The sequence below is a fragment of the Halichoeres trimaculatus genome, unplaced genomic scaffold, assembly GCF_033239565.1.
Source record: "Halichoeres trimaculatus isolate MK-OKI-2021-1 unplaced genomic scaffold, fHalTri1.1 fHalTri1_scaffold_35, whole genome shotgun sequence".
In the NCBI taxonomy this organism is placed as follows: domain Eukaryota; kingdom Metazoa; phylum Chordata; class Actinopteri; order Labriformes; family Labridae; genus Halichoeres; species Halichoeres trimaculatus.
In genome coordinates this window covers 457052-529140 of record NW_027437213.1, presented here as the reverse complement: position 1 = coordinate 529140, position 72089 = coordinate 457052, and the positions used below count along the sequence as shown (strand labels likewise).

Here is a 72089-nt window from a genome sequence, read left to right as displayed (position 1 = left end):
AAAGCTTTTCAGGACTATTTCAACCATTTCAGACATATCTTGAGTTTTTCATGTTCAGCTTCCTGCATTAGCAGTTCAGCGCAAGCTGCTTCAGCATTCTGCATTCACAGCGCAATTTCTTCAGAAATTGCTTTTCTAGTTAAACTCTGCTGATGTGAAGTTTCAGGGAAGTCTGAGACTCTGTAGTGTCCAATCAGAGAGTGATATTCCATATGGGGGCGTGTCTGTCAGTCAAAAGACTTTTGCAAAGCCAGCTCTTGTGTTTCCTCGATCACAGCTGCTCCGATCAGTCTCCTCCCTTCTCCCTCCCCTCTCCCTCCTCTGAGCACAATTATCACTTTGGAACGTCCTTCAATATGGCTACTCAGAAAGTGCTGCGAAGGAGAGAGGAGAGAGGAAACTGCAGTTTATGGCTTTGAGACGTGCCTTTTGTATACCACTTCTGGCTATATGGAATACACCACTTCCTACTGGAATATTCCAGTTTTTAAACTGACATATATCTTCCATAAGTGCAAAACCACTTAACCACTTGACTGGTATTTTCCATTTTCTGAGTCTCATAGTTCGTTTTTGTTGACGATATGATCTCAGCAGTTAATGAAAATGATTATATTTATGTTATCTTTTGGTAATGTTTTCATGTATTTGTCAGGGGCAACAGCAAACAGTCTTAAGGCCAAAATTTGCCTCACTTGTCTTTTCTTGCAGAGTGCATCTCCGTTTCCTGAAAGTTGAAGCCTATCATCATCATATTACTGTAAACAGCTGATTGCAGAGGTTAACCCTGAAGTTACCTGGCTAAAAGAAAATCCAGCTTGGTAGTACAGGACTCTGGTGACTTGCTGGGTGCTGGCTCTGTGACACCCTCACGAACAAACTTCAACATGGACCCTGTTAGGACAAGAAATCCATCAAACAAGCAGATTATTAAGGTTTGATTTGGTCTGACTGTTAAATAACACAATGAGATTAATGTAAATACTAACCTCACAAAGATTAAAATGCAATTAATGAAAACACGACTACAACTAATACTAATCTTCATTATGATTTGATGATTTCTATTTTAAGTATTTTCATGTGATTATTTTGTTCTTGTTTCTCCATTGTGGCTCAATTAAAGGATTATCTTGATTTATCTTGTCTAATCTGATATGAGTGTTATGAATAAAATTCACCAAAAGATGGCGACATTTCATCTCCATAAAAATAGCCTGAAACTTCTGTACATCAACAGTGTTTATAAACAGGAAACTAACTAGGAAGTTATTTATTTATTTATTTATTTATTTATTTATTTATTTATTTGTATGTTTATTGTTTTATATAATTTGTCAATAATCTGGCCTCTGAACCTCTTTCCAAATGTATTAAAAGGCAGAGAAGCAGCAGCAGCAGCAGAATAACCAGAAGTACAGTGAATGGAAACTTTATCAATAAAAAACGTACATCAACTTTTAGACAGTCAGCTTTCTCTGTTAAAGGGGGAAACTTTGAAATTCATTACCAACTGAAATCAAACTGAACACAGATTTAAAATCTTTCACTGTTAAGGTCAAGTGCTGGCTGACCTCTTGTGCTGGAGAAAGCAACTGCCAGAGTCAAATTCCTTGTATGTGTTGCATACTTGGCAATAAAACCCGATTCTGATTCTGATTCTGATTCTGGCTGAAAGCAAAACAGAGCTGTAACCATTTTTAGGCTGCCATGTTTTTAATTTTCTGTTTGAGCTGGGACATTGTTGTTTTGTTAGGTTGATGTGTGTTTTTTTTTGTTTTGTTTTGTTTTTTTACCGTTATCCTGTAATTTTTTCTTGCCCTTTGCTGGTAAATGCACATTTTATGATCTAGTTTTTTTTTCATCAGATTAATGCTTGGTTGTTAAACTGCTTTGTTACTATCAAATAAATGAATCATTGATTTTGCTGGTCCACACAGTTGAAGCATCTAAAAAATATAGAAAGACAAATTCCTGAGAGATTTGTCCTGAAAAAAAGGGCAAAAGAATTCACACAAAATACATTTTTGACACATTTATTGATTAAAAAGAGAAAAAGGACCAGGCTGACTGTTTGTATTATTGTGGTTAAGGGTTAAGGTGTCCTAAAAAATGTTATGATCTATTGTTCACACAACAGGTCTCTCTCCGCCTTCTGCTCTTTACTCCTGAGTGTTTACTGCCATCTAGTGGTCACTTTGTAGAAGTGTGTCTCAGAGAGGTAAAGCAGGGGTTATGACAGAATATGAGACTCAGGGTGAGGAGGTGATTTTGCTGGTTAATTTGTTCATATCACAATTAACTAACTAACTAACTAACTAACTAAATAAATAAATAAATAAATAAATAAATAAATACATTCTTAACCTTGTCTATGATTAGTAATTTCCAAGTGTCCTCTCTTCATGAAACAGAAGCCTGTCTGTCTGTGTGGTGTAGTAGTATTGAGAATAGACTTGTGTTTGGGAGGTTGTTGGTTTGATTAAGGCCTTGTACACACGTCGCCGGGTATTTCTCAAGAAGGAATATCTCCCCCAATTGGTTTTTAAAAATACTTTGGTCCACACCAGCACGCTCAGACGGAAACTTTGAAACTCTTTTATCAGGACAGGCAAAATTGTGCGTTTCTCTCAGCAGGAAGAAAGAGGTGGAGAAGAGGACAGGAAAGGAATTGAGTGAGCTCTTCCTTCTCTTAGTGAGAGCCAGAGTCTGGGTGGACTTTCATTTCTTTAAAGGAACGGCAGATCTTAGAGGTTTTATGGAAACATGGTCCATTGTGTGATCATCAGGCTCTTTAGGCTGTGAAAAATGAGCTTCTTCATTGTTGCACATTACTGTAAACAAAGTTGTTGAGTAAAATCAAAAACATCCCTTTCTCTCTAAGCCAACACTGTCTCTGCAGATGTCTCTCTAACATGAGTCTGGTTCTACTCCAGGTCTCTGCAGAGTACAGTCTAGAGCTGTTTTTGCAAAGCATCTTGGGATGATGTGGATCACTGACTTCATGTAAAGTCATCCTGCATGAAGTGATGAGGCTCAGAGCCAAGATGCCAAAGACAAAGTTGTGCTGCTCAAAATAAGTTGGACTGGGTTCAGCAGGAGTGGACTGACTGAACTGGACTTTCACTACACAAGCTCTCTCCTGACAGGACACCTTTCTGAAAGTCTGCCAGAGTCCCAGTACAAAATGATGACATATGTCAGGGTTTCATGGGAGTTTGTCCTGATGTCATGGAGACCAACAACAGCTGAACAAAGTCCACGCTCTTCTATCCACTGTAATGCCAGGAGTGTTGCTAACAGCTCTGTGCTGTATGCTGATAGATGCCCCTACAGGAAGTGGTTCTGACTTTTCCTTTAAGTCTTCATGTGTACAAAGGTCTACATTTGGCAAAGGGTGTAAGCAGGGAGAACTGAAAGACTCTCGGACTGTGGGGCTGTGCTGTAATTCCCTGGTGTTCTGCTTCAGAAAGTAGTTTCATCGTGAAGTTTTGATTTATTGTTGAAACATGCTGTAAAAGCTTTATTCAAAATATCAAGTTGGTTTTGTCATGAAACCAGAGCTGGTTTGTGAGATAGACGTCCTTGAATGAGGCAGGCTACAGTGGAGTGGGACTATTTTTTCACCAGCTGTGATTATTTATCTTGACAGAATATTTTTTCCCTTGACCCTAAAATTTGTGAAGATTAGGTTGCCCCTTGCACTGTAGTAAAACATCCCACTCTCTCAGAGCAATCACCCAATAATGAGAAAACTCATGAAGGAAAATGTCATCGAGGAGGAGGAGGAGGAGGAGGAGGTGGAGGAGCCATTCCTGGTTTCCACCAGCCTTAGGAGAAATACCTAGGATCAGTCTACCTCAAAGAAAAAGAAGCTCGTAGGAGACTCCAGATGGAGGATGTGAACATCTTCATTGCCTCCTGGAGAAGGATGAATCTGGGAGGATCCTGGCCCACCTTGCTGACACTGTTTTCCTACAGGAGAACAAACGTTCTACTGTGTCTATGGCTGTGGTCCAGTGTCTTCAAGAATACGGCACAGCCAATGAGGAAGTCATGGTGCTCCACACAGACAAAGGGTTCCTGACTGAATTAACATGAACAGATCTTTTTTCTTTTCTTTCTTATTTTGGATCACTCTTATAGGAAGGTCCTGTAGACGTCATAAATGGACATCCAGTAGATGTCAGACTAAGACCATGTCTGGAGGAACAGTCTGGAGACCAAAGTTAGACGTTTAAAAATGACTCTGAAAGGACGTCCTTTGACTGCCTCTTCACTCAGTGGGTTCCTGTTATTTTACAAGGCATGCACTGTTATTTATTTTTTTCGAGTATTATACTGTATATGGTAACATAGTGTATAAATGTATTTAAAAAAATAAAACACTGGTAACACTGCAGACAGTATGTTACTGTTATTTTACAGCAAAGTCACTTTTGTTGTGACAGTGTTTTATAACCATGAGTGAGTGAGGAGGGGACACAGTGGATGTGAGACCCCTCTGTACACTGAGATGTTACATTACGGCTTGAAGGTTGAATTGTCCATGAGACCTGGCCCCAAAGTCAAGCACACATCCATTGTTTCAACCACGCACTGTAAAAAATGACTGTGAAATACACAGTAATTTACAGTCTTTCTGTAAGGTTAGTTATTGTGAATATTTTTAAAGTAAAATGCTGTATGATTAGCAGTAATTGGCAAAATACTGTATAAGTCACGGTAATAAACACAATACTGTATAAATTCACAGCAGACCAAGTTTTACTGTGGTTATTCACAGTAATGTCGTCAATGCTGTAAAAAAAAAACAAAGCAAGAGTTACAGTACTGTGAAATTTCACAATAATTCATTGAAATTTGCAGTAATATATTGTGTCTGGTAGAGTAGCTAGAATGGTACTGTAGAAATTCACAGTTATACATTGGAATTTAAGGTAACAAATAATTTACTGTGGGAAAAGGCAGTAACCTGTAGAGTACTGTGAAAGATCACAGTATTTATTGCAGAACTGTAGAATTTCACGGTTACATATTGTGTACTGTTATGTAGAAACCTCAACTGTGGATGTACTGTGGAAGATTACAGCAACCAATAAAAAATTCAGTGTAATATCACGTACTCTGGGAAATCCAGCAACCTGTCTGGTGTTGTAGAAATCCAAAGTAATATATCAAAATTTACAATAACATTTACTTTTAACAAATGACAACAACCAGTCGACATTGTAAAAATTCACAGTAACATATTATGAGTCTTAAAGGAGACAGGTTTAAGCTGGAGAGTTAAATTTTAAGTTTGTTTGTGGGGGGCTAGGGCCATCCCATGTGCCATGTTTGGGGTCAGTGGGGTCAAAGGTTGCAGCATGGCAGCTAAAAAGGCACTTTTTGAAATTTGAAATTACAAAATACAGGGAAAATTAATAACTCCCAAACGCTTTGACATAAGGGGCTGAAATGTTACTGTGTTCATCGTGGGGGTCAAGCCATGCACTGTGTACAAATTCAGAGCCGCAGCACCTCGGGAAGAGCCAAAGGTCACAGGGGTCAACCATCAGAGTAAATGTGGCCTTTACGCATGCTTCCATCTAAAGACTTATACACACTTTGAGCTGTGAACATGAAATCTGAGTATGTTGCTTATCAGAGGGTCCTCTACCAGAATATTTTGTTCCTGTTGCAATAGGACCCCCAGGAAGCCCCTTGGGGGTCCTATCGTCCTACTGGGGCTCTTGGCCTGCCAAAGGTCCTGCAGAGTTGGGTCACTCTGCAGGAGCTTAGGAGCGAGCACAGGAGAGTGATTGTTGCATCTACATGGAGAAAGCACTGGGAGATGTTTCTTGTGGTGGTTTTCCAGCTCTCTGTCCGTTATATGAAATGAGCTTGTCTGCGGGTGTAAATGGGTGCACGTGTTTGTGTCTCGGTGAGCGGAGCTTCACTGGGGCTAAAGATCACATGCTCTTTCACACACAGTGAAGTTCCTTAAGGAGAAAATGGAAAAAATATCAAAACTTTAAGTGACATATTCAGGGAATTAAAACAGCTTTTGGCTGCTTTGCAGCTACCATTCCCAATCAAAGCAATACACATTTCAGGAAACAGCATCAAGGAAAATAAAATGTATTAATTCCTATCAAATACATTTAATTCAAATTTATCGAATGTATAATCTATAAAAATAAAATAATCCAAAAGAGTTTTTATATTGTACTTTGAGCTTTTTATACAGCTTTTCTATTTGGATTTCTATCTTTGTTTTATTTCCCCTCTGAGCTTCTTCAGCCCTACTCACCCTCTCGGTCCCTCAGGTCAGCCGACCAGCTGCTCCTGCAGGTACCAAGGTCCAGGAAGAAGCTCATAGGGGACAGGGCCTTCTCTAATGTTGCTCCCCGATTGTGGAACTGTCTTCCCCTGCACATTAGAGAGGCCCCTTCACTGTCCACTTTTAAAACACGTCTTAAAACCCATTTTTATTCTTTGGCTTTTAACTCCAGCGAGACTTAGTTTCTTTGCCTGGTCTTATTCTCTTTTATTTTCTTTTATTCCCTTTTACTTCCCTTTCCCTTTACAATAACTTCCCTTTTTATTTGCTTTTTATTGTTTTTAAAATGTTTTTCTTTTATTTTTCTGTTTTTAATTATCTGTTTTTATCATTTCATTTGATCTACCTGTACAGCACTTTGTCTACAGCTGTGGTTGTTTTTAAAAGTGCTCTATAAATAAAGCTGGTATGGTATGGTATGGTATTTCATTTAATTTGTTCTATGATTAGTGTTTTTATGGAGTAAAAAAAAAAAAAAAAAAAAAAAAGAGGCTGCATTTTTCAGTATCAAACCTGGGGATGGACAAAAGAAAAGCCTGCTGTCATTTACGGTAATCATCTTACTAGAGGAACTACGGTGATCAGAGAGCAGATGCTGGTTGGTGCAGCTGCTCATGCCCGGGAAGCCACCTGGGTCATGTGATCACCATGCGCGATTCACATGGCTGCAGCTAACAAGTAAGCGGCAAGCTCAACGAATAGAGACTGACTGGCGCGAACGGATTACTGAGTGCTGGTGTTGTTTTAAGACGCATTATTGGTTTTGGCTTCTGTTCTGTACCAAACCAAAACGGATTGTAAGAGGAGTTTGCAACCATCTCTAGTCTGCTGCAGGAAGAGGAGGACTGTTTTTCAGCACTTTGTGAAAACACCAGGACAACTCCAAGGTTAACAGAAGCGAGTGGAGCAGCCCACGTGCATCATGCATGTAAGTGACCATTCTCTTGACCGACTTTAGTCTCACAGCGTAGCTAAAATATTCCTTTTTTTTAAGCCCTTCTAAAACAGCCTGAAATTTCATTAATTTTTTATACTTTTTTTCCACTTTAGTTCTGATCATAACCACCACATTTTAAATTATAAAAGAAAACAATCATTTAGTTGTCAATTTGAACCAGTGTCCCCAGTGTACAGGCCTGGCGCGTCGGTTTAAAAAGAAAAACGAAAAATTGTACTTACTGGAATACCCCCCAGATGTGAATGGGAGCGTTTTAGTGGCCAGTATAAATCTGGTGTTATGACCACAGCACTTTAATAAAAGTTTTCTGTTAAGGAAAAACTGCTGTAAAGCTGCAGTACAGCACTGCTTTTGGCAAACTTACACAAATATAGGTTGTTTAAACGCTTCTTATTTACTATGATTGTTGCTTTTTCAGGATGTTGCTGTGGAACAGACTGGGTGATGGATCCTAAGAGGCAAGATGTCTTTGTACACTTGGAGTCTCGGAGTGCAAAAATGTTCACAGCTTGTTCTATGCAAAAATAGTGTTTTGTCTATATGATCTCTGGATGTTTATATCCATTGTTTTATGGAGTTTTTTTCTACTTGGAATCCACAAATGTTCACAGAGTGCCCTATACAAAAAAGAGTTTTGTTGACATGTTTTTGCCACTGTTTTTATGGATATTATGGCAAGGAATATTGTAAGATGTTTCACAACATGTTCTGAAAACTTGATGGTGATCATACATTTTGCTAATGCTATGTATGGATATTTGTATCCATTGTTTTGTGTTTATGCACAAAAAAATAAATAGTTAGGAAAATGTTTATTTTGTTGTCCCAATTTAATTAGTAAAAATACAGTATATAGCATTTTTGTTTTTCTTGTTTACAGCCCAAAAAACAAACAAACAAAAAAAACCACAACAACAGTAAAACAAAATAACACTTATTATTTGCTGTCTTTTGGCTCACAGTTACAGTTAACTCTACCGTAAAAAACATACAGTAAACACTGGATTTTGATTTTCAGTTACAATAACAGTACTGTTACATAAGATACAGTAAAGTGCAGTTACTTTATTTAATTTTACAGTTGCAACAATATTACTGTAATATAAATAACGATACATAAAATTTACTGTTACATTTTACAGTTACAAAAATAATGCTATAATAAAACATACAGTAAATTTGAATTACCGTGTTCAGCTATACAGCTACAACACTGTATTTTTTTTCACAATATCTTACTTGACGATTGTTGCCAGTTGATCACTGTAATTTTTTTTACAATAACTTGCCAATTGCTGCCAGTTTATTACTGTGAATTTCACAGTTGGTTCGTTACAGTGCAGAGTGCACTGTAGTACTGCTTTTGGCCAGTAGGTATGACTGAAACTTTTGAATGGTTGTCATCAGCAGGAAACTTTCTGACGGATCATTAAAGAATAAAGATTTCTTCAGAATTTCAGGCTTTTTATAGGAGTACACACCACAGGAAGATACTAACTCTCCAGGCTCAGCTGTCAGTCCTCTACATGAGCTTCTGTCGTCTTGTTTTTCAGGCAGCTCCCAGCGTTTAACTATTCATCTGGATGACTAATGTCTGTTGGTTCTTGCATAAATTTTACTGTCTCCTGTGTTTGAAAGGAGAGTCAATCCCGTGTTTATCTGATGATTTTTTTTTGGTTGTTGTTTGGGTTTTTTTTGGTGCAGAAGTTAAGTAATGAAAAAAAACTCCATAATGTTTTGTACATCATACACATGAAGTTGAATTAAAGACTCTGCGTGCTCCTGCAACAGGGAAAAGTTATCGTATTTCAACATGTGGTGTTTATTTTGGAACAGACTGAGAATCGAGCAAAAGCTGGACACATACCAGACAACTTTTAACCAGATTTCACCCCCATAGAAACAGATAACAAAAACAGTAATTCACTGTATAAATGATCTAAAAACCTTTTAATCTGAACTCAAATTATAATTAACATAACTGTTTTATAAGTCTCTTTGAGATCCTGTGTTGGTGTAATCAACACAGCCGTCACAATAAAAGGCAAACTAAGCCACAGAGCCAGCTGCTTCTTTGAGGATATTTGAGTGGACTACCCTTTATTTCTTGTTCAATAGGGCTGGGTTTGTTTTCGCTCTGGGATCATCGCAGGTTTTTCCTCCTGATTCATGATGTGAAGGCCAACATTCAGAAAGATACAACATCCTGACATCCAAGTTAGACTGTGCCACTGCCTGAGCTGTCATCACGCTTTTTACCTAAAGTGGGATCTTCATAACCCCTGGGTTTCTTTGTGGTCCTGCACAGTCCACAGAGCAGCACCTTGATGGAGAGGATCTTTCTGTGTCTGTTGTGTCTTTCAGGTCAGAAAACTTTCTTTTGTTGATATTTAAAGTGTGTATTGTGATTTAATTTGATGAATAACAGAGAAATTTAACAGGTAGTATCTATAAATGTATTTGCTGATTTGAAAAAAGGAGCCCATGACCAAAGTCAGGCTCCACTGTGTGAATTCCCACCAAGATATGAGTAAGATATGATATTATCAAGATCTGAGTGTTTAGAAGAAACCTGACACACTGTGTGTTAAACTAAAAATAGATAAAATACGCTCTCACATATTAGTTCACGTATAGGGGTTAGCAATGGGATGGTTGATTAGGGCCTGAGCCTAAAAACAGGGCGAAGGCCCTCTTGAAACCATAAGGATTATTATTTCTTCAGACTCTTTAATCCCAGATTATGTGCCTTCATTGTGCTCTAAACTCTCAAAACTTTGCACAAAATTCATCCCTGTGTGAAATTTTATAACTGCATTGTACTTGTGCTTCTTTTGTCTCCTCTCTCTCACCCAGGTTTTGTTGTTTTAGTTTGGGCTGGAGATCTCAGGTAGTGCAGTTATCGGGTTTTCTTTTTTTTTTTTTTTTTCCCCTTGTCCTGTTCAGCGTCACGACAACAGAATTATGGTCTGGCTGCCGTATTGTGCAGAACACATTTGCTTTTCCAAAGGGAGCCGTTAATGTATAGAGCTGCCCTTGAGTGTTAAAATGGTACTCTTTATTAGTGTTTTTTTTTTGAATTATATATATATATTTTATACATAAATACACATACATATATATACATACACACACACATACGTATGTATGCACATATATATACGCATACGCATACATGTATCCATACAGTTTCCCTCCCGTATATTGCCAAGTTTGAAGATTACTGCTTGACCAGAACAAGGTGATATCAGGAAAGAAACAGTGAAAAAGGAAAAGATTGTAGAGAAGAGACTAGACAGGGGGGGAGAGAGAGACAACAAAACAACAGTAGAGAACAACCACAACAACTGAACAGATGACTACAGACAGGAGAAACAAATAACCAGCTACTGAGCCTGAAAGGAGACAGTATCCTGGGGTCTTTGACGTCATAATCACGAGAAGAACCTGGAGAGATGAACTGGAGAAATCATGAGTAGCAGTGAGCACAACAATGACAATTGCAAAGAGGTACATATACGTATATAGATCTATACACAGACGCATATACTCACCTACACATATAGGGCTACAGGTGGCAGTATAGAAAATTGGGTTTGATTTGGGTCAGGTGATCATGCCAAGGAGTGATCATGCAGATGTGGCCCCGCTGCTCCCAGAGGCCAGACATGCACTGAGATAGCCCTCATCCCCGGGCGTCCCGCAGCCACAACAGAGCACAGGGCCCAGACAGACCACCATGGAGACAGCAGCACGCCAATCCAGGAGGAGGCAAGGGGGGAGCGTCCCGGGAAGGCTAGAGGCAGGCCCCCGACACTGCGGAGGGAGGACCCCAGGGGCCAGGGACTGAGGTCTGCAGGCCCCGCTAGACGCAGGGCCCCCGATCAAGTGCAGGGGGTAAGACCAGGGGTCACCTGTGCCCAAGGGCCACTCACCCCCGAGGAGGAGGGGTTCGGTCAGGCACCCGGGAGGACGGACCCAGCCCAGGCCACCACCTATCACGAGTCGGTGCCGGCCCCCAGCGCACCCGGCCAGACACCAGAGACCACAGAAGTCCTCTCCCCAGAAACCCAGTATCCCCCGTACACAGCCTCCTGTCCCAACCCACCCCTATCCCCCTCTCATCTTTATCACAGCTCACCAGCCCTCCACCGTGGACCCTGACACCCGCACATAAACATTCTGTCCATCCATACCCATACGTTCACACAACAGCACAACAACACCACAGCACCACAAGACGACCACACAACAATATCACAACACGGCAGCACCATATCATTACGCACTCAGAACCTCCAGCCACTCAGGTGGGAAATACCCCTCCTTTTCGTCCTCACTCACCAAAAAAAAAAAAAAAAAAAAAAAAATATATATATATATATATATATATATATATATATATATATATATATATATATATACACATACATACATATATACACATATATATATATATAAATATATATATACACATACATATATATACACACACACATACATATACATACAAATACATATATATATTCGTACATATATAAATAAATTTAAAAAGAGGATTAAATAAATAAATAAATAAGTAAATAAGTAGATATAAAGCCATGGGCATCCTCCGGGGCGCCGCGGGACACCTGCTGAGCCACTCGCCCAGAACCCAAGGCAGCGGATCCGCTTTTACCCCATGCCCCAGGGGGCATGGTAGAAACAGGGGTGTGAGAAGAGCCCCCTGCCCTACCTCCCCCGCTCTGTAGTGTGTGGATGTTTGTGATCCTAATGCAGTTAAAAAGAAAAGTTAAAATTGGGGAGTGGACGGCCTCGTAGCTCATGGGGCAGTGCCCTTCAGGTGGTTAGCTCAAAGTGCCCTGCCTACCATATACCACTTGGCCCACCCCAAGGGTCTCTGTGTGTGTTGTGTAGAGTAGTTGGCATCATGTAGGGATGTCTAAGTGTAAGTAAAACTGAGGCGCAAGTCTTATCAGGGTGTAGCAGAAGTGGTCCCTAAGGACCTCTACCACCGCACCTGACGAACGTGCACCTCAAGGTCCTAAGTGTGTGGATGCTCTAGATGAGCGGGGGAGTGAGGGCTGTGGGGCAAAGTAAGACCAGAGAGGAGAAAGCTCCCCTCTGGAGGGTGAGCCGCCCTATTGGCAGCAATAGGCACCCCTGTTCCCCGGGGCCCCCCGGGGCAGGGGGGGCCCAGGATCCGCCAGACTCAGAGCACCGGGCCGTGGCAGCCAGAGGGTCAAGGACACCCCGGACCACCCTGGCCCATTGTATATTAGAGAGATATATACTATTATATAGTAATATATAAATAATAAGAGAAATAATAATAATAGAAATAATTATGGTAATAATAATAACAATAATAATAACAATAATAATAACAATAATAATAATAATATTATTCCATTGTTTAGAAAAATTCACACACGTACATAAACACAGACCTGCACACACACACATCTGAACGTAACACACACATTTGAACGTACACACACATCTAAATGTTATCGGGTTTTCTTTGAAGTAGGATTTTTTTCTGTTGTTTTTAGGTTAGGGGAAGGTGTTGGGGGAAGGTGTTGGGTAAGACGGTCCAATGCATGGGGTACGACGGTCCAATGCATGGTTGCCCGGCAGCTTCCCATCTTTTGATTATTTCGGCCGGGGTCTCCAGTCCTTTTTGGTTTATTGTTTCATTTTGGTTGAACATTGATTTGTCTGAAATAAAATTAAATTCTTGTTTTTCTTCAAAACTTGCTTGTGGTGTCCCTTTTATGTTGCGGTCTGGAGCCAGTTTATATTATGTTTGGGAGACGGTAACAGGAATGTGGGATCTATCTCCGGTAGTATGGACGAGCTAGCTGTGCTAGCCCAGCAGCAGAGGGGCTGCTGGAGGGCAGAGTGGCATCGTGCTGTTCACAGACGTGGCTGACAAAGCAAACATCGGACGTCGACGCCACATTGAAGGAGCTTCACCTGCTGTGAGCAGACAGGATCCAGGAGACAGAGACTGAACAGACTGCTGGGGAGGCTCAGTCCTGGACCCTGTGGAGGTGGAGACTGGTTGGGCTGGAGAGTGGTGGACGGGCTGTCATTGTCTATTTTTTTGTGGACCTTTTTGCACTTTCTATACACTTTCTAACTTTTGTTTTCTTAAATGCTGCTGTGACTCCTGAATTTCCCCTCGGAGATAAAGTAAGTATTTTCTATACTACTCTATTCTAACAGCCATACACAGAGAGGGTCTTTCTGTTGCCATGGCGACCAGTATTCTGTGTCCCAGTGAAGTGAAGAGGGCCTCCCATTCCTGCCATTCATATTTGTCCCCTTCCCCTTAAATAAGAGCGCCCTCCACAACCAGGAGTGTGACTTCACTTTGAGTTATACTCAGAAGTGAAGGGGTAGTATGTAGGGGGTGGTTTGGGATTGAGCTCTTATCAAAGAGGCTCACCTGGTTTCAGCCTTTGAGATCTTTATACAGCTGGCAGTGCAGAGATGCATTTTGGTTTGGGGACTGCTGCTTTGCTGCTTCCCCTGGGATTTTGTTGCATTGGTCAGTCTGACCCCTGAAGTGGTCTATTAAGTCTTTACTAAGGGAGTCTGAGGGAGTGATTTGATCTCTGTTAAAAACAGGCTGGATTCAAAGATCAACAGCACTGAAGAGGAATGACACATGGCTGTGTGGAAGCTGCTGGGTGAAGCTCTTCCATTAAAAAGCTTTTTCTTGGTAAACTTTGGAGCCACCACAGAGGATGTGCTGAGGAGTAAACTGCTTTGTTTGGAGGAGAAAATGGATTTACCCACAGTGTGCTAATGGTTGAGCTTGATGCCATTTAGAGGAAGGAAGCAAGCTTTTGTTGTAGGTGTGGCCTGCCCTCTTCCACAACAAGGCAGTGATGTGTAAAGTCAGAATCTTGCAGAGAGTCTGAGGGACAGGGATCCTTAGTGACAGGAGACGTTCCACGGTCAGGATGTTTGCAGGGTTCCTCTTTCTGCTCTTCCTCACAAATAAGCTGGCTCTCTTCTCTTTGAAGCATGCTGCTGTGGAGCTCTACACTTTGATTTCAAATATTCACAAACATTCATGCAGAGTTGATTTCATTGAAGCAAAGTGTTGATGGTGTGTCAGTGAGCTGTGAGCTCTGTGAGCAGGAAAAGCATTGATTGTTGAAAAGAGGGGATGCATATGCAAAGATAGAATGTTTCAATCAGAAGCTGATCATGCTTTCTGTGTCAGGTGGAAGCAGCTCCAATCACACGCAGCCTCCTGATGCTGAAGGCCACTACAACCAGAGCCACTTGGAGGGTATGTAGAAAGGGATTTTGTTTCTCAGTGGGATAAAGAATAATGACAGAAAAAAACCTGTGAACTCTTTCTGTGTCAGGTGAAAGCAGCTCCATTCACACAGTCTGAGGAAGGTACGGACCTTTGTGTGTTTGTTTGTCTGTTAAAGTGAATGATAAATGGAGGTTATTGTTGACAGATTGGTGCAGACTATATAATAGGTTTATGTCATCTTGTTTGTTTCATAGCTGCTTAGTTTGCTCTCATATCAAACTGCCTGTTTGTCCACATGTGGTTTCTGATTGGCTGGTAGCAGCTGGATAGTGTCACTGACACCACACACATAACGCAAGAATAAATCACTCACTCATCTGAACCAGATCAAAAGAAAAGAGCCACAGGAGTGGAAATAACTTTCAATGGCAAAAGGATGGAAATACAACCTGAGGCATAGCATGTTTCCCTGTAGACAGACGGACGGACGGACGGACGGACAGATTTTTTTTTTTTTGAACCACTTTATTTGCTGCTCTTACTCAATTTACCCAAGTAATTCAGTTCAACTCAAAATTATTATTTCAACAAACTTTCTGTTGAAATATTGAATAAATAAATAAATAAATAAAAACATCATAGTTTTTGCACATTCCCAAACTTCAGGTCACCGTCTGCCACATCACTCAAAATGCCCTTAAAGCACCACATGGTCCTGAAAGAGTCCAGGTCTCCTGGCTGTCTATAAAAGCTGAGGTCAAGGTTGATCCTGGACCTGATGAGACCCTCACACAGTGACTGCAGAGATGTTCTCCACCCCCTCCTGCTGAACCTGTCACAGACTGAGGAGGGAGAGGAGCTCTCACCGGCTCAGCGTTAGTTTCAGGCAGAAGTGGTGGAGGGACAGACTAACCTGCACTGTGTGTCAGATACAGATAAAACATTTTCAATTCTGCAAACTAGTGCACCTAAAAACTGATCCCATTAACTTTATTCGTGGTTGATTTGGTGTCTGGACAAGAAGTGTGTCAATGAGTTTTATGATTACTTGTACCACAAGACGAGCGGGTTGTTTGTGATCCCATGTAAATGAACACAATTTAATATGAAACGGTCACTTTTTCACACACAATTCACGTTTACATGATAAAATTATGAGGGGTGAAATAATCATCTTCACAGTATATTTTGTAATCAATACGGCTTCCTTAAAAAATCCTGGCTCAAAGTTTGATTTAGCATCCTCTGAATGTTCTCTGCAGAGACTTTATCATGGACATGGGAGTGTATTAAAAACTGATAACAGCCTCTATTTTTTATTTTTAAAACCCATAGAGTAATCTTTTTTTATTTATTTTATGGATTTATTATATTTATTTATCAGCTGACAGCTCTCTGCTCTCTGCATAAGTGATGTATATGAAAGCTTGACAGAAGAGGAGTGAAATGTTAGAAACACTATTGTTTCATATCTAATTTAACTATTAATATTTAAATATTTCTCTGTAAACCTCTGTTTTTCTGTCTGAAAATGATTTACGCTCATATGATCTAATAATGACATGAAACTTGCAAACACAAACTCAGACCTGGCGTGGGATTTGAGCGTACCCTACACTCACGTTCAGATTGATAAATGAGGGCCACTGTGTGTCATGGACTAGAGAAACCAGTTGTCCTCTGCCTGCTGAAGGGACAGCTCTCACTGAAAGATGGATGAAGGTTTTTTTTTTTCTTATTTTATTTATTTTAACTTTTTTTTTTTTTGGATTTATGTTGCAATAAAATAAAAGTACAATATAAAAACAACACAAATCTCAAACAAATGAAAAGGAGCAAAAAAGAGAAAAAGTCCCCTTCATTCATTCAATGATCAGATAAAAACAAAAATACTGTCTTCCAGCATGCCTTTCAGCTTTGCCTTCATTCTTTTTTGCAGAAAGAAGACAGGCAAAGCAATTCACAACTTAAATGCAAATTTACATCAAACAAAAGGAAAACCCAACAAAAAAAATCGTATCATGGTTGTCAGTAAATATTTTGGTGGTTTTATTCCTATTTATTGACTTATTTATTTATTTATTTTAAGTTGAAGGTTTAAGAATATCTTTCATCCCTGTATTTGTTTATGCATGTATTGTGAAGATACTGAATGATTTGGTTTCCTTAGAGTCCCTGTCCTGGTTGTTCCATAAAGAGAAACCTTTAACTGTAATACTGTGCTCCTTTAGAGTGGTTCTGGATCTTGATTTTTTAAATATTTCTAATCCTTTTAACTTGTAATGCTTTCTCCCTTTATAAATGTGTACTGAATGTTTGATGGTCAGAGCTTTTTATTAGCTTTTTGCATAAATTGTAGCATGTTAAAATCTATTATTAAGCTTCAGCAACTGTAACTTAATGAATACTGGGGTTTAAGGGAGCTCTGTATGGACTTCTGTTAATATTCCTTATTGCTCTTTTTTGTAAAATGAAGTTTGGCAGGATGGAAGTTTAACTTGCACTTCCTCATATATCAACACAGTAGGTCAAGTAAGGAACAATCAACCAGTTATATAGAAGTTGCAAAGCTCTGTTATCAAAATGTGGCGAGTGGAGGAGGTGAAAGAAACCAGCCTAAACAAGCACACACACACTCTCTCTAGAGTGGACGGGGTCTGAGTTTCCCTTAATTTACTTTTGATGATAGAGCCAGGCAACGCCACCCTTGGACTTGCACCCAGGGAAAGGGTTCACTTTCACTGATGATAGGCACACAGGTCAGTCCATAAAGAGGAACCAGAGACGTGGTTCACATTAGAAAGTCCACAGATACTTTCTTTTTCAAACAAGAACAGATTAAAAGGTTTAATTCATAAAAAGCACCCAAACACTCCAAAAGACAAGAAAACAATGGAAAAAGGGGACCTGGCAGGACTGGGCTCACCAGTGGGCTGGATTGGGATGTGACGGGGAAGGGAACACCCAGTAACTTGTGAAAAACACACACTGAACTGTGCAAAAACTCAAGAAGAACCACATCACACACGAGGAGGGGGAACACCACCACCAGGAACCCAGGACCACCACCACCAGACTCCAGTCCTATAAGGAGAGGGAGAGAAAATTAATTCAATTAACACAAACCAAAAACCCAACTAACCCACAAATAAATCGAAAATACATTTAAGGCCACCAAAGGTAACTGCTAAAGTAGCCTGAACACAACTACTACACTGGATAATAAAGAAATAACAGAAAACAGATAACTGAACCAAAATTACTTTACCACAAATAAACAGTCAATACCACATTACCCTTGGGGTACCCAAACCAACCCTCAGAAATAACTGTTATTCACAAAAGAAACAAACCAAAAGAAATAACTGTGTCCAAAATTCTAATATGACAACAAAAGAATTAAGGCACAAGGAAATGAGTGAATAAACCAAAAGGGGAAAAAGGAAATATCAAACCAGGAAGAAAAGGAGACCGAAACAAAATGACTCAAATCAGTGCTGAACCAAAATCCAAAAGAAGAAATCCAAATCAAATTAATTAACTCACTTTCACACACTTAAAACAAATAGGCCCAGTTATTCTGAGCCAAGTAAAGTTCGGCTGAGAGAGCACAAGTAAGGCTCAGACTCAGCAGGCTCAACGACAATTAAGTTTGGTTCTGGGCAGGATACACATATGACTCAGGCAGCCAAACCCAGGTGTACCATGGCCCAGCCGAGTCAATGCAGAACATATAAAGCAAAGCAAAGTCCAGTAATACCAGGCGGCGTAAGGCGAAGCCACGTTAGGCAAAACAGCAGTGCTTCTTGGTGATCACTATAATGATCTGATCAGCTGATAATCACATGAAGTGAAGCTCACAAAGTGAGCTCCTGCTCAGCCCAAAGCAGAGTTGAGTGAGAGAGCAGGGCAACCCCACAAACTGCTTCAAGAGTGTCTAGCCAACACAGTCTCACTCCCAGCGTGTCAAAAACCGACGCTTGGTCAGGGCCCTTTGCCGTCAGAAGCTGACGCGAAAGTTCTCCCTCTGCGTCCTCATGAGACGCTGCGGGTCTTCAGTTTACTCCAATGTAAACCGACTGCGGCGTTTTAAGACGCTGTGAGCTTACATCCAATTGGTTAACGGGGGAACGAACATCCGGAAGAACTCTCCTGTCTGACAGTTTTCACGTTCGTCGCTATTTTACTATGTTATACGCGATATTTCTCTACAAAAAAAAAACACATATTTGTCATTGTTAATTGCTCAATAAGATGTGTCAATGTTTAAGTCCATCAGTTGTCTTTATGTTCCTTTCGATTTTGAGAAATAATGAATTCGATCTCACTTTTGGATGGCCGAAGATACTACACTACCCACAATCCCGTGGGTTGTTTCCATAGTGACGACGCCCAAAAGCTTTGCTTCACCAAATCTTTTTTAAACCAATCAAAAATGGAAGCATTTCAAAGATTTTGTCAGATATATTTGAAGTGAAGTGATTAAACGCGACTAATTATTGAAACGCTGTTAAAAAAATATCTGCACTTAGCTTCAGTCCGCCAAAAGTTTGGTGAGTCAGTCTCAAGCTTGGTGATTGGATGCGTAAGACGCAATGCCCTTTGGGAGTCGTAGTGTTCAAGGATCCTGCCAGTTAATGCTGCGTTATTCATGTCAAGAATTGTTTATTGATCACACAAAAGCCAGGTAAGTTGTAAACTCTCCCGATCATTTTAATGTCGATAACAAAACAGACATAACAAAAAAAATAATATGTCTTGTTGGACCATTTTCTGGAAGAGAGAGAGAAATTTAAAGAGAACTTTCTCTGCAACATTTCTTTTTTCGTTGCTAACTCATCTGTATAAACAACGTAGTAGCAGCTCAAATTAGCTTAACGTGGGGTGAAGGTAGCGCTATCAAAGTCAACTCAAATCGCACTGGTTTAATTTATTTCAGCTGCGTAATGATAAGTTCACATCCTGCAAAATAGATATTTCATACTGCACTGAACTTAACTACTATTGTTACATATACCGTTGCATACAAACCAGATTTTTGTAGAAAACACACCCTCACTGCTTGCTCTATGAGCTGTCCTTGACATGTAAATCATGTTTTTAACATAAGTGTTTACCTGTGACAGCACACATTGGCCCTTATTCACAGAATGATGTCAACTTTGACTGTACAAACCTTCAGTCTTTATTGGTGTTTGAATGTGTATTGAACCTGAATGTAGTCATCAGTTTTAAAGCACTGGAGGTTGATACACTTTTTAATGATTGTACATTTTTTCAAGTATTGACAATTTGTTATCTAAAATCATATTGCAATAGAAATATTGTGTTTGCATAAAATGTTGCTCTGTGCTATATTTGTCTGTTTGCAAATTGCATATCCAAATTGATACATATATCATGTGACAGCATACATAGTATCATAAATAATCCAATGTTCACTTTCTTTTTCAGAATGACGAAGCCAAAAATCAAGTGTTGCCCCTCCTGCCAGGCCCCAAATGCACTGCAGTGCAGAAGCTGCACTCAGTGCCTTTGTCCTCTGCCAGAAAATTAAAAATTAAAAAAAAAAAAAACAGGCTGAGCTCAAAGACTCCACCTGGTCGTCTTCTGTAAAGAAAAATCAAAACGCATGCAGGACAGTAAAGTCGGCCCAGATATCTGTAAGTTGTAGTCACTTTGATTTCACAAGGGGATTAGTTTCTCATACATTATATAATTATCTAATTTGTCTATCAGTCTTGTGTGGTGCATGTAATTTTAATCATTGATCTATATGCTGCATACATATTCACGTAATGACATAATGTAAGAATGATCAAAATATTTAGAAAAGAATAGAATTGAACTTTATTGTCATTGTAACAAGTACAACGAAATTGAAGTCACAGCAGCAATCAAGAAAACAAAAATAATAAAGTGTATAGAAAGTGCAAAAAGGTCCATAAGAAAATAGATGATGACAGCTTGTCCATCATTGTCCAGTCAGCCAGCCTCCACCTCCACAGGGTCCAGGACTGAGCCTCCCCAGCAGTCTGTTCAGTCTCTGTCTCCTAGATCCTGTCTGCTCACAGCAGGTAAGGCTTCTCCAATGTGGCGGTGGCGTCCGGTGTTTGCTCTGTCCGTGAACAGCACGATGCCACTCTGCCCTCTGGCAGCCCCTCTGCCGCTGGGCCAGCATGGCTAGCTCGTCCATCCCACGTTAGATCCCAGATAAATCCCACGTTCCCAACAACAATGGATGGAAGGACAGGTCCACGTTGTCACCTCCGAGCTCACACCGGAGAACCAGCATGTTGTCCTCACCTCCTCCTCCTCACCTTGAGGGAAATCATCAAGCTTTACACCAGTTAGCATTGACATGCTACGGGCTGCTAACAGCTGATTTCACATGTAAACAATGCAGCCATGGTTACATGTAGGATCTCCAGACAAACACAGGAGAAAAAGTAGTAAAAATATCACTGAAGCCACAAAAAGTTTGGTGTCCATGACCAACAATGAACCAGATAAAGTAAAGAGCCACTCCAAATACAAAGATGACGAAAAAGAGACAAAACAATTACAAGAATCGGACAAAGAAGAGAGAGCTGCTTCAAAAGGCAGCCATAGCCAACAGGTGCCTAGCAACAATTTCATATTCACATTTTTAGTTTCATATTTATATTTTCAATTTTATTTTCATATTTTCAAAAAGCTTGGCTGTTATGAGGTGATCATGTAGTTATTCATTTAACTGGAACTAGCGTGTTTCACGTTAACTGCTAATGCTAATCATAATCCTCATTCTAATCCCTTTTGATGAAACAATTTGGAGCTAAAATACTGTATGTGGTTAATACCATCTATTACGCCTCAGACAGGATCCAGCCACTGCCCTTGAGGGCAGAAGAAATGTTTTCTCAGTTGACTACTTAATTGACTCCATTACAGTTCTTTAGTATGCTCATGGTAACAACACTTTCACTTTTTGGTGGTGGTTTGTAAAAGGAGGTGGAACGCTCCATAATGCGCACAAATGGCAAGCTAGAGCTTAACAGTCCCACATCACTGTGCTGGGGTCTAAGTTTCTGTATTAGATAAAATTAGTGCTGTCAGGCGATTAAAAAAATTAATCTAATTAATTACAGGATTTGTAATTAATTAATCTAATTAATCGCATTTTAATCTCATATCTGCTTAAGGTCCCAAAATAAAGAATTTGAATTCCAGGACATTAAAATTACATTAAAAGACATTTAAAAATAAGTTGGGAATATATACAACACATTTTTAGGTACACTGAGGCATAAGGAACAAATGAAAAAAGTATTATGGTTCTATCTTTACAAAATCTACACAGTCCTGCACCTAAGATAAGCTGATTTGATTTTTAGGACGTTTTTTGCTACTGTTCACATTTTTACTCGATGTGGACTCCATTTTCACTGCAATATGAACTTCTATACTTCTATGAGGTCAAGAGAACCAGGGCTAAAGGCTAAAAACTGTGAGGAACTATGTACAAAACACTTTATTCAAGTCTTGGATCAAAGAAAAGTGAAGTATTTTCAGTTTCACATGCTCTGAACACACAAACTGTTACTGATTGGTGCAGAGCAGCCCCAAGCTGAAACATGACACCAGGAAGATGGAAGCAAATTTTCATATAATTCTTTAGATTTAAATACAAGACCTTTTTCGATAATTCAGGACTTGTTTGATGCAGTAGAGAGTGTAAAATTACCTGTTTTTTACAGAATTGAGCTAGAGCAAACGGTTGATTTTCTGTAGATTTTGTCCTACATGAAAAAAGTGGTGTTCTCGTCAGATTTTCAAATTTCCGACGGTCCGTGAATGTATCACATCTAGCAACATGCTTTGAACCGGGGGGAAGAGAGAGCGCCGTCAAAGGATAAGTTCAGTTCATACAGCTTTTACATTGTTTATAGAATGAAGTAGAACAAAATACTCACCAAGAAGGCTTTCCTGATCCAAGCAGTGTTTCGGGAGATATTTAGATCCAAAATCGTGCAGCGGACGTCCGTATAATGGGATCCATCTGGGCATAGACAGCGCCGCTCCTTAAAACTGCATTAATCGTCCAAAAACTCGTGTTTTTCACCAATATTCCATCATGGTCGGCTCCCAGATGTCCTCTGCTGCAGTCTGTGTCACTCCAGACAGCGCTGTGCGGCTGTAATGACCTCTGAACTGCAGTTTTAGGAGCGGTGCTGTCTATACCCTGATGAATCCCATTATACGGACGTCTGCTGCACGATTTTGGATCTAAATATCTCCCGAAGCACTCCTTGGATCAGATAAGCCTTCTGGGTGAGTATTTTGTTCTACTTCATTCTATAAACAATGTAAAAGCTGTATGAACCGAACTTATCCTTTAACAGCGCTCTCTTCCCTCGGCTCAAAGCATGTTGCTAGATGTGATACATTCAGGGACCGTCAGAAATTTGAAAATCTGACGAGAACACAACTTTTTTCATGTAGGACAAACGGTTTGTAAATGCTAGACATTTGAAAATGAGTGCGTCTTTGAACGCCTCGCGGGTTTGGGATCCAGATTAATTACGTTAATTTTTATGACGCGTTAATTTGCGGTGTAATTAATTAATCTAATTAACGCGTTAAAATGACAGCCCTAGATAAGATATAAAATATTATACTCCAGTAAACTGGAGGATAGTATAATCTAGAAAAAGATGAACACGTGCCTTTACTTCTGTTTTGTTGGTTTCTCGAGTTGAGGTATAATAACAGACTTAAATTTTTCTTCCCTTCAAAATCTGTCTTTCAGGTTTTGAAGCTGAATGCCTTGGACAAATATCCAGTCCTGTTTATGGCCCATCAAGGCAGGAACGGAGTATTTTATGGGGACATGGTCCATCACATTGGACCGACTGATGGGATCATTCAAGAATTTCTTCTGAAAATGAAGAAACTGCATGAGCACCTATTGAAAAGTAAGACTATGATTATTTATAATAAAACTATCTTATGATATGTTATACTTTGTTGTCCTATAGCGTAGTTGTTGGTGGACTCTGTGTCACGTTAGTGCCCATTAACAATGTGCTTGTCTAGTTTCTCATGCCCTGGTAATGGTCACTGCAGCTTTCTTGAGTATAGCTCAACCAGATTACCTTGTAAAAATCAAAGGGAGATATCGTGAAAACTTTAAGAAGCTTGTCACATGCAATCAGAGCTTATTTTTCAGTTCAATTTTAGCTATTTCATAAGTTGTGTTAAATGAATGCTGGTGATACTACATGTGTCATTAAATACTAAGTCACTTGAATGTTCTCCATACCTGAAACTTCACTATGTCATCCTCTGAATTATGACAGATTATTGCTGCACTGCAACCTATAGTGAATTCAGAAGTCAGTCACTAACACATTTTTTTAAATAATGAAAATGTTTACACATCTCATATTATTTTACTCAAACTGTCTGAAAATTGAAAGTTCTTAAGGTTCTAAGCAAGAAATCAGCCAAGTTTGGTGTTGATTGGAGGAGTGGTTCTCAAGATGAATAAATCAGTGTCAAAAAGTGAGAAAGACAGACCCCTGGCTTTACATCTAGCTCATTGCTACATTGCAACCTCTTTACTTCTAAGCCATTTTAGAGAGAACAACTTTTGCTGTTGCCTGAAACAAAAGATGTCAGGCAAGCATGTTATCTGAGTGGACACCGTGATAATGATACGCCCATACCTGAGTGATGCCAATGCTGTTAATAATCTCAGATCATTTACCATGTGTTCAGACTTACTCCCAGTCAAAATTCAGATGATTAGTATCACAAAAATGTGCAATGGTTCATCTCAGTGTGGTTGCATGATTTTTCATCTCTCTGTCTTATAAACTAAGGATGTAGTATGAGCACACACTGGGATGGATTATCTGTCTCAACAAGTTTAATGTGACTGCAGCTAATAGTTCATGATGCAGAATGCAGGTACAATTAGTTTTTATCCTTAACATAGGAATGAAAATGGTGTGACAGGAGAATATTTACATTTTTTTCTCCATTTTTGCAGGATTGTCTTCCCCAAGTGTCACCAGCCCACCGGCAGCAGTTCCTTGGCCCCCTGAGGACAGCAGCTGTCCAGCAGCTCAGCCTGTGACACTACAGTCAGGAGGAGATGAGGAAGAAATCATCCTGCACCTCATCCCAAATACCTCACCTTCTTCTCTTTCTAACTGTCACCCTACATCCTCTGTCCCCTCTGAACCTTCAACATCCTGCCTGCCAACTGAACTTCCATCCCCCCTCTCCTCTTACCCTCCTCCGTTCCCCCTCTCCTCTCATCATCCACCACTCTCCACCACTTCTGATGATTCCCCAGCCTCCACCTCTTCTCATCCTCTGTTCCCCCTCTCTTCTGATCCTCCCCCAGCCTCCACCTATTCTCTTCCTCCGTTTCCTCTCTCTACTCATTCTCCACAAACCTCCACCTCTTTTCCCCCTTCATTTCCCCTCTCTTCTTATCCTCCACCAACCTCCACCTCTTCTCATCCTCAGTTTCCCCTCTCTACTCATCCTCCACCAGCCTCCACCTCTTCTCATCCTCCGTTTCCCCTCTCTACTAATCCTTCACCAACCTCCACCTCTTCTCATCCTCCATGCCCCCTTCCCTCTCTTCCTCCTCTGGCCTCCACATTGTCTCACCTTCCTTCATCCTCTCCCATGTCTCAGTCCCCCCCATATCCTGTGTCATCTTTGTGCCCTGTCCTCCCACCAAAACAAAGAAAAGCAAAGAAAAAGAAAGGTTAGATATCCCTTTATATTATTATGTAGGCATATAGTTCTTCTCAAATTGCTAGGCTAGCCCCATAAGATTCTTTTTTCTCTATTTTTAGAATGCCTAAGACGTAGGAAGCAGAGGGTGTTTAAGTATGAGGATGTTGTCCAATCGAAGCCTGGTAAATGTAAGTATGTTCTCCTTTGTTATGTTTGGCTTCATTGTGAAATACAATGTAAAAGCAAGGTTCTGGGTTGTATTTATTGGCCACTCTGTAACAATGTGTTGCAAAAGGAAATTAATTTGATATTCAGTTTATGGTTTCTAATACCAAACCATTGTGAAGTTTGAGGAGTATTACAGTCTGAGCAAAGAACATATTTTATAGTCTGGTGCTACAGCAGTGGATACTTCTATATTTTATACTACATGGCAGCAGGGTGAACAGTCTATGGCTGGGTGTCTGCTTTCTTGTAGTATTCAGTTTCTGCACAGACATCTTTACTATCATCATTGATACTCTGTAGCTGGTACCAAAAATGGTCTGTGAAATATCAGTCACCCTCTGCATAAGCCTCCAGTCCTGGGCTTACATATAGTATGTCATGTTTACTGAGGGCTAAATTTATATTGAAGTCATATTTTTAAAAAGATTCTACTTTATGCTGTGATGTCTATGTTCTTGAGAAATTATTTGAATAGATAAAGAATTTCTACATAATACTTAGCTACTTAAAAGTGCACATATGTGTTATGGCTCTGTCTATTAAAGAAAACACCTTTCTCTTAACAAATTGCACCCTTTTTCTTATTGCTTGCCTTCCAGGGCAGAGAAGAAGTGAAAGTGGGGTGGGCACCATGCTCACAATGGTAAGTGCTCCGTAAGGAACCGGTATGTTGAACTATCGACAAAAGATTTATGCTGTGATCCAGTGGTTGCTATCTCATTTGAAATTCACTACTAGAGCTTAATTATTAATGTGAAAGACAGGTTTACTAAGGAAATTATAGACATGAAATTTCTTGATATGTCAGAAGAAATTTTAGCCTCTGATCTTTATTTCCTGTGTTTATGTCTCTGTCTTTCCTATCCTGGCAGCGGCAAGACATGGGATGACACATGGGAACCGGCCGATCAGTTTAAGTTGTAAAAAAGTTCCACATTTAATGTTTTGTTCAGTTCAATTTGTATACTTTGTTCACTAATATGTTCACTTCATGAGGTAAATCTTAGTTTCAGCTATGGTAATTTATCCAGTTATTAGCAGCCTATTACACTTTATGCACAGCAATTTAACACAACAATGTTTTCACAGTGTGTGGCCCTGTTATGAGTTGTTGGATTATTAAATGTTGTTTTGGTGTCATAATGTTTTGTTGTTTTGTTTGCAAACAGTAAATATTTTGAAGGTGTCCAAGTTTGGGGCTCTGGGGGTTGTAACACTCAATAGTCATCTGACTGCCAAAAGTCAAGCTTTGGGGTGACCTGAGGAGCCGATGACTGCCTTCAATCATCTTGAACTCATGACAAGAGAAAGAACACAACATTAAGTGGCTATCATGGTCTTAGTGCACTTTATTAATCATGATCATTCCCTGAGCCTGGCTTGTAAATCAGCATGTACCTTCACACCCTGAAGTATCTTAACAATTATCCAACATTTACTGCATTAAATGTTTAGCCTTTTACTTGTTTGGCAGTTTGGCACTGAAATCCACAAAAACGAAGGAGAACATGGTGAACTTCAGGGGGACCAGTGCTAAGCCACCCCCTACATCAACGGCAAGTGTATGGAGAGGGTTCACACAGTCAGGTTCATGTGAATCCAGATCTGGAAAGACCTCTCCTGGACAGACAACATCTCATCATTCATTAAGACTCATAGGCTACATTTCCTGAGTCTACAGGAAGAACAATCTGGACAGGAGGCTGCTGGCCTCCTACCGCTCGTGCACAGAGAGCCTGCTGACATACTGCATCATCACCTGGTACAGGAGCTGCACTCAGGCAGACAGAGCGAGGCCTCAGAAGACTGTGGAAACAGCCCTGAAGATCATCGGCCCCTCAAAGGACATATACACTTCCAACTTTGTTGTACACTAAGCACACTGAGAGTGACAATAAAGAGCATTCTATTCTATTCCAGCTGGATAGTCTCAACTATGTGAAAGTGTAGGCAGCTTAAGTTAAGAAAAGTATCTCTTAATGAACATAAATACAATATATAGCAAAATAGCATCATAGTTCTGTCATCAGATCACATCACAGATTTTTTTTTTTTGATTGGGAAGAAATAAATAGATAAATATATAAAAAGTTCAAGTTCAGTACAAACTGGACGGCATGGTGGTGCAGCAGGTAGTGCATGTGCCTCACAGCAAGAGGGTTGCTGATTCAATCCCTGGGTCAGGCAGGACTCTTTTATGTAAAGTTTGCATGCTCTTCCTGTTCATGCATGGGTTCTCTCTGAGTACTCAGACTTTCTCCCACAGACCAATACATGCTCATTTGGTTAATTAGTGACTCCAAATTGCCCTTAGGTGAGTCTGATAGAAAATGGTTGTATGTCTCCCTATGTTGCCCAGCAATTGGCTGGCAACTGGTTCAGGGTGTACCCTAGTCTCACCCGATGACAGCTCAGATAGGCTCCAGCCCCCTGCGACCCCAAAAAAGGATAAGCAGTCTAGAACATGAATGAATAAAAATGAACTTTAATGTTATTCTACAGGTGCTTGGCCATCGATCTCTGACTGATCCGTCAGCAAATAATCAAAAAGAAGAGACCACAGCTCTGTAAAACACCTCTGATTGCCTCTCAATACAACACTAATTCTGAATGAAGGAGAACCCTGACCATCTCTGCATATCACTGACATTTGAAAGTAAATCTTTTATCGAGTTAATCAGAAATCAGAAGACACTTGGTCCATAACAGTAGCTTGTCACATGGATTAAGCTGTGAGTGTGTAAGTGTTAAATGTCTAGATGGCAGGCCGACCACAAAAAGCCTGGGTCCCTTTAAAATTCAACCTGCAAGAAAGATATTACTTAGTTCTTGAGAGATTATACCTCAAAACCTTTTAATCAGTTTACATTGCCAGAGGTACTGATAGTAGCTACCAACCTCCAGACACTTTTCACAAAGATCTGGGGTGTGATCTTTTTTGGTATGTAAGGAGTGTAAAAAAGACAATGAAGTGTTTTAAACACTGTCTATCTCAATCTAAGGCTGTCTCATTTTGGTCAGTACATAATTACAAAATAAATGCAAAAAAAAAAGTAAAAAAAAAATAAAATAAAATAAAGAGCTTAAAGTCTAATTTTATCAGTTGACTGTCAAGTCCCTTTCCGAACCCACTCATCTGCCGGCCTGCAGCCCTGAAATCTGAAAATTCAAAAATTGTCTGATATCTAAACCACATACATCGTTGGAAAGGTCTTGAAGTGGAGAGTAACATATGTCAGTATGAAGGCTCTACATGCTTCCTGCTTTGAAATACAAGCCCCTGACTGCTGACTTCTGAGGATATTCAAATGGTTATAACTCATCAACAGAAAGGGGTACAGACATGGTACAAAGTGTTATGGAAACCTCTTGAGCCCTGCTATCACATGGATATAATCAACAGATAAGGGCACAATAAAAAAGGGTTAAATTAAAGTTCTCCTATTAAGAAATTTGATATGTGAAATCTGATTATATACATTGGTTTATCATCATCATATATGTCCGAGTGTACTACTTTTTCCAGTTTTAACAACTGCCACTTTTTGATAATCAAACACTAATATTTCATAAAGAAAAAAAACTACAACTCCCGCCAACCGCGCCATATTGCTTCATGCAAATCAATCCAAAGGTTGTAGTTCTAAATTTGAAGGGAGCATAGGGCCACCTTTAAAGTTCTTTCTTGATAATGTATTTAAAAAACTTGTTAGCCTAATTACTTACAGAAAAACCACTTGAGTGTTTTTATTTAAAAAAATTTTAATATGCTGTTCTATTGTTAATAATTTTTTTAATTTTCTAAAAATGTGAAACGGTCCTTTTACCACTTCCGGTTTCCGAAGTATGAAATGCACTTTCTGTTCTATAAATGTAGATACAGGGATTTATAAATTTAGGCCCATTGTCCACATTTTTTTGGATCGATGTGTAATTTCATTGCTTCCAATATTGAAAAAGATCTTAGGTTGCTCTGGAGGGATGTATTGTTTTGTTTCAATGATTTCAATAGGACCAAGGCTTAACACAGTGAAGCATTTATTTTTAATATTATCATTCTTTTAGCACAATTTTACATTTTTATTAGAACACCAAAGCCTGCTAAGCAATGACATTTTCAAGGATTATCCAAGTTTTTATGAATTCACAAAGCCAAGTTTGCAAAAATAGTCTTTATTATCAAGAAGAAGCAAAACAAAATAAATGATGCAAATTGGTAAGTCACATCACAGCTGAAGACAACAAGACAACCAGACTGATGAAGTACTCAGAATCACAGCAAAAAATATGTCCTAAAGATTTTCAATAAAATCATACATAAAAATTGCATGAGGTTGAAATTTTGAATAATAAAATGCAAAACATTCAAACCTGCTAAAAAACATTCAGTGAAAATGAAAAATCCACAAACCAGCATCAGGTTGTGTTAGCTCCAAGTGCTCAGCTATATTCCACCGTGCTGCCGCAGCACCAAATTCCATCCAACTGAATTCCTGTATATTGTTGCTTTGATTGTAATGTCCATATGAAATGATACATGGATCTTTTAAGCATCTGATTTAGGTGAATAAGTTAAAAGCACTGAAGGCCCTTTGATTTGGCTTCCACAGTGCATCATCTGAACCTTCAGAATCACTATCAGAGTAATCAGCCTGATCATCTTGCAGGAAGTCGATGTCCTCTGCTCCAGACAAAACTTGCAGGTAGCAGCGTCTTGCATGAGTCATCATCTCTCTGATCTTCTGCTGCTTTTTTCCAATGACACTGTGCAGACCCTGTAACTCATCTTCATTTAGGTTCCATGGTGAATCTTAAATTAACATTAAGAGTTAAAAACAGTTTTAGTAATGTTATCAGCAGACTTTGATTTGCACATTCATGCAATGTGAAATTCAAATACATACTTTGAATCACTGCTCCAGAAACCAAGCAGGACTGTCCCTTTAGAGATTTACCACGAGCTGAAAGAGATTTCCAATGGTGGTTCATCTCCATGACAAGAATTTTTTTCTCCTCCTGAAGTCTCCTTACTGCCATGACAATGTCAAAGGCTTTTCTCTTGGTCCTGAGATCAACATAGGCTGTAAACATTAAGGGTAAAAGGGTATGGAAGTATAACTGTGCCATCAGGATTTGAACATGAATTTCTCACACTGAATTTTTTCAGCATCGAAATTGGACTTTGAATATTAAAAAACATCGAATTTCAAGCGCTGATTGGTTATTCTCCTCCTTTTATATTTGTCCATGTTGAAATAAATTCAGTGTAAAAAAATTCAACATCTCAAAAAATCCAGTCGAAAAAAAATCAGTGTTAAAAAGAATTCAACATAAAAAAATATCTATGTCTCGAGAAATTCGGTGCCAGAAAATTCAGTGTCAGGAAATTCAGTGTCAAAAATAATCCAGTCTCAACATCCGGGTAACCAAGGAGAAGCAATCGATCCCTTGGTCAAGTCGTACAACGCTCAGCCAATCAGGTTACGCACCACTGGTCATTTGACACCATGACAGGTCACCAAGGGTCAATTCGTTTTGCAAAGCAGAAGAGGTACCGTGAGAAGAGGAGCAGCGAACAGAAGGAGAAAAATACGGAGGAAGAGAACAAAAGAAGTTAAAAAAAAACATACAAACAAACAAGACAAGAAGAAACCGGCTACTCAGCCATGTCGAGCAACGGAAGAGATATCGCTTCGGTGAGTATTACTGACATTAAAAGGCAACTCCGGTTTTTTGACACCTGGACCTTATTTAGCATGTCCACGACTCAATGCGAACTGGTGGTGCGCTTGTGGACAGTGTTCGCCTATGGCAACAGAAGAGGAGCGTGTTTGTGATAACGATGGATAGCGATGGATGACAAAATATAGCCGAAATGAGCGATTTTGCAGAGATTATGTGCCGCGCCGAAGCTCCCTTGCCATGGCCTCCGCGAAGTGCGGCTAAAATCGGTTGGATCTAAATAACTTCTGAAGGACTCCGAGCTGCACGATGTTTGTCTGAATGAGTATAGAGCATGCAAACACCTATAAATAAGGTCCAGGTGTCAAAAAACCCGAGTTGCTCTTTAAACACCGACATTTAAACTGTGATACACGGTTGCAGTATAACGTAATTTACATTAGTCAGTTTTCTTTTGGCCGCCGCCCTTGGGTGCATGGGGGTGGGGGAACAGCGGGCATATCTCCACGGACCTACCTGCTTTACGCAGCAGTCTGGTTGTGCACCGCTGTGAAGTTAGTTTTGCGTTGGGTCTTCGACGGTTAAGCAGTTGTATGGATATAAGGACCAACAGGTGCCTGGGAAGATCCAACCTGAAACGAACTTCACCGAGGTGGAACATGACAGCCGTAAATGATTAATATTGTCCTGCAGAGGCCCAGATTCGCCTTTCATCCGGTGAATTTTAGATTGATTTTGTGATACAATAGTTTAACATTCATTTTATATACCACTTTAGGGTTGCGCATGAGAAAGGACTCTTTCACGCAGATACCTGCTAGTTATAAATGTAGAGAGTGAGGATCAGAAGGTCACTGTCGAGTTGTTGTGTAATAATTGTCAATAGCCATCTAATTTTAAACTGTTCAAGTATCTGAAGCAATTACTATTACAAGTTGCACTCTCTAAATAGTAGAACTTATCATGGGTCTGCTTTTCTATGGGTAATTTTTTTAATTTAATTTTTTCTCTCCTAGGAGCAACTGCTTAATCATCTTTTGGAAAGGCTTCGCTCTCGATTGGAGAATATTCTGGGACGTATGCCTCTGGACCTAGACTTCTTGGAGTTTACTTGCACACAAGAACTTGTGTTTTTGAATGCTTTGTCAGGTCAATTGACTGTTTGTCCAGCTATTTTAAACGAACTGACACAGCTTCACAGTCTCATCAATTTAGAAAAGGAGGAAAGAGAGCAACATACTGACATACAAACATTTATATCCGGGAAGAGTGTTCATAACCAACGGTATGTTCAGTAATAGTGATACCAGATGCTAGGTTGCCACCTCTTTCATACTGTGCTGTGGTAGTATGTTGGCAGACAACTACTTACTGGGGAACTTTCATGTACAATTTTTTTTCACATATGCATAGGCTGTATTGACATGCAGTATGTATGAAACAAGTTCTAAATCTTAAGTGGGTTGTGCAAAAATACAAAATAAAGAAATTCATTGTTTGAAATATATTTGATATTTTAACATTTATTTTTTGTGCATCCATTGGGGATAAAAATATTTTAAACAAATTAAACAGATAATTAGAAACACTTTTTTGATTATTTTTTGAAAATGTATTTACATTTTCCAGAATTGAGCGGCTGTGGAGAGACCTGTGGACAGCTGTAACCTGCATCTACTATGATGTTCTCCACTACCTTGAAGAAGAGGGCTTCCTCAGCATCACCAATGAAATGCACCTCTTCTGCTGCCACTTTGTGTTCCTCCCACGCCTGCAGGATGACCTCGATACTTTCCACAGTGGCTGGGACAACCATTCACTAAGAACAGAGGGCCACATGACTCCTAACCAGCTGTGGGAACTTGGTCGCACACATAATCCAGTTCCGGGACCAGACAGCATAGAGGTTATGCATATGTGTAATTAGAACAAATCATTTAATTAAAGATATTGAATCAGATCTGCTAAAAGCACAAAATATTTTGAAGTGTGTCCACTTTTACTTTATACAATCTAAAATGCTTTCTATTTGTAGGGCATGGATATCCCCAACATTGACTGGGAAGAAAGTGGACTTCCTTGTGATGATCACTTGAGTGTCATTGTTCCACACACTGCATGCCCACTGACTGATGAACAACTGACATCTTTGAGAGATGCAATCAATCCAAGAGCTGCATCCCAGTCTTTGGGCTGTGATATCTACATATCTGCAGTTCAATTTTGTGAGCAATTTCAAGATACCTAAATAAAATGATCAGGAAGACTTGTTTTGTGTTGAACCTTTAATGTACTGTCAGATCAATCTGAACAAGCTTGAAAACATAGATATAGTTCTCTTTCCTTTATCTCAGACATGTAGATTTTTCACCTACCTTGACATGTTTCGGCGGAAACTTCCGCCTTCCTCAGAAATGTCACCAGATGATAGGTGTGACGTGTTAAATCTGCTGGTGTTACCCTCCTGTCAAATTTTCTGACAGGAGGGTCACGCGTCCCGCTGTCTGTTCTCCTGTGCAGGACGCTGCTCCAGGTGTGTGAGAGCATGTATGCCCCCACCTCCCTGTTCATCATCCCTGGGCCCTGTTTCCTGATCTCAATGGCTTCCCTATTCGTAATTCAGGAAACGGGACCCAGGGACGATGCACAGGGAGGTGGGGGCATACATGCTCTCACACACCTGGAGCAGCGTCCTGCTCAAGGGAATGGACAGCGTGACCCCGTCAGAAAAATTAACAGGAGAGTCACACCTCCATAACACCAGCTGATTTAACACGTCATATCTATCATCTGTTGACACTTCTGAGGAAGGCGGAAGTTTCCGCCGAAACATGTCAAGGTACGTGAAGAATCTAAATGTCTGAGATAAAAGAAAGAGAACTATATCTGTACAACTTCAAGACATAATGAACACCTAAGCTTGAAAACAACATTTAACTTCAGCCACTATGTCTGATAAGCATAAACTGAGGCCCAGATGTAGCTCACACAAGACCAAATCCAGTATGACAAGTGCAAATACAGGCCAGGATGTCATTTTTGAAAGATGGGTAGTCCTTATAATGCCCTGGAATGCGCAAGGTCTCAAAACAGGTAGATGATGTGGGGTATCTGCCCCCAATGATTTCCACAGAGAGACTCTGTGGTACGACCTCCCATCCGGTCCAGAATTTCACCAAGTTGGTGAGTTCAGCTGGTGTTGCTACGAAGTAGATTCAAATGGGTGATGATTAGTCATTAGAATAAATAGCCAACTATTGCACAAACAGCTTAACTTAACAGAAGATTAGACAAACTCTTAAGACGAGTAAACTTACCATTGGTTATGAACTGTCGCAGATAGCCTGACATGCGGCACTTAGTTTCGATGGAACAGTCTTCATCATCACTGTCATCCTCATGAGGCCATGTGATTCGCTGAAGAAGTACCTATGTTGAAAAAAAGAAAATAGAATGACTAAGACAATAATTTTGATTCTTAAATCAATACTCATTACACTCTTTGGTCAAACATAACTGGTTGATACCAATGATGTCAATTGTAAGTAATGTATAGGAATACATCAGTAACAAGAACAAGACAAAAATGGACAGTAATGGATGCCTACAAGGTATAAAAAACATTTTCTACAGCACTAAAAGATAATATTAAAATAAATTCAACCTCCGCGCAGACATTTCCTGCCACATCTTTAGGAAAGAGTAGGGCCACTGTGTCAGGTCTTTTGGTCATCAGTGTCCACAATGGTGTCTCTTTAAGACCTCGTCTCAGCTGTTTTATTTGCCGTGTCACACGTCCTATTACCTGTTAAAAGTAAAAAGAGAGTAAGAACAGAAACCATCAGGAAAAAGTGCAGTATTTTTTATTTTTTTATTTTACCAAAAAGTAACTCAAAAGACTCAAAAACAAATGTACAGTCTGTTTGGATAGACATTTATCAAACTAAGTTTCACTCACAGCATGGATCAACAGCTTCTCAAAAAGCCACCTCCTGTTGTTCTCAGTTAGGGAAGGGAGGTCCCATGCAAAGGCCAAGTCCTGGATGCTTTGTTTATCTTTATCAGACAGTATGGATCCCCCTTCAAGCTTTAAGACAATAAGGGATGTAAAATATCTCGTCAAGGACAATGGATACCAGAGATGGCAGTTAGTGATGGCATGTTGTGGGCTGATACAAATACTCTGCTGATATTAACACACATTCCTAATGGATACACAATAAAAGGGATATACGGATTCATTTTGGTGTTGGGAGTATATATTTGTATACATATGTGTTTTTGTTTTTTATAGGGCAGTTACTTTAGTGCATTAATTAGATTAATTACACCACAAATTAGTGCGTCATAAAAATGTATCGCAATTAATCATAGCACACAAACATTTTAATATTGGCCAGCAGGAGGACTCGTACATGGCAGTGGCACGTCACTTCACACATGCGTCTCTAGTCAAACAAAACAAAGCCCAGGTGACAACAAGAATGGCATATTTAAGACTTAGTCTTGTTTTATTATTGAATTGGTTTATCTATATTTTTACTACATTCTTTAATAATGCATCAGGCCTAACTGGTTTGCTGGATGTCCTCAACCTTTTTCTTATTTTGAATTTGATTTATGAAACACACTGAAAGTGAAATTTGAGTTGCCTGATTGAGCTAAGAATTTTCTGGACAAGTTGCCCTGACTTTTGTTTTATTTAATCACCAATAAAAATGTGGATTTATAAATCTTCACTTCTTAGTGTATTCATTTGATTAGTCATGCACAAAAATTTTATAATATCCTAGAATTCAAATTCTTTATTAGGGTACTTTAAGCAGATATGAGATTAAAATGTGATTAATTAGATTTATTAATAATAAATCCGCTAATTAATTAGATTATTTTTTTTAATCGTCTGACAGCACTAGTTTTTATATATGTTTATATGTGTATCCACAAAATGAAGAGTTTTATGCTCTACTGTTAAGTGTCTTGGGATAACACTTGTTATGAATTGGCGCTATACAAATAAAGATTGATCAAATAAAAAGGTATCCACATTGTACAACGTATTACCGAAAGACAGAAAACTGTTTTTTAATTAAACATACAAGCCTAATTGTTTCCCTGATGTCCAGGTCTGGACAGTCCTCCAATGTAACGGTGGCAGTGTCAGGACTCCCACCAAGCAGAATATGTACAAAAGCAGGGCTGAGTCCCTGAAGACTTGGGGTGCGTCTCAATGCGTTAACTTCGTGCTTCCTCCGTCCTATCTCCTCCACGACACCGGAAGTACTTTCCCAGTCGCCATTTTGAAGACTGTCCCAAAGCGATAATTGCGCTCAGAGGAGAGAGGAGAGAGGAGAGAGGAGACTGATCGGAGGAGCTATGATCGACGAGACACGAGAGCCGGCTTTGCGGAAGTCTTTTCACTGACCGACACGCCCCCATATGGAATATCACTCTCTGATTGGACGCTGCAGCAGCTCAGACTTCACATGAAACTTCACAAACACAACGGAGTTTAATGAGAGAAAAGACGAGCTGAAGACGGGCACAGAGGATCGTTCAGAAACTGATCATAAATCTGGTATTAAAGGGTTTGCTGTGAGTTTATGTAACGGACGTGGTTAAGGCATAGATGTGGAGACCGACACAGGAACACTTTTCAGGATTTATTGGTCTGCAGAAGACACAAAACACATATTTTTCCTTCTGCACCTCACTCTGCACGTCAGCTCCTGAACGACAGATGTTAAACAGTAAATAAAACAGTAAATCTGCTCTGAATGAAAACAAAGCTTCTGGCGGGACGCAGTACAGGGAATCGCGCCTAAAAACTAATGTGAAAAGATCGTCTAAACTCTATTTTAAACTGTTCGAAACAGCGCCAAAACAACAGGACAAGGTAATATTATGAACAGGCAGCACTACACACCAAAATGTACGGTTTATGTAGCTTATTTCATAATATAACCAGCAGAATGATATCGGAGCATTTTTACATACAACTTACCCTCATCAATGCGGACTAGCACTGTGAGGGGCAAAGCGGAGGAGCTACGGAAAGTTAGGAGGTACATAAAGCATAAAAGGTCGAAATGGCAATTTCCGCAGGAAAATTAAAAATAACTCCAAATAAAAATAACTGATTGATAAAATTCACAAATACCCATTAAAATATTCAAAGAAAAGTAATACAAATCCTCAAAAATAAATTACAAAAATATATAGAAAATAAAATGCATTTTTAACTCTGTTACATCCACCCCCACTGAATTTTATCGAATCAGAGCATAAGCTTGAATCAGAGCATGAGCTTAACTCAGAGCATGAGCCACACAGTATGCACCAAAGAAATCACAACAAATCGACAAAAGGGTCAGCCTAAAGACAACCAACATGAAAAGTATCCCATAAGGATGAAGTGGTATGAGAGCAGCGCTTATCTCTCAATCCAACAACTGGCAACAGGGTGCCTTATACACCCCACACAGACCCCAAAATCCCAGTGCAGTGCAAGCCCAATACTAGACATACAAAGAAAAAAAAAATTTCTTAGACCATTGCAAGGGCAGACTTCCTCAACAGAACTCTAGTCAGAAAAAACTTGGAATACAGATTTACAAACAGCCTTGACACTGAACTTGTCAGGAACAACATCCTGCCTGGACATGGTCTGTATGAGCCTGTTCACAGGTCTGACTAGGCGACCAAATCTTGACCTGACCTGTGCTTGAGCACCGTGTGCGGGTGTGATCTAATCAACAGAGTGCAAAGCGTCAGTACCGCCAGTCTGAGTCACAACAACAGGTGACAGAGTTTCAGATTGTCCCACACGAGCTGAAGAGCCAACAGAGTCAGGAGTCGTAGGCTGGTCTGTCAGGCAATCCTCAGGGAAATCAGGCTCATTCTGGGGCTTGGAAGTCACACTCGTCAACTCAGTCAAGTCAGTCAGGCTAGGGGTGAGCTGTGTAATCCACTCGATGGTTCTCCACTCGGAGTCAACAGGCTCCAGACGCGCTGAGGGATGTTTACTGGTGTTGGCAGTCAAAGGTGAGTTACTGCTACCCTCAGAATCAAGTTCCTCACTGTTCACACGAGGAGTTTCACTCTCTCTCTCAAACAAGGTGTTCTCTGCCTCTTCCACAACATCAGTGTCTGGGGTAGATTGGTCTGTCGCAGGCAAGGAGGAAGTCAGGTCAGATACATCAGGTGAGCCTCCGACTGGAAGGAAATTAGCCCGCATCAGCAGGTTGCGATGGACCACTTTCTTCCGTCCTGTGACAGCATCACTGATCCTGTAAGTGTGAGTCTGTGCATTCATGTCCACCACAGTGTAAATTGTTGATTCCCACCGATCAGCAAGTTTCTTTTTGCCTCTTTCCCTCCTATTTGCCAAGAGTACTCTGTCCCCAATCTCAATGTCGGACCCTTTTACTCTCCTGTTGTACAGCTGAGCATGTCTGTTCTGCTCTTTCACAGCATGGTCCTGGGCAATCACCATCGCTTCTTTCAGGTCGGTTGCAAGACTTGACACATACTTGTCATAGCTTGTTACAACAGGGTCATTAAGTACTGTACGAAAGAGGACGTCAACAGGCAAACGAGGGACCCGTCCAAACATGAGATAAAAGGGGGAAAACCAGTCGTCTCGTGGGCAGTGCAGTTGTACATAAATGTCAGAGTTTGTAACCGTCGAGGCCAGTCGACTTTCTCTCCAGGGGACAGTGCACGGATCATGCCGCCCAGGGTCCGGTTGAATCGCTCGACACTCCCATTTCCCATCGGGTGGTAAGGGGTTGTATGTGACTTCCTGATACCAGAGACCCTCAACAGCTCACTAATCAGGCGGCTCTCAAAGTTTGCACCCTGATCACTATGGATCCTTTCTGGGAACCCATAGACACAGAAATAGCGATCCCAAAGAACTCTTGCTACCTGCTTAGCTGACTGGTCTTTACATGGGAACGCCTGGGCCATGCGTGTGAAATGGTCCGTTATCACCAGGACATCGATGGATTTATTTCTGGAGTCTTCCGCAGACCAAAAGTCAATACATACTAGCTCAAGTGGTCTGGTCGATGTTATGTTTTCCAGGGGGGCTCGGCCTTCAGGCTCAACTGTCTTGCTAACAATGCATCGCTGGCAATGACGAACATGATCTCTGACGTCTCTGTCAAGGTTCAACCAGAAAAATCTCTGTCTTGTCAAGCTGAGGCTCCTGGACTGAGCTTGATGTCCAGCTTCATCGTGGACGCCCTGCAGGACCTCAGACTTGAGTGAGTCAGGGACAACATATTGGAGACGCTTCGCCTTAGTTGTCAGGTCCCTTGAAACTCTGTACAGCACACCATCTTGTACAGAAAGCTTGTTCCAGTGCTTCAAGTATTTTAAGACAGAGACAGATTCCTTGTATCTTTCTCTCCGAGAGGGTCTCCGACATCTCTCGATGTAGCACAACACACGAGAGAGTGTCCTATCCTCCACCTGCATGTCTCTGAGATCCTTTTGAGTGTAAGAAGGTAATGCGTCTTGTCCAGGAGGAATCAATTGGGGTAAGTGCCGCAGCATTTCAACAGCACGGGCTCTCGGACCAGCATCCCATTCCACATGTGACTGCAGAACAGCTGACACATCCTCCACTGTAACAGACTGAGCACAAACATCAGGTGGATTAGACACAGACTGGTGATTGTTACTCACTGAAGAGGGTCCCCCGTGACCACTAGATGACTTGAAGGCATTCTGGACAGAAATGTTTGACATATCTCTGACCTCTGTGAGAAGACCTGCAAAAGGTTCATTGAGCAGTCTGCGGCCCACACTCTCTTTGGCAAATGGCACACGGCTCAGGGCGTCAGCCACGATGTTCTGCTGACCCGGGACATACTTAATGTCAAAATCATAACTAGCCAACTTGGCTACCCACCGCTGCTCACAACAGTCAAGTTTTGGCTTCGACAGGATGTGAGTTAACGGGTTGTTGTCAGTCCAGACGGTGAACTTATGACCTTTTAGCCAGTGACTAAACTTGTCGCAGACTGACCATTTCAGAGCCAAAAACTCTAGACGGTGTGCTGGATAGTTCCTCTGGGACCGAGACAACGACTTGCTGGCAACAGCGATGGGTCTGGCACGTGTGTCACCCTCACAGATCTGAGACAGAACAGCACCTATGCCATCCAACGAAGCATCAGTTGACAACAAGAAGGGACGTGTGAAGTCAGGATGAGCGAGGACAACACTTTGAACCAAAGAAGTTTTCAGGTTCTCAAAAGCCTGATCTTGCTCTGGTGTCCAGTCAGATGCACACAACTTTCTGCAGGACTGTTTGTTTACTCGTTGATTGCCTTTCCTCTTCTCACCTTTCAACAGATCAAACAGCGGCTTGGCGATTGCAGAGTACCTCGGCACAAAGTGCTGATAGTAGTTGACCATCCCTAGAAAGGATCTTATTTTCTTCTGGGATGGGGTCTTGCCATCAGGTTCCATGAGGTCAGTGCTTGTCATGTTTGTGATACTCTCAACCTTACCAGGGTCCGTTGAAACACCATTCTCATCGACTATGTGGCCGAGAAACTTGACAGACTTTCTGAGAAAGAAGCACTTTTTGGGGGCAAGTTTCAAGTTATGTCCACGCATCCTGTCAAACACCATCTCCAGACGCTGCAAAGCAGTCTCCTCATCAGGCGCAAACACCAACAAGTCATCTAAGTAGCACAACAAGCTCATATAGTTTTGGTCCCCAAAAATGCTGGTCATCATACGCATGAAACTCCCAGGGCTGTTGCAGAGGCCCTGAGGCAGACGGTTGTACTCATAGAGCCCCATTGGAGTGGTGAAGGCCGAGTACTTTCTGTCATCCTCATGGAGCGGCATGTTGTAGAAGCCTGAAGTCAGATCCATGGTGCTGAAGAGAGAGTTCCCTCCAAGTGCTGCCAAGCAATCCACCTGGTGCGGGAGTGGATGAGCATCCTTCAGCGTTCTTTTATTCAACCAGCGAAAATCTGTACAGATGCGGAGCTCTCCATTCTTTTTCCACACAAGCACCAATGGGGAGGCATATTCGCTGGTTGACTTTCTGATGATCTCCTTTTCCTCCATCTCACTCAGAACCTGACGAAGCTTTTGGTATTGAGCGGGGGGCACTCTCCTGTACGGGAGCCTGAAAGGTCTGCTGTCTGATAGATGTATGCGATGAACAAAGCCTTTTGCCTCCCCACAGTCGAGGTGGTGACGTGAAAAGATGTCCTCGTACGACAAAATCAGGTCAGCCATCCTTTTCTTACAGTCCTCAGATACTTCACATGACTCAATGTCGACATTGCTGAGTCCGACTGACTGAAGTCTGCTTTTGACAGAGTCTACATCAGCGGTAGATGGTGCAGCTGATTGGCTGCTGCAAACCAGGGGAACCTCTGAGCACTCATCAACATCCATGTCCTCAAGCGCCACACAGGAATAGACATCAGCCAGCTTTGCATTGCGCCTTAGCATCACAGGTCTGTTGGACGTATTGATGAGCTTCAATGGGACCCACCTGTCACCCCACAATGGCGTCACAATTCTTGACACCAAGACACCTCTGGGAGCTGAGCGAGAAGACGTTGGCTCTGTCATGACTGTGCTGCCTGGAGAAACAGCAGTGTTCTTAGGCAACTTTCCCCAGATGAGATATTCACGGCCAGGCTCAAGACAGGTAGCTGAGTTGCACCTCACGGTACCAACTTTATCAGGAACATCCTCACCCTTCCATGGGTTCAGACCAGACAGCATGGACAAGAACTGTTCGACTTCAGGGTCTGTGGAAGGGCAGGGGCCAGAAACTGTCTTCCAATAGGACTCACAGAATTTAGACTGCCGTAAGATGTGTCTTATGACATTGGACCCGAGTATCAATTCATCATGCTGTCCAGGAACAACGAGCAGGGGAACCATCATTTTGCAGCCATACACTTCCATTTCCACATTGAAAGCACATTTGGGCTTCACGCGTAGTCCACCACATCCAACGAGCACAACATTCACATCGATCAGTCCCTGGTCAGTTATCACCTCAGATTCTCTCAGTTTCATCACAGCTGCCTCATTGATACTGCACGCCATTGAGCCACTGTCCAACATCCCACCCATCGTCACTCTGTCATGGAATGTCACAGGCGTGTAGAAAAGGCTGTCACTGCTGCCAACTCTGTGGATGTTCTGGTAAACAACAACTTCAGAGTTCTTACATGAGTTTTTCACCTCTGTGTAAACTGTCTCAGCAACTGACATGTCATCATTTTGGGAGTCTGTGATGAGACCTGTACTGCCTCCCACCGAATACAGGTCAGCCAGTTTCCCCCAGGCTGGGATTGGGGAGGAATACTAGCTGGGCAATTCAGTCTGGTGTGGCCAGGAGCGAAACAGGAAAAACACAGCTTGTCAGAAAAGCAGTGTGAAGTGGTCGTGTGACTGGGGTTATTACAGACCTTGCAGGCTGCCTCTCTGGAGCGTCTATCAGAACGAGCATGCTGGAACTTTCCACCCCGAGTAGAATGAGAAACGTCGCGGTGCTGCAGTTTCTCCATCATTTCCTGAAACATGTCAATCATACGGGAGAGGAGCTTTTCCTCAGACTGCTGTAGGTTCTGTGCCACAACCGGAACTGAAGCATAGTTCGAAGTGCACTGGGACTCATTCTGAACTGAGCCAGTAGCTGGAGCAGTACAAGAAGGGATACAAACATGATGCTGGCCTTGAAGAGAGGAAGGTAAGGGACCAGGAGCATGGGAAGGTTTAATCACTGTCTTACTTGGGGATGATTGGCTGTGCCCCTCAGAGGTAACGGTGGTGGTATGGCTTTTAAGCTGGGCAATACTAGACAACCTGCCGCTGGCTCTCAGCTCTCTCTGATAGTCATCAATCCTCAACTGAACATCCCGTGAGGTCCACTCATGCATTGGTTTACACTTTAAGATACAGGATAACTCAGGGTCAGGACAATGTTTGACGAACATCAAGGCCACTTCATCATTCATGTTTTCAGTCTGTTTTCCATGTCTGCGCAGTCCCTCTAGAGCCAAATCAGCCGCCTTATTCAGTCTTATCCAGTAGTCAACTGGGTTCTCTTTGTGCTTGGGCAGAGTCGCATAAAAGTCAGCTAGAGGGAGACATGAAGGTGCATCACTGAAATAGTGGAGAAGGACGTCATAAATTAGTTCAGGACTCTGAGTAACATCAAGTGAAGGGTCACTCCTCAAGGCGATCTTCACCACATCTCTGGCCTTGCCCATCAAGTGATTCATTATCTCTTCCGCTTGGTCACACACAGGAATGCTGCGTTTTCTGAGGTAAGTTTTAGTCATGTCAATCCAGTCCTGGACTGAGTATTTGTCTGAGTTGTCACCTCTGAATGTCTGAAGTTCTCTGTCAGAGGTAACATGAACTGTCACATGTGTAGCGTCATGTCCATTAGTGTCATCATAAGCAGACTGGTTAGCAGAGGCAGTCCTGGAACCACCATTCATGGTTACAACACCAGCTGACATTAGCTTAGCAACAATGGACTCGCCAATCTGGGCACCTAACTGACCCACCATATCTGTGAGACGGCTCATGGCATCAGCATCACCATCAGGAGTAGAAGTGTGTGGACCCTCCCTCATGAAGTCACTACCAGGGGTAACAATAGGGCTCTGACCTAACCCTGTGTCTGTCAACCCGTCAGTCACTGTTTTTGAGTGCCCCACTGTTCTACTATCAGCTAAGTCACCGAGCCAAGCACCCCTACCTTTAGGTAAGTTAGGGCTACAAAAAGTATCCATCACTAATTTTAGTGCTTCAAAACCTCAAATGTACTTGCGTTGTGTATATTTACATTGACAGAAAAACAGAAGACACATAAAATAGTGCTCAAAACTCTAAAATTAACTCAGTCTAACCTAATAGCTGAAAACACAATGCCCTCAACCACAGTCCCTTTAAAGACAGATCACTCATTAATCCAGGCGCGTAGGTCAGGATGGCAGCGCAGCATTCACGGCGATGAGCATCCAGCTGATCTGATGATCCAAAGGGTCACGGCACCAGTGTAACGGACGTGGTTAAGGCATAGATGTGGAGACCGACACAGGAACACTTTTCAGGATTTATTGGTCTGCAGAAGACACAAAACACATATTTTTCCTTCTGCACCTCACTCTGCACGTCAGCTCCTGAACGACAGATGTTAAACAGTAAATAAAACAGTAAATCTGCTCTGAATGAAAACAAAGCTTCTGGCGGGACGCAGTACAGGGAATCGCGCCTAAAAACTAATGTGAAAAGATCATCTAAACTCTATTTTAAACTGTTCGAAACAGCGCCAAAACAACAGGACAAGGTAATATTATGAACAGGCAGCACTACACACCAAAATGTACGGTTTATGTAGCTTATTTCATAATATAACCAGCAGAATGATATCGGAGCATTTTTACATACAACTTACCCTCATCAATGCGGACTAGCACTGTGAGGGGCAAAGCGGAGGAGCTACGGAAAGTTAGGAGGTACATAAAGCATAAAAGGTCGAAATGGCAATTTCCGCAGGAAAATTAAAAATAACTCCAAATAAAAATAACTGATTGATAAAATTCACAAATACCCATTAAAATATTCAAAGAAAAGTAATACAAATCCTCAAAAATAAATTACAAAAATATATAGAAAATAAAATGCATTTTTAACTCTGTTACATTTAGATCACAAAACACTGAACACAACCATCATCAAATCAATATAATCAGAGGATTAATACAAAAAACTGACTGATCAATAATATCTTCCTGAGACACAATAAGGTGGTTCATATTGATAGTAATATAACCCACTTTATCTGATCGTGAACTCTGAAGCTTCAGAGTTCACGATCAGATGGGCTCAAGATAAAGGATAAATAATTCATAAATAATCTCACAATTACGCATTTTACCGGAAAAGTGATCCGTGAGCTTCTAAACAGCACACAGAATAAACAGAGAGCAAGTTTTCTTTATGGTTACGTGTGTGTTTAACTGGTTAAAAGAACAGACAAATCTCTGTTACTGTTTCTGTTTGATCAGAGTTATTACAGCGCACGTGCCCAGACGCACAAACAGCTGTTAGAGCTGACTGACAGATGATCCAGAGGTGATCAGCTGATGCCGTCATCACTGAAACTCGTCGCTTCATGTGACGCTCCGAAGGAGAGGATGTCCCATTGCTCTATAAAACGAATCTCCTCCGTTCCTCTCTCCTCTCTTTATTTCCTCGCGTCTCTCCCATGCATCTCTGGTGGGAGGGACTAAGACGCAAGAGAACGACGCAAGTGGAGGAAGGAAGGATGGAACTTTGGAGCTTTGAGACGCACCCATGGTCCTCCATGAAGAAAGGAGTGGCCTATCATTCTCCCCGCCATTATGAACATCTCACTCTCCACTAGAAAGTGAGAAGCTGAGGGGACTAAATGCCCAGGCTCCCCCTCAAAAAGACGTGTAAGCTTTTTACCTGCTGTTAAGACATAAAAAACATTAATCAAGAACAATAAGAAGAAATAGGCCTTGTAGTATATTGGATTACCAGAAGTGCTATACTAAGTTTGGTCCATAGGTGGCACTGTAGCTTTGTGGTGTTGTTACTTTGTTGATGTTGAGACCACAGAATAAATGTGGCGATACACTGAAATGAACATGGCTCTGTCCGCATTTGTGTTTCCCCTGGGTGTGTATGAGAGTGATTCCTCAGAAACTGCATTTTATTTTGGTGATAGTCTGGCCAACATTAAGAGGAGCTTTTAGAAATTTGACAATGCTGAAAATGCTAAAAAAAAAAATACATACCAAAATTTATGCAAAACCCTGACTTCAGTTTTTCTATGCATGTTGAGAAGAAAAAATGGGTTACGCCCTCTCCAATAGCAGTATCTCCTGTAAAACAATGTCAATTTTGGTAGCAAAAGCACAAGGTAAATAAGTGAGTTAGATTTTGACAATTGTAGCTTTTAACTGAAGCTACCTTCAAGTTTGCAATTGAGGGGTCGTCCCCATTCCACATTAGGCCGCTTGTAGAAGGAGATCAGTGCCATGTCCTGTTCTTCAAGGCTTTTTCTGATGTCCATGCTGAGAAGTAAGGGACTCTCTGTATCATGATTACGCAGAGAACTGCCAGCACACTGAGAAATGGCCTTGCTGGGGTCAGTGATGGTTAACCAGTCTAATATGAAAACAAAGGAAATAAGGTTGTTTCATTACCAATATTTGTTGTTGAGACAGCAAAAAGAATTCAAAATTTCAGATGTAACATTATATCTTCCTTAACTTTCCTATGCTGCTGCTAAGCCTGAACAGCACCTACCATCTGTAATAGCTGTAGAAGATCCGGATGGTCCAGGCATTGCTTCTTGGTCTCCCTCAAATGTAACGCTTTCATGTGTCACCTCTTTCCCTGCCCTTCTACCCTCACAAAATTATTTTTGTTACAACTGTAGAATAGGCAGGACAAAGACTGAAAAGACAATGAGAATAAAAAGTACATAGATACCTTTCCACACACGAGGAAGTATGTACCTCAATGATATCAGTAGGAATCATCTTCGTGCAGACAGGACATTCCTGCACACCTGCTGATTAGAGGTTGAGAAGAGTGTTATTTTCAAAAAAGGGGTTTCTGTTTTTTCAATACCAATACTCACAAAAGCTGAACATTAAGAGTTCTTACACTGTCTCTCTTCAAGCCGACTGGTTTCCCCATTGGCCAGGTTATCGTCGCTACAGAAATCCATGACGTCACAAGATTTGATGTGCTCTGTCAGGAGTGGAAGGGGAACTTCTAATCCACACTTCTGACATGTGGCTTTTGGCATGTTGCTGAATGCTACATCAGTTAGTGGCAGGGGGTTTGTGCTGAGTTCTTCTTGGATTGGGGCAATGTAAAGGTTTTTACACCCACGACTTAAAGATTTCAGCATCACGCCAGTATAGCCAGTATCACTGGGAGTCACAAGATTGAGTTGTCGGCTCCCCCATCCACCTACAGATAGCAGGAGTGGAAGATTACATTACAATCAAAAGTTATTAGATAATCCAAACATTTAGTCAAAGCACCTAAATATGTCATCAGAACAGACCAGGCTGAAGAAGTAACCTAAAACAAACCAGGTGTTTTTTTTGTTTTGTTTTGTTTTTTCCCACTTCTGCCAAGGAAGTTATGCAATAATCAGCATCTGTTTGTTTGTTTCTCTGTTCGTTACATATCTAAAAAAAAAAAATGGACGGATTTCAATGAAATTTTCAGGAAATGTCAGGATTGGGACAAGAAACAAATGATTACATTTTGGGAGTGATCCTGATCACCGTCTGGATCCAGCATGATGAAAAATGCAATTTTTTTGAATAACCACTGAACTAAATTAGATATGATTATGAATCCACTTGCTAATGGTATGTTTTCATAGTCAATGATTTTAAATAGTTAGATGAAATAAAGGTAGGACTAACATTAATGGTGAAAATTACAATCTGAGTGAGGACTGTGGTGCTGGTGGAGGTCTGCGCTCTCTGACCTCAGCTCAGATATGCTTGATATTAAACATGCAGAGTTCAAAGTATAGAGGTTACTGTGAAGAATACATTTTAAGTATTTTGTTTTATGAAAAAGTACCAGTATCACACAAACTAGTGTTGGCCTACCTGAAGGTTTGTAGAGCAGCCACCCACCAGTAACTGACCCCAATTTTGGGAATAAAACTTTGAGGGCATCACATAACTGTAAGCAAAAAATGTATACACATATAATCTTTCCCAAAAATAGTGTCAAAACTTGAAATCATGAAGAGCATCAATAACACTGCATGGAATTCTAAAAAATCCATATAACTTCAAAACCTACAATACTAAGTTAACAATTGCATGTTTTTACCTCCTCATGTGTTGTGCTTTCATCTAGATGAGCAGTCCTACGGCCCAGTCCTGCATGCATATGGGCTATTTGCTCCTCCTCTTTTGGAGTTTTTTCACATCGCTTTGGCAACAAATAGAAAGCCACATCCAGTGGCCTAGGCCTCCTGGCAGGAACAGGACTTGCTGTGGGAAATCGCCTTTTTCCCCTGCCCCTGGTGAAAATACCTGGAAAGGACCTACAGAAAACAAACAAACAAAAAACACTAACTACAACCATATGTGACATTATTAGAAGATTATGTATTATCAAGTCCTGCTATAACTTCGCTCATTTCATAATTACTTTAATATTAGCCTTAAGTGAGAAGTTTATGTTTTAAACTTAAACAAACTTTTCTTCACCTGGTCATTTCCATTTGAACTGGTTCTGTTCGTCTCTGTTCTCTGCAGAATTGTATCCAAGAAAATCTATCAATAATCAATACATCTAAAATGTATGAGTAGTATAAGCCATATGTACACAAAGTAAATTTCAATACTAAACCTCATTTGTTGATTTGTGACTCCAACACTTGCTGAACCCTGCTGACCTGATGAGTTGAGTTGTTGTAAAAGGCGGTTGGCTGACTGTAAAATATTATCAGCATGACTGCCCTGCAACAATGCAGAAAAAGCAAGAGGAGCATTAAAAATTGGCAGAACGAGAACATGAATACATTTTACAAAGTTACTCGTTACTGCACTATAATTATGGTGACCCTACTGTGGTTTCCAAAGGGTGAACACTTAAGATATGCGTCCTACATTATACAACAATTTGAAACAAGCTATAAAACTATTATCTAGATGGCGCCGCGGATGGTCGCCTCGGTACTGCGCTCTCTCGTACTTTGTGCGTTTTTGTGTTTTTTTAGTGCACTCTGCTCTCCTTCTCTGGTCACTTTCACCAGGGAAGAGCTCATAAACATTGGCCTGACATCTGGTACAATTTTTCCACCGGTTTTTACTGAACCAGGGAACTTTACAGATGTTTTGGTCGGAGGAGCAGCAGCTCTGTATGGAGTTTACAGAAGACGCCGGCGCGGGATGCGAGCAGGCGCGCTCGTGAAACTGAGGCAGCGGGGATTACGCACTGCGCTCCCGTCTATCCACCTGGCCAACGTCCGCTCTCTGTCAAACAAGATGGATGAACTGCTGCTCCTCAACAGGAAAAACTCAGACTTTGGCAGATCCGCCGCCCTGTGTTTCACTGAAACTTGGCTCAGTGAACACATCCCCGACAGCGCTCTACATCTGCCCGGCTTCCAGCTCCTGCGCGCGGACCGCGTAACGGAGCTCTCAGGGAAGACGAGGGGAGGCGGAACATGCTTTTATATTAACGAAGGTTGGTGTACAGATGTCACAGTGTTGAAGAGGACATGTAGCCCCCAGTTGGAATCCTTTTTCATAAACTGTCGCCCGTTTTATTCACCGCGGGAGTTCTCCTCGTTTGTGCTGGTCAGTGTTTACATTCCACCTCAGGCGTGCGTAACAGAGGCGCAGCAGCAGCTCGCCGACCAGATCACAGACGTGGAGAGGAAGCATCCAGACTCCCTGCTCATCATTTTAGGGGATTTTAACAGAGCAAACCTCAGCCATGAACTCCGAAAATACAGACAGCACGTCACGTGTCCCACCAGGGACGCGAACATTCTCGACCATTGCTACACCACAATAAAGGACTCATATCGCTCTGTTTCCCGTGCAGCTTTAGGACTCTCTGATCACTGTCTGATCCACCTTATTCCTACCTACAGGCAGAAATTAAAATCTGCAAAGCCTGTAGTGAAGTCAGTGAAGAAGTGGACGGATGAGTCAAGGCAGGAGCTCCAGGCCTGTTTTGACTGCACAGATTGGAGCGTCTTTGAAGCTGCAGCCACAGACATTCATGGACTTACATCAGTTTTTGTGAGGACCTGTGTGTGCAAACCAAGACCTTTCGCACATACAGCAACAATAAAACTTGGTTTACTGGGAAACTGAGGCAGCTTCGCCAGGCCAAGGAGGAGGCCTACAGAAGTGGGGACAGGCTCCTGTACAAGCAGGCCAGGAACACACTGACAAAGGAGATCAGAGCAGCTAAGAGGAGCTACTCTGAGAAGCTGAGAAGACAATTCTCAGCTAACGATCCTGTGTCGGTGTGGAGGGGCCTTCAGGAGGCCGTCAACTACAAGAGACCATCCCCCCACCCTGTGGAGAACCCTCATCTGGCTGAGGAGCTGAATCTGTTTTACACCAGGTTTGAAACAGACTCCTTCACACCCCCCACTCATCCCATCAACAAAAGACTACCTGCCCCCCTGGACAGCTCCCCCCCCTCTGCAACCCCACCCGTACTGACGATCCGTGAAGAGGATGTGTGCCAGCAGTTCCAGAGACAAAAGATCAAGAAGGCTCCAGGACCTGATGGTGTCTCCCCCTCATGTCTGAGGGCCTGCGCGGACCAGCTGGCCCCCATCTTCACCCGGATCTTCAACAGATCTCTGGAGCTGTGTGAGGTGCCCTCCTGCTTCAAACGCTCCACCATCATCCCAGTCCCAAAGAAACCCTCCATAACAGGACTGAATGACTACAGGCCCGTCGCCCTGACTTCTGTAGTCATGAAGTCTTTTGAACGCCTGGTGCTGAGTTACCTGAAGGACATCACAGGACCCCTGCTGGACCCCCTGCAGTTTGCCTACCGGGCAAACAGGTCAGCTGAGGATGCAGTCAACATGGGACTGCATTACATCCTACAGCACCTGGACTCTGCAGGGACGTACGTGAGGATCCTGTTTGTGGACTTCAGCTCGGCATTCAACACCATCATCCCTGACATCCTCCACCACAAGCTCTCCCACCTCTCTGTGCCACCCCCCACCTGTCAGTGGATCTCCAGCTTCCTGACTGGCAGGACCCAGCAGGTGAGGCTGGGGTCCATCACATCCAGCACATGGACAGTCAACACCGGCGCCCCCCAGGGGTGTGTGCTCTCCCCACTGCTCTTCTCCCTCTACACTAATGACTGCACCTCAAGGGACCCCTCTGTGAAACTCCTGAAGTTTACGGACGACACCACCATCATTGGTCTCATCCAGGATGGTGACGAGGCCGCTTACAGACAGGAGGTGGAACAGCTGGTCCTCTGGTGTGGTCAGAACCACCTGGAGCTGAACCCGCTCAAGACTGTGGAGATGACAGTGGACTTTAGGAGAAACCCCCCTCCTCCGCCCCCCCTCACCATTCTGAACAACACTGTGTCTACTGTGGACTCCTTCCGGTTCCTGGGATCCACCATCTCCCTGGATCAGAAGTGGACCTCCCACATAGACTCCATCAGGAAGAAGGCACAGCAGAGGTTGTACTTCCTCAGACAGCTCAGGAAGTTCAACCTGCCCCAGGACCTGCTCATCATCTTCTACACCTCCATCATTCAGTCTGTCCTGTGCTCCTCCATCTCGGTTTGGTTTTCCTCAGCCTCCAAACACGACAGGCACAGACTGCAACGAACTGTCAGGGCTGCAGAAAAAATCATCGGAGTCAGCCTGCCCTCCATCCAGGACTTGTACAGGTCCAGGACCAGGAAGCGGGCTGGCAACATCTCTGCAGACCCTTCACACCCCGGACACAAACTGTTTAAACTGCTCCCCTCTGGTCGGCGTTACAGAGCTCTGTGCGTCAAGACGTCCAGACACAGGAACAGTTTCTTCCCCCAGGCCGTCACTCTGATGAACACTTAACCTGCTTTAAAAAAACTCATATACCTCATGTACAGCCACAGTCTCTCTGTTTCTGTTTCTATTGCACATCCATCTTCCATTCCCTGTTGCAAGTTGCACATTTTTTTATGACATTTATTCAGTGCACTATTTTTCCTAACTTAAATTGTGTATATATTTTTGTATTTACTCTGTGCAGAGTTCTTTATTTAATATTGTAATAATTATTATTCTTTTTCTACTACTTAAACTCTATTTTTCTACTCTTGTAATTCTATCCACATTTGTACTGAGAGAGTGCAGTTTAAACCGGAGTCAAGTTCCTTGTATTCTTGAAAATACTTGGCCAATAAAGGTGATTCTGATTCTGATTCTGATTCTGATTCTGAAAACAATATTATGTATTTCTTTGGGAAAAGACACTAATTCAGGGTTATTAGACATGCTTAACTATGCCCAAAATTATCTTCATTCAACTCTCAGCAGAAGAAACATCACATGGTATGATATTTCAGTAAAAAATACTTCTGTGTCAGATAAACAACACGATAAACCAGTCCCGTTAAGTGAGAACGAACTCGAATCTGCGAGGCTCAGGAGGCTAACACACACCGGGTCTACGAGGTGAGCTACCGCAGCGGCCCCACACCACGGCGAAGAAGTTTTAGCAGGCCGAGATTGTCATTACTTGCCAGATAACCCAGCGATTGTTTACAACAATCAGATAACGACATCGTTGTTCCTCAAATCAAAAACGTTCATCCGTGTTGCCCCAAAACACAATGTACGTACCGTTAGCAAGCTGCTGACGCAGTTTTGGCGAACGCCACGTAATAAAAGTTGAGTATTGTTATCGTTCAAAATAGCTGGTTAACGTGCAGCATGTTAAGTCATAGCTATAACGCAATTTTCAAAACACAAATGACAAATAGCATAAACAGGCTTACCAAAGCCGCGTCATTGGAGTTGGTCGACATAGTTCACTCGAAACTGTCATGGTGTCATAAGACCAGTGGAGCGCAACCTGATTGGCTGAGCGTTGTACGACTTGACCAAGGGATCGATTGCTTCCCCTTGGTAACCCGGATGTTGAGACTGGATTATTTTTGACACTGAATTTCCTGACACTGAAGTTTCTGGCACCGAAATTCTCGAGACATAGATATTTCTTTATGTTGAATTCTTTTTAACACTAATTTTTTTTCGACTGGATTTTTTGAGATGTTGATTTTTTTTACACTGAATTTATTTCAACATGGACAAATATAAAAGGGGGAGAATAACCAATCAGCGCTTAAAATTCGATGTTTTTTAATATTCAAAGTCCAATTTCGATGCTGAAAAAATTCAGAGTTAGAAATTCATGTTCAAATCCTGATGGCACAGTTATACTTCCATAAAAAGGTCAATTCATAATGAGGAATTCAAAGGCTTCACAAAGTTTTATGGCTTTACAGAACAATTTAAGGCAATGTAGGTATTCTGTACTTGTTACATTTACTGAAGGTAGTCAACTTATTAGTGTACACACCACTCTGTGGTCGTTGCCATGGCCAAGCTGTCTCCTGAGACAGAATGGTCTCCAAACACAGAGTTCCTGTACTTGGTCCCATTTTGTTGTATTTTTCAACCACAGAACTCAGGATCCCCTTCTCCTCCCTGATTTTGCGGCGGATCCTGGCACGACCTTTGTTGCTGTCTGTATCTTTGTAGAGACGCTGGGAACGTTTCCTGATACTTGCCACCAGCAACTCAATCCTGCTTGCCAAGGCATCCGCATCAGTCAAGGTGTTGGTCTTTGCTGTAGAGAGGGTATATTTGTTTTGCACTTCAGTGACTTACAATATCAGTGCAATTCAATCTTAATTTTATTTAATTCTCGAATGGCATTATAAGTTAATGGCTTGCAAAACTGAGTGTTCAATGCTTGCTCTCAAATGAAAGCCTACAGAGACCATACCTTATTTTAAGAGATTAAACCGGATGTCATGTGTCAACATAACATTATTGTGTATTTCAACATGAACAGGTATCAATTACAAAGTATCAGACTAAACCCTGAAAGCTTCATGAACAGTTTTCTTACTTTCTGCCCACTCCTTCACATCGCTGATCCACTCTTCCAATTGGCTCTCAGTCACTGCCAACTGGGCTTTCATGGACTCCAGGTTCTGCAGCTGGTTTTCCAGAGCTTTTGAGGTCTACAGTCACAAACAATCACAGGTAATAAAAATAATGAAATAAACACTCAGTTCACATCCCCAACTATTCCTATCAAATAATATTTCATACTTGAAAGGACAAATAATACTTATGTAATAATAAAGGATATAACGTTATTACTTTCAGATTGCGGGACAGTGAGGTGGCCAGGTTGTGAAACTTTTGCTGATTCCAGCGCATGGCCATGTGTGTCAGCATGTCTGTGCGTCCTGTAACAGAAAATGTGTTACCTCTATCCTGTACCATTTGGTATACCTGAGTTTCTACAGTTTTCACCTCACCTCCTTTTGACATATGTTTGGTGGTCACTGCTATCCGCGAGAGGAAGGCATTGCACTGTTCCACCTCCTCGTCAAGTGTCAACCCAGCCCCCTCCTGATATGCCCCACTCCATTTCACCTTTTTAAAATATATTCCAAAAACAATGCCAATTATAACTTCTCAGTGCTGATATTGAGATGTAGACAGTCATTTTGTCTGATGCTAATTGTTACTTACTTCACACTTGAAGTCATGGGCTTTGGCATGAAACACTGAGAGGAAGGGCTTCATGTTTAAAAGATACTGGAGCTCTGGGCAGCTTTTTGTGACTCTTTGGAGGTAGGGCCAGTACTTGCAGGTCACATCCATGCAAAAAAATGTTATTTGCCTATTTTCTAGCTTATTTTGTAAGTACAGGGGATAGGCAAAAATTTCTCCTCTGTACATATTGAGGGCACACAGGAGCACTCCATGCCAACAGACTGCAAGTTCCAGTCCCTCCTCATCTAGCTTGCTGGCAGATCTTTGGGAGGTCTCTCTGGCTGCTGACCACTCCCCTCCACAAATACCTCTCCCAGAGACCTACAATATGAAAATTTATTCATTAAAACGGTCGAAAGACGGACCTCAAAAAACACTTCCATAAAACACAATTGTATTCCTGAACATATATAATTACAGTCTGCAATATTACATGTTTGGTTGTGCTCTGTATGTAGTCGACAAATTTTGAGACGTCTTCATCCTTTGCTATGAAGACGCCTTCAAAGATGGCCTGTTCCTCAGATCTAAATAAAACAAAGGGACAGGTGATGATATCTCACACTCTCGGGTTAAAAGACTTACATTGTTATTAATTTAAACACTGTGAAGTTATATATATACTTTGAAGTACCTAGCTGCATTTTTGAAGCAGTAATGCTTGCGGTTTCCATCAACAGAAACTGCAAGCATGTCCGGGCTGCAAGCAGGACAGGCGAAGGGCTCCTCCTTGCAGATGCTGTTGACCTCAAATTGAACAGCCTCCCACTCAAAAAAACTCTTTAAAAAGCTATCAGCTGAGATCTGTCCACTCTATCATAAAAAAAACATCAAAAGGGAAATTACAAACAATGATACTAAAACAAATGCATTTTAAGGACACCAGTTTTCAACAAAGATATACAAATAAATAACATGGGACAAAGACCTTCAATACTCACACGGCCAAAGCGGACAGTTCGCCGATCCAGCATTCTTAAAAATGCCTGACAGGACAGTCCTGGTGCAACCATTTTACTTTCTTCAAATGAAATAAAAGTAACAATGGCAAAAATGGTGGAGAAGTGAAGGGTAGCTGGCCAGTAGTCACTTCGAAGAAGGTCATCAACTCCAGCAATCCAACTGACCTGGCCTGTTTCACATACCAACTCAGGCATGCTGAGCTCATGGCGTCCTGGAAAAAAAAAAATGGAAATCCACTGTAATGTTAACTGCCCTAGATAATCATTTTTTCCCTCTAACGCAGAATGCATCACTCGATGTTCATGTGATTTTTTTTCCTTCTAACAATGTATGGCAACATGTGGGAGTTGTTGAGAAGAGACAGATCTTATTAAACAAACATTTCAATCAGGACCAAAGTTCATTACATTCTTACCATTCATTGTGATCACTGCCACAGTCTTCCCTGGTTTGACACTTAATGACGGTGTTTGACAATCACAGACTTTGTCAAGGATTTCCATGGGTACAAAACGCACTGAAAAGCACAAGAAAACACCATATGAATGACATGAGAGAAGAATTAATTACTATATTGCGTTGTGACAAATTTCTGACCCAATTCAACTACAGTTTACCTACATGACAAAAATGTGACATGAAGCACATGACTGAAAAGTATTAAAATCACCCAGAAGAAGCTGCAATTGAACCCTAAAGTGCTCAACAAATCCAGTAAGAAAATATATTTTTGAAACTTACAAACCAGAACATACCACATGGGCAAAGGGTGTTACACTTTATAAAAGTTGTTGGAGGCAAAGGCTGGAAGAATCCTGCTGTACAGGCATCTCTGTTGTGAAGCACATGTCTGGTGTGCATGCTGACATCACATTCAGAGCAGAAGAAGGGGGATGGCTGGCAATCACGACATCGGACAACAGCTGAATTCCTTCCACACTGTTGGCAGACACGGTTTGCTGCATTTTCTTGTGCTATGGTTGTGTTCACAAGACGTGGTCTCTCTGCCCTCCAACTCTCTGAAAAGAGAGTTTTCTTGTGCTCCAGTTTGATAAAGCCAGAAGAGAAGCTCTTGGGGTTGGCTCATCCACCTCATCTCCAGTGGTATCACTGAGGGATTGCTGCAGATCTTGTAAGAACCCCTCTATTAAAATGGTACAAAAAAATAACAAAGATCTTTTCAATTTTAAAATGTACCATATGAAGTAGCTTTGAATGGTGTAACTGTCCATTATTCAATTCTATTTGTATTTGTGATGTAATACAAAGATGTATTATAAATTGCAGTTCTATCAGAAACAAGTACATATTACTCAACTTTATGCTGTGGGATAATGGAGAATAAATTAAGTAAATACCAAGTGTCTCTGGAGAAATGGCTGGGGCAAATACAATCTCAGGAGCATCAGCAGGAGGATCAGTCTTCCGAGTCAGCCGGGCTACACTCGAAAAAAATATAGAGAAAAAAAATTGTGACATTATAATGATTGTTTTTTTTTTTTCAAAATCTCAGGCTGTATAAAAAGAAAAAGATCTTAAACATTGTGAAACATTTGATATGAAAGCAACAATGTTACCCCATTTAGGTCTAAAGCCAAGACATTTCGCAAGACTTCAAGACAATGTAATAAATCTGACAGCAGTGCTAACTTTTGTAAGCTCATACAGAACTTAATACTCCCTTTGACACAGAAGTCAAAGTGGCCTTATTGTGTCTCTTTCAAAAATGATCCAAGACCAGTGATACTGCATTTATTTTGCAAGTTAAAATCTGGATTTTTTTTTAATATTAATAATGTAAAAACAATACTGACCTTGATTAGACTGATTCCTTATTGATCTTGGCCGTCCATGAATTAAGTCTCCTTCACAGGTTCTCTTTCTCCACTTCACTGTAGGTCTTGGTGCTTCTGGTGCTGCTGCAGCTTGTTCTCCCTGCAGCTCCCTGAGCAAGTCATCTGCACTTGCTAAATCACCACTGACCTGTGACTGATCAGTCAGGCTATCCACAGCCATAAGCAATTCCTGAAGTTCAGAATCACTCATGGTGACTGTGCAGATACAAACGAAGAACAGAACACAACACAAGGATACGGACAAGGGACAAAAAGTAAGACAGAACACGATCACAGAAACAAACTTGGAAACAATAGACTTATGGACAGGTAAGACAAATATAAACAGAAATAGAGTCAGACACAGGCTAACAGGTGAGACAAGTCAACAGCAAGGACAAGTTAACAAGAGAGACAGACAGGGCTCTTAAAAGTGCCTTTGGGTTGTTGTGGATTTTTCAAACCAAAATATATGAGATGACAAATTTGAAGGATCTGTTGAGGGGAAATAACAGACACAAGTTACCAAAAACTAAACAACCTGCATCAGCCACTTGTGTTTATTACTGGCTACTGACCAACTATCTTGAGATGGTGTTACGCAGTGAATAAAAATATATCATTTATGGAGATTAGCCTATATACTTCCTCAGAGCAATTTTATTAATATAAATTAAAGGTAATATTTTGAAGGGGTTTGCCTAAAGCAGGATAGTTTGTAAAATAATGCCTGCATGACCGGCAAGTACATTTTTGGAAACGTTCAAAACAACATTCAAAATAAAATCATTACATGATTGACTCATAAAACACTCATAAAGTCTGTTTTATCTTCATGAAATTAAAAAGTAAACTATTACCTACAAACAACTGAATAGACAGATACTGAAATTAATGTTTTAAATTTCCTCAGTCATTTAATACTTACAGGAAGCAGGGGAGAAATGGGGACAGCGGGAGGTGAGCTTTTTTTCTCGTAGGATCCATCCGGGTATTTCATAAATATTCATGCTGCGACTTGATCCAATTTGTCCGTTGGGTAATACGTGCAATAGCAACAGCCAATCATGAAAGCATCTGCCTATAAGAAGACGTAACAGTATGAGATTCCCGCATCTATCCTACAAAAAAAAAATACGCAAGCGGGAAGCACCCGCAATCGTCGCTGGTCGTAGGCTATGTAGGCTATACCATGGCGTCATAACACGTCCCTAAAACATTTATTGAAACAAACTATTTAAGAAAGCGTTTCAATGATAAGTAAATTCACTTCACATCAACATTTTAAATTATTTTTAAATAAATAGTTTTAAAAAGATTTGGTGAAGCAAAGCTTTTGGGTGTCGTCACTATGGAAACAACCCACGGGATTGTGGGTAGTGTAGTACCTTCGGCCATCCAAAAGTGAGATCGAATTCATTATTTCTCTGAATCGAAAGGAACATAAAGACAACTGATGGACTTAAACATTGACACATCTTATTGAGCAATTAACAATGACAAATATATGTTTTTTTGTAGAGAAATATCGCGTATAACATAGTAAAATAGCGACGAACGTGAAAACTGTCAGACAGGATAGTACTTCCGGATGTTCTTTCCCCCGTTAACCAATCAGATGTGAGCTCACAGCGTTGTAAAACGCCACAGTCGGTTTACATTGGAGTGAACTGGAGACCCGCAGCGTCTCATGAGGACGCAGAGGGAGAACTTTTGCGTCAGCTTCTGACGCCAAAGGGCCCTGACCAAGCGTCGGTTTTTGACACGCTGGGAGTGAGACTGTGTTGCAAAAGCATGCTCAACAGCTATATTGCCTGTAGGTGTAAGTATGAGCGTGAAAGGTTTTCTGTCTATGTGTCAGCCCTGTGGTTGGCTGGCGACCAGTCCAGGGTGTACCCCGCCTCTCCCCCAATGACAGCTGGGAAAGGCTCCAGCCACCCTCAACCCTGAACAGGATAAGCAGTTTAGAAAATGAAAAAATAACTCCTATCTTATCCCTGATTGGTGGAATTGGTAGTATTACAACTCTCCCCATGTTACAACCATACCTGGTCTCCCCTATTCTAAAAACCAAAACCTGAGTCAGGATCAGGAATCTTTGTTATGGTTGTTATTTGTGTTAGTTCAAAAGATGGTGTCAAACTGCACTGCGCTGTTCCAGATGTGAACTATGCAAACGTAAATATAACTTAAGAATAACCTCCGTTCCTGAGGGTGAAGGTAACTCTAATACAGCGGCCACACCAAATGTGAATTTGCGAATTTAAACGTGCGTCATGCCTGTAATGCGTTGCATGAACACCAGGGTCTCAACGCTGGACTATTTTGACAGTGCAGGCAGAATAGAGAGCCTGCTGCCTCTTCCTGTCTCCTCAGCGACTTTCACCCAAGCCTGAAAAGTTCTTTCTTTTTGTAAACAACGATGCTACCACGTCGTTACTGAAAAATGTAGTTAAATTACTAACTAGATGCTATTTGATGTTACTGCCCAACACTGTACCTCTCAAATGTCTGAATCCGTTTTTATCAAGTTACAATGAATGTTGTCTCTGTCCTGTTCTGCTGGAGCTACAGGTGACACGGAGATGCAGCGTGCTCATCTCATGGCTCTACTGATCCCAGATCTGCATGGTCACTGTTTTTCCAGTGATCAGAAATCAGCTCTCTGCAGCCTCAGTCCGACCATATTGTGGTAGTTAAAAGTGTAAAACTGACTCTAGATCAGTCAGTCAGCCATCACCATTGATTGACAGCATTTCTCTTGTTTCTTGTGTTAACGAACTTGGCCAACTACCTATCAGATCTGAGGTGGCCAAAGGGGTGGCCAATGAGTTTTTAGGGGTGGCACCAGGCCACTCCCTAAAATCACCACTGCTCAAAGACTCCATGAAACCCATAGAAATCCTCAGGTCAACACCCAACAGAAATTGTTTGATTTTAATGAATTTGTGTTTGCTAGGTTGTTTTTGTTTATTTTCCCTGCTGTTGAATCTTCAACTTTATTTTCCAAATATCCATTCATTCTATCAATCTGCCCTTCACGGTGATGAATTTTCAGCCCGAAGAAGCCCATGGAGTCTAATGTTGAGGCCTCGTGCCTGCAGTAAACAACACTCTCAGCATACTACTGGAGAATTAATCAAATGTGTCACTTTTCTAAAAGTCTTTCATCTGGAATCCTAAAAAAAGAAGCTCCACTTTCTACCTTCCTCAGATTCATCTATACATCCCTCTTTCATGTTAAAGCCTCTTAGTCATTACAGACAAACAGTGTGGATAGGTGGGTAGTAAACCTAAATTCCTCCAAACTTCACTCTTCATTTGGAAAACCAGCAGTGCTGCAGACTGACCACATCAAAACACTCCACTGGCTTCAGCATCACAGAGCATTCTTTATGTGCAGATGATGTTGGATTGCTCAGCGTCTTTGACCTCTCTACAAAGATGACTGGAGTAAGCAAACTTCTCATTAAAAATAACATCCAGTAAAGCTCAGACTTCTCATAATGAACCCATCCTTACTTTAACTTAACAAGATGCATCAGAGAATATATCTCATAATGCAGTACAAACATTTTTGCTTCAATGTTTAAGGGTGCACTATGGGGAATATTTAGGTGTATCAAGTGGTGCGATTCTTGACTGAAGGGCTACTTTGCTTGCCCCTTTAGAAAATGAAGTGATGGTAGCAGGAGGTACTGCATACTGCTTTTGAGGGTATTGAGTAGTGCGACTTGTTTTCTTGGGTCTGTTTTTTAGCCTCACTGGTCTTCAGATTCAGAAAGTGGGACTGAGATTAATAGCAAAATTTCTTCCGTGAGCCTATAAGTATTTTATAGGTATGCTTATATATTTTGTTGATGTGAAAAGATTCACTGGTGTTTTGGGGTGGGTATTGATAAGGGTCAATTAGAAATGGTTCAATCCATCAACATCATCAGCGTCGGTGGCGCAGCTGGAGAATGCGCTTGGTTGGTAATCGGAAGGTTGCAGGTTCAAGCCCAGCTCTGGGCGACACATGGCGATGTGTCCTTGGGCAGGACACTTAACCCCTACTTGCTCCCACTGCTGCGCCAGTGGTGTGTGAATGGGTATGAAAGGGCGTGACTGTGTTAGATGTACTGATGGATAGCTGTCATAGTAAAGATTGGATCCATCAGTGTGTGAATGTGAGAGCAAATGGGTGTGGATGGGTAAGTGTGACCTGTGGTGTACAACAACTTTGAGTGGTCCATGACTAGAAAAGCGCTATATAAGCTCAAGTCCATTTACCATTTAATTTTAAACATTCCCTTGTTGATTCTTTACATCACCCTGGAGGAGCCAGCCTTACATTGGCTATTCTGCCCCAGCTATCTTAGCTTAGCAGATGACAGTTTCTAAGAAAACTCTGATTCAGGATTTTCTACTTGAAGTTTGACTAAAGAACTGAACACAAAAAGAAATTTACATTACCCTCTGACACCAGATTCCTTTTCAACATATTCAACATGTTGCATCTAATAAAAAGCAAATACAAAAAAGCAGTACAGAAAACACAGTGCTTACTTAGTATTTGCTTTAGCTTTGTGATCTTGTTGCTCGTATACAGGAAATTGCAATGATATTCTAGCACCAGTAAGCATATATCAATGATAGAAGTGATGACATGGACCTGTCCATGTCATCAACGATGTTCCATCCATCGTTCTTTAGAATGTAAGATCTATCTCCAATAAGATGGAAGAGCTAGCCATGCTAACCCAGCAACAGAGGGAAAACCAGAGGGCGGAGTAGCATCATGCTTTTCACAGACATGGCTAACAGAGCTAACATCAGACACCAACGCCATGTTGGAAGAGCTTCACCTACTGTAAGCAGACAGGATACAGAAGACAGAGATGGAGCATGACTGAAGAAGCTCAGTCCTGGACCCTGTGGAGGTGGAGGCTGGCTGACTGGAGAATGATGGACACGCTGTCATCACTTTTTCTTATGGACCTTTTTGCACTTTCTACACACTTTCTTACTTTTGTTTTCTTGATTGCTGCTGTGACTTCAATTTCATTGTACTCGTTACAATGACAATAAAGTTCTATTCTATTCTATTCTATGTTTTAATACTTCATCTATCACAGGCACTGTCCAAGACATTGTGGTTTGAATTTGCCCTCTTTCACTGGCTCAGTCAGTCTCCTCCAACTGCACTCTCTCCTGTTCTGAAGAAAGAGTGCTGTCGTGTACACGCGCAGCGCGTATGCGCATCACACATCAAAGACAGACAGAGCTTAACAAAGGCAAGCGTTTCACTATTTTAGAGTCAGCCTTCTCACTATAAGATTCACGCTGCTCTAAACTCTCCTTATTGGAGAGGATGCTGCGTTAGAGCAGAGCTAGGTTAGTTTAACTCACGACATGCCATGTCAACACCAAAAAAGAAAGAAAGAAAACAGTTGAGGCTCTGATCAACTCTGCATCAACAAGTGCGGCATTGTTATCTGTCTCTGTCTCTGAGGTGTCCTGCAGCGTCTTTGGATCAAACCAACTAAGAGAGAGAGTGGTGGATGTTTTTTCAGTTTTCAATATAACGCCCAAGTACGGGTCTTGATTGACTTGGAAAAATATTAGAGCTCACTGAAATATACTTAAAGTTGGGGGACAATCAGGAGAAACCACAAGCCAGCAGACCAGCGGGGAAAAGGGTTAAAAAAAAAAAAATAGGAGAGTGCCTCCATATTCAGGAGTGTTGGCAGCCTGCCAGCACTCTCGATTGGTAAAAGTGAGTTCATGTATGATGCAGATTGACAAAGACGAAAAGACATTTTCTCTATCATTTAAGGATTCAATAATTGCTTTTGTTTTCTTATTTGACCTATAAACCACAATTTCACTTAACCCAATATAAATATTTACAGAGTGCTTTATTCTTCTGATTATCAGTATCAGCTATTCAAAATAATTCATTTTACAATGAAAGAAAGTTGATGGCTCTCTGACACAATTTAGGTGTCTCATGTGGCTCCTGGTTAAGTGTGTCAGCCCCCCCCCCCCCCCCACTGTAAGAGGGCTTGAGATTGAACCATTCATTACAACCACCAGAGGTCTACACCCAACTCTACGTATATATAAGGGTAAAAATTAGCTGCTGCTCACCTGACACACTTATTCAGGATCTAAACAGTCACAGAAAAATTTTGATATTATCAAATGTATTTGTGCCACTTGCCACTTTAGTCTATTTTCATAGTTAGCTTTGTGATCTGAATTTATATTTAATCACAGTATGTTTAGAGAGTATGTGACCAAATCAAAGGGTGACACATGCAGGTCAAGTCTTATGCTTGTTAACACTGATTGACATTCCCTTCAGCTAGCTTCTGCAGGCTGTTTTCAATCAAGATAAGTCATGTCTAATCTGAACATGGGCTGGTGCATGTTTCATTGCTTGTAGACATATACTTTCTGCTTAGAGAAGAAGAAACAATGTAGTGTAAAATCTATAAATAATCTTTGTACAACTCCATTCAAAGTGAAAAGCTACAAAAAGGATTTCTTTCCTGCCTTAAAAAAACTTGTGGTAATACATGATAAGTCAGCTCTTTAATGCTGCATGTGTGGGAACACATCCAAAACTAAGAGTCATCCATTGACTGTCTTGCATACAATCCCACTCACCTTCTCCATTTCTTCCAATTACATTAGAGAAGTTATATTCGGTAATTTGGTTGGAACAACAAATTATTTTAGGCTATGCTAAAAATGCAACTTGAAATGCCAACTGAGCTCGAAAGACAGAGGGGAAGTTGTGCCATCTGCTCAGGCAGAGGAGACCTCGCTGACCTATAATCACAGAGGTGCATGTATGCAGTTATACTGTATATTTAGCTTGTCTTCTCTGTCCTGATAGCTGGTCACTTGTGGTTAAACCAAACTCATGCAACAGTGACATGAAGTTAAGGAGAAGCTAAAAAGTAACAGCAAGACACAAACATGCATTTATACATAGTTGCTAAATGAAAAACAACCATCCTATTAACCAAAAAAAGCAGATTAAACAAAAGGGGCCACTTACTAATCACAAGTATTGATGGAATGCTTTCTTTTGGAGACAAACATCACTTTCACTTCATAAGTTCATTTCCATGTCTTAAGACACTGGTATTCTCAATATCTGTTTACAATGAGAGGAATCCTCTTTAAAAAGCTGCTAAGACAAGTTACACAACAGAAAAGACATGACAGGGCTTACCTTTCTCTTTCAGTATGTCGTGATGAATGCCACAGTGAGGAGAGAGTGGATAGAGTGAAGCCCTAACTTGGTGGTGACAGTCCTCCCTCTGGTTGGCAGAAGGAGTGGTGGGAGTGTCAGGAAGCCCGCACAAATTGTGGCTATAGCTTCACCACAGAATAGGACACTGAGTGACTGAGTGGAGACACACACTCACTCACTCACTCACTCACTCACACACACACACACACACACACACACACACACACACACACACACACACACACACACACACACACACACATAAAAGTATGAACAGCACACATGCACATACTTCATTGCTTGTTTTTATGAGTGCCTGTAATTTCGGGTTTTATCTAACACCTGCAGTCCATTTGGTAGTAGACTGAAGCATGTACATCGGGAGAGTTTTAAACGTTTTTCTTTTGTTTTGGTCTGGTTTGAGTTCTTTTGGTCATGTTTTGGCATATAGAGACACAGCAATTCCATGTTAGACTGCAATATTTATGTTGCTATTATCTAGTATTTAATAAAGGCATCATGGGTGAAATGTCACCAACAGGAGAGCTGTGGTTTAACAGCGAGCACGTGTTCTCATGCTAAAGTATAGGGGTTAAATCAAATTACACATTGCAGTGCCCTGTGGTGACAGACCCAAGACCATCTGCTGCATGTGTGGGATCCCTTTGATTATCTCTGTATGAAACGAGTTTACAATTACCAACTCAAAAGTAACCAAAGTAACATCTATGCACAGCACTCATTTCTTGATGTTTTAGAATAACTCTGTTAAAGGAATGCTTTTGTTGGATGAAGTGTCTTTTTTTGCCCTCTACTCAGGCATGTCCAAAGTCAGGCTTGAAATTCCATTTCATCTTGCAATGTATGTCACTGCTACCAATCATGTTTTAAATCATGTTTACATTTACATTTTATGTCAGAGTCACAAACCAAACCAAAGTCTATCTGTAAGATCTCACTAAACTCCATCTGGAATGTGCAAAGGCTGCTGGTCTGAAGCTAAAGCTCTGTACATTCAGCAGAACTCAACAACTCTTCAGCTGATGTCTTTAAAAATTTGGATTCATCGGGATGTGAAAATGTGAGACTTCAAAAAAACACATCAGAAAACACAAGCAGATTAAAGTTAGAAATGGGGCAGAAAAAAATGTTCAGAATGAAGAAATCAGAAATACAGGTACATCTCAAAAAAATAAAATATCATGAAAATTTTCTATCACTTATTTCAGAATGTGAAGCCCATATATTACATAGATTCATTACAGATACAGTAAAAAATTTCAAACATTTATTCCTTGAAATTTTGATAGTTGTGTCTTATAGATAATGAAAACCAAAATTGCAGTGTCTTAGAACATTAGAATATTGTGAAAAAGTTCTCCTGTAAAGTCATGGTGTCACACCCTAATCAACTAATTAACTCAAAACACATGCAAAGGTATCCTGAGTGCATCAAGAGCCACTTCACACAGACAAATTTTAGAAATGGGCTTCAAATGTTGTATTCTTCGTGTCAAGCCACTCCCAGCTCTGATCCTCTGTTTCACTGACTGACTGTTTTCAAAATGATTACTTCATCCTGAGGTTACCCGGGTCTCATATTCTTCATGATAAAAGAGCAATGTTTGAAGGATCGAGCTTCAAATTCAATCTACAAGTGCGGTGGTTCTGAACCTGTTGATGGAGGCCCATAAGTAGGTCTCAAGGCTGTTTTTAGTGGACAGAATCAGAGACGTCTGAAGCATCTTACCTGGGCTTAGGAGAAAAAGGGCTGGACTGTTGCTCAGTGGTCCAAAGCCCTCTTTTCAGATGTAAGCAAATTTCCCATTTCATTTGGAAATCAAGGTCCCAGGGTCTGGAGAAGGAGTGGAGATGCACAGAATCCATGTTGTGAAGTCCAGTGTGAAGTTTCCACAGTTAGAGATGATTTGCAGAGCCATGTCATCTGCTGGTGTTGGTCCACTGTGTTTTCTGAAGTGCACAGTCAGCACAGCCATCTACCAGGAAATTTTAGAGCACTTCATGCTTCCTTTTGCTTACCAGCTTTATGGAGATGCCGATTTCATTTTCCAGCAGGATTTGGCACCTGCCCACTCTGCCAAAGGTACCAAAAGCTGGTTGGACCATGGTGTTACTGTGCTTGATTGGCCAGCAAACTCAATTATTGTCAAGAGGAAGATGAGAGACACCAGACTCAACAATGCAGATGACCTGAAGGCTGCTATCAAAGCAACTTGGGCTTTCATTACACCTGAGCAGTGCCACACACTAATTGCTCCCACGCCGCATTGATGCGGTAATTCATGCAAAAGGAGGCCCAACCAAGTACTGAGTGCATGGAAATGAACATACTTTTCAGTAGCCTGACATTTTGTTTAAAATATCTTTTTTTATTAATCTTAAGTAATATTCTAATATCCTGAGACACTTTTGTTAAGTGTCTTGAAATAACATTTGTTATGATTTGGCGCTATATAAATAAAGATTGATTGATTGATTGACTTTAAGTTTTCATTTTCTATAAGCCACAATTACCAAAATTTCAAGCAATAAATGTTTGAAATGTTTCACGCTATCTGTAATAAATCTGTATACTGTATGGGTTACACATTCTGAAATGAGTGATGAAATGTATTTAACTTTTTCAAGATATTCTAATTTTTTGAGATGTACCTGTATTTTGGTCTAGAAGTCTTGTTTGAGGTCGGAATAGTATGAACATGAAAATCAATCCTGATCAAATCCAGATCCTGATCATGACATAAAAACATCCTGATTTGTATTGCTCATATTGCCCCCTAATGGAAAATGTGTTCCTGGTTCAGAAGCAGAGTTTACCGATGTATAAGCAATCACGTAATACTGCAGAAAACTGACCACTGATCATCTGGGATCAGAGACACCTGAGGGACAGGTGAGCTTTGATGTCATTAGTCTGTGAGATGGAACAAGGAGGTTTGAGTTCACTGAGGGACTGATTTTACAGAAATCACTCAAAGAAAGAGTTCACACAAAGCATTCAGATTATACTTTCAGGGTGAAACAATACATCAGCAAAAGCTGCCTGACCTTGTCCTTTTTCAAAAGTAAGTTTGGGCACATTTGCTCTGGCTCATAGCTGCCCACATCTATAAATAGTTTGAACTAGATACGTAAGTAATACTTAATGTTTCTATTTACATTACATATATATATATTATAATTCAACATAACTAATAATTAAATACCCAATTGCAAAACCAAATTCAATTTGTAATAGCTGTTCTCTTTTCTAATAATTCAACTCCATGAATAGAACTGCATCTAAGAGGACACATAGAAAAGTCAGGTGTTGTCCCAAGCACACCTAATGCAACTAACCAAGCACTTTATCGTAAGCATCAGATGGGACTTGATGTAGGCTCCTCCTGGTTAGCTTATGCATAACAAAATAAATGATAAAGCTTTCTGTAGGGGTGAGATTTAAAAGCTGGGGCATTTTAGGGGATAAATAATCCTTAAAAGAAGAGTGATATTTATTCCAACACAGAGTAGACTGACAGAGATGACAGAGCAATAGACATTGAACACTGAAGTATCGTTGCCCTCTAGTGGAGCACAGAGTAAAACACTACCCCCGAACTTAACTGACTTTTATATTGGATTTGTTGCTTCTTTTCTGGACTCAAAATGTAAATGGAAGAATCTGGCAAAAGCAGCAATGATCATTCAAAAAAAAAAAAAAAGTGCTCCTTTATGATGGACCAAGATGAGGGCAATTGTCAATAGTGTTCCGTTTATTAAGCTGAGGAATGTGTGTCTCCTTTTCATGCTGCAGATCATCTGAAAGTAATTCTCTGGGTGATTATGCCTTGTGTTGTCTAAAATAAGTGATTGGCAGTGCAATCTGCCACACTAGGTTAATTTCAGCGATTATCATTATCCTTTTGGGTCAAATAAAAAACCCACACTTTTTTCAAGAAAAATACTCATGGTCCCTGAAGATAAGATAAGATAAGATAAGATAAGATAAGATAAGATAAGATAAGATAAGATAAGATAAGATAAGATAACTGTGATGACCCCTACTGGTCGTCTTTGACTAACAGTTGTTACTGTGTCTTTCAAGGTGCTGGGGTGATTTGGAGCACCTGGGCTCATTGCTCTACCCAGATAAAAGGGGGCATTTCTTGCTCTTCCCCCCTTCCTTTTTCTCTTCTGTTCTGCCTAGGCCAGGAGCTGGAGTTACCCGTTGTTTTAGTTTGGATTTTGTTAACGCACTCTTCAACACCGCATACACTCTAATGCCTTCACACACACCCACATGTACACCACTGACATTACTGATTTCATACACCCAATACTTTTTGGTATAGTTTAGTTTTCTGTTTGTATTTTGAAATGAATTAATCGTCACTTTTCGTAAATTCCTGTGTGTAATACTGTCAGTGATTTAAGTTATCACAGCGTTAGAGATTAGATTAACAAAAATGCAAGGCAGGGAAAAATTGATGATCTAGTTGGGAACTCCCATCAATCAGAAAATGCACAGAAAAGGTTTGAGGGGCTTGAAGAGAAAACCAAACGCTGCTGCTGTGCCACCGTTCAAACAATAAAGTAGAGGTGAACACATGAGATCCTGTGCAGCGCGCACATCAAACAAGACATACCAAAATCACACCTGTACCGTTAATTTCATAAATTGGGTTTGGTGGGTGTTGTATCTTTAATTCAATATTGTTCAGCCTGAATACGAGGATGACATTTTTTGCAGTGATTTCTCTTGTAGTCACATGCTGCCATCTTGTGGTCACAATGTAAAGGTTTGTTTTCTATTCACGTTTTAGTTCCAAGTACCTTAAAGACAGTACAACTTGCTGATATTGTATTATGAAGCAAATGAAAATATTGTGAGCGTTGATTAGTAAGTTTCTCACTAAAAAGCAACAACCCCTTTATGTTTTTAGAAGCCATAGCTGAGTTTCTACTCTACAGAGTGAACTAGCACATCAACTCAACAGCAACAACTCATTCAAAAAGTATTACTTAAAGCTATGTGATATGAGCTTAAAAGGGATAATGTGTTAAATACTTAGCACAACAAAGAGAACATTACAGTTTAATGCATAGAAGTCTTTGTAGAGCAAAAAAAAAAACACCACGACATGATTCAATTTATGATTTAAGATACTGAAGATATCTTTATCGCTTCTGTCAGCTTTTTGTGGGTACCTCAGGAGTTTGATGTTTAATTTTGAAAGCTTTTTGGAGCAAGTAGAGAGCACAAATGTGGCATTGATCACAACACAGAGCATATCAGTGTGCTGGATGCACTGATAAAAAAGCACTGTGTTGAATGAATTGAATGAATGAATACATTTTTGAAGACAGGCCGACAGTGATCAGTCGCATAATGAATCATAAAACACATTTAGAGTGATACTCTGGAATGGAACAAGTTGGGTCCTATCACAAGGTTTAGGGCAGAAATTACCCCTACAGCAGTGTTTTTGTGCAGCAGAAGCCCAGAGCACTCGCACCAAACACCCCCTCCCTGCTCGTCAGCCGGTTTCCTATGCATTCAGACGGGGCCATATTTTACTTCAACAAAAACACAAATAAACAGACTCACACCGAAAAAATCTCTCGGTCTGCATTCACGCTTTATTTAGGGAATTTTCAGCGCATTACTTTCACACAAAAACACCGCTAAATAAGGCACTAGTTCTCATCATGTTGTAAAACGGCGCTACCTCAGCTGCAGAGCCACAGCTGGCTACGAGATGCTCGCCGCTTAGTGTATCAGTCCGCGTGCAGCGTGCCAGAAATAAACAAATGCAGGTAGTCTGCCAGGATGAAGAGACACGGTGACAACTAGAGCCCTATTTAGCTGTGTTTTTGCGTGACAGTAACACGCTGAAAATTCTCTAAATAAAGCGTGAATGCAGACCGATATCAGATTTTTTCGGTGGGAGTCCATTTATTTGTGTTTTTGTTGAAGTAAAATATGCAGCAGAGACGTTCATCAACTGCGGAAATGTCTGAAGATCCTGCACAGCAAATTCAGAAGTGTTGATTCAACTCCTAGGGAGTTAAAACCAACACTTTAAAAGTGTCTATAATTGGTCCACACTACATACCATGTCTTAAGCAATCTTAAGATGTGGATGCCTTCAAGACAAAGGAAGCATGTCTTAAGACATTCAATGTCTTGAAGACACTGAGTGTCTTCAGACATCTTAAGACATTCAATGTCTTGAAGACACTGAGTGTCTCAAGATGTCTTAAGACACTCAATGTCTCATGTCTTAAGACATCTTGAGACACTCAGTGTCTTCAAGACACAAATTGGTCCAGGTGCATCTCATGTTCTGCTCTGACATGTCTTAAGACGTCTTCAAAGTTTTGTCTTAAGATGCCTTAAGACGTCTTGACATACAAACATGTCTTGAGACGTCTTGATCTCGTTATCAAGACATCTTAAGACGTCCTAAGACATATTGATGGCTGGGTATGCATCACCCTCATTACCTCTTGTGTGTCTTATGCGTCTCACTGTCTTGTTGCCAGTTTGTTGTACTTTACAGTCTTTATCCCAGCCTTCACTCACAGTCGCAGTCAGGGTGCGTCTCAGCGATAATTTCATGCCGCCTCTCTCTTCTCTCCTCTGAGGCACCGGAAGTACTTTGAGTCGCCATTTTTAAGGCTGCCCCAAAGCGGAGGGGAGAGGAGGGAGGAGACTTATTGGAGGAGCCATCATCGAGAAAACAGGAGAGCTGGCTTTGCGGAAGTCTTTTCAGTGACAAACATGCCCCCATATGGAATATCACTCTCTGATTGAACGCTGCAGCAGTTCAGACTTCTCTACATGAAACTTCACAAACACAACAGAGTTTGATGAGGAAAAAAAAAGAGCTGAAAACAGGTACTGAGGATCGTTCCGAAACTGATCATAAAGCTGGTAATAAAATGTTGTAAGTTTAAAGCACAAAATACTGAACACAACCATCATTGAATCAACATGACGGATGATTAATACTGAATACTAAAATTTAGTAAATAACATCTTCCTGCGACACAATAAACTTGGTTTTATTAATACGTTTCAGAGTTCACGATCAGATGTGATCTAGGTAAAGGATAAATAATTCACAAATCTAACAATTACACATTTTACCGGTAAAGTGATCCTCGAGCTTCTTAACTGCACACAGAATAAACAGAGAGCAGGTTTTTTTCACGGCAATGTGTTTCTTAAACTGGTTTCAGGAACAGACAAAGCTCTGTTACTGTTTATGTTTTATCAGAGTTGTTACAGCACACATGTGCAGACACACAAACAGCTGTTAGAGCTGAACGACGGATGATCCAGAGGTGATCAGCTGATGCCATCATCAATGAAACACGTTGCTTCATGTGACGCTCTGGAGGAGAGGATGTCCCATTGCTCTAAAAACGAATCTCCTCCATCTTCGCT

The 72089-nt window shown here is 41.0% G+C and overlaps 1 protein-coding gene and 2 long non-coding RNA genes across 4 annotated transcripts; 2 read left to right on the top strand and 1 right to left on the bottom strand.

The window, feature by feature from the left end:
• The first annotated feature begins 22654 nt into the window (after nt 1-22654).
• On the top strand, nt 22655-26626 carry LOC141786500 (uncharacterized). 2 transcript variants are annotated; one of them, XM_074665119.1, is made up of 6 exons: nt 22655-22878; nt 23357-23522; nt 24602-25333; nt 25425-25493; nt 26133-26176; nt 26406-26626. In XM_074665119.1, exons 2-6 carry the CDS (start codon nt 23399-23401, stop codon nt 26421-26423), a joined length of 987 nt encoding a protein of 328 aa, XP_074521220.1. In that variant the 5' UTR covers nt 22655-22878; nt 23357-23398; the 3' UTR covers nt 26424-26626. The 2 variants fall into 2 exon arrangements, with proteins under 2 accessions (XP_074521220.1, XP_074521219.1); XM_074665118.1 differs by lacking the exon at nt 22655-22878 and adding an exon at nt 22935-23057.
• Nucleotides 26627-32244: 5618 nt separating this feature from the next.
• Nucleotides 32245-33351, top strand: LOC141786506 (uncharacterized). Its single transcript, XR_012597803.1, has 3 exons — nt 32245-32500; nt 32845-33121; nt 33251-33351. It is a non-coding gene; the product is annotated as an uncharacterized LOC141786506 (long non-coding RNA).
• A 1539-nt stretch (nt 33352-34890) lies between these two features.
• Nucleotides 34891-46089, bottom strand: LOC141786494 (uncharacterized). Its single transcript, XR_012597797.1, has 3 exons — nt 46047-46089; nt 35174-35302; nt 34891-35020 (listed from the first exon to the last, which is right to left on the bottom strand). It is a non-coding gene; the product is annotated as an uncharacterized LOC141786494 (long non-coding RNA).
• Between the last annotated feature and the right edge of the window lie 26000 nt (nt 46090-72089).

Coding starts and splice junctions, on each gene's coding strand:
- LOC141786500 (XM_074665119.1), top strand. CDS start 23,399: ATGGCCCATCAAGGCAGGAACGGAGTATTTTATGGGGACATGGTCCAT. Junction 23,523..24,601: donor GCATGAGCACCTATTGAAAA/GTAAGACTATGA, acceptor CCATTTTTGCAG/GATTGTCTTCCCCAAGTGTC. Junction 25,494..26,132: donor CCAATCGAAGCCTGGTAAAT/GTAAGTATGTTC, acceptor CTTGCCTTCCAG/GGCAGAGAAGAAGTGAAAGT.